This window comes from Barbus barbus (genome assembly GCF_936440315.1).
Source record: "Barbus barbus genome assembly, chromosome: 9".
Taxonomy (NCBI): Eukaryota; Metazoa; Chordata; class Actinopteri; order Cypriniformes; family Cyprinidae; genus Barbus; species Barbus barbus.
In genome coordinates, this window is record NC_136737.1 from 26,240,295 (window position 1) to 26,301,242 (window position 60,948).

Below are 60,948 nucleotides of genomic sequence, written 5' to 3' on the forward strand. Positions count from 1 at the left end.
CTTCAATGGCTCAGCATGATCTTCCTGGTATTCTTCCAACCCCTGGGAGGGGAATTCAACAATATAATGCCCATTTGCAAGGTAACTGGGACAATCTGACGGAGTTCATGAAAAGGCAGGAGAAAACTGTAAATGAGCTTACCCAGGTACTGAAGGCCTCATCTTCCCACCATGAGAACCAGATCATCGATTTTGCAGCAAAGGTGGAGACCAACAATCAACAGGTTGTCACCCTAATGACTGCAGCTAAACAACAAGAGGCAGGCGAGGCTGACCAATTGATTAAGGCTGTGCAACTGATGATCTCAAAGGAAATTAAAAAAATGGAACAATCCTTCACCTCTGTAGTCCGGGATGAGGTGGAACAGCTACGGGTGGAGTTACAACAGGATATCAAAGCTATTCAACGCACACTTCAGGGTAGCCTTGATTATGTAACCACGAATCTTCAGCAATGTGAAACACAAATTCACAAATGTCGTACTTGTGTAGCCGAACTGCAAAATGATGTCCAAGTGTTCATTGAGGAAAAGGCTGAAGCACAAACAGGAAAAACAACTAAGATTTCTGGTGCACATCCAATAGAGACTGTTTCACCTCTTCTACCAATGCCTCTGGCAAAAAGTGACCACATTAAATTAACATTTCCCACTTTTGGGCGTCCTACTGATGACGCTGACCCCCTGTTGTACTTGACTAAGTGTCAAGATTTTCTAGCTCTTCATCCTTTGACGGATGCAGATCTCCTGGCTACCTTCCGCACAGTGTTGCATGGCACTGCACGTGACTGGTGGGAAGTAAGTCGCTCCAATATAAACACTTGGAAGGAGTTTGAGGCTGCCTTCCTCTCTGCTTTTTTGTCTGAGGACTATGAGGACGAGCTGGCTGAACGTGACCGCACTAGAGTTCAAGGGGAGAAGGAATCAGTAAGAGATTTTGCATTCACTTATCGAGCACTGTGTAAAAGATGGAAAGCCACGTTAACAGAAAACGAGATTGTGAAAATGATCCTAAAAAATATCAAGCCTTACCTTGCAAGCCAGCTGCGCAGTCGTGTTAACACTGTCGAAGATCTGGTTAGACTCGGACACCAACTGGAAAAAGACCATGAAGAACAGCTCCGGTATGAAGGTCGTGTGGGCTTTAAACAACAAGCCAATTCACAAAAACACTTATCCAACCGACCTGCAGAGAAACCGTCTGTTCAATGTTGGAGATGTAATGGACCACATCCTCCAGGCAACTGCCCAATGTATGGACATCCACCTTCCCAGCAGTCTTCTGGTCAACAACATTTCACACAAGGAAAATATTCTCATCACTCTGCAAAGTCAGGAGGACGACCATCCAATAATAATGTGGCAGCCTCTGAAACACCTCAGACACAAGCTGAAACTCAGATTTTAACCCCTTCACAATCAAATGCATTCATGACCATACCACAACAATTAGTAGTTCCAATTCGCATTGAATCCTGGTTGGGGAAAGCGATTGTGGATACTGGAGCAAGCTACACGTTAATTCACGAAAGTCTTATGAAGCAAATTATAACCCCTGTTCAGCTTCAACCGTGGTCAGGTGGTCCTCTCTACCTGGCAAATGGCAAAGCTGAGAGTCCTTTAGGATGGATAAACATTAATATTCATCTGCACAATAAAGCCATTACAGTACCTGCTGTGGTCCTCCCTTCTCAAGCTCTTGCTTATGCCATCATCTTGGGTTTGGACTTCATCTTTTTCAGTGGCCTGCAAATTAATGTAAGTGAACACAAATATTCTTTCAAGTCTGAACCTACTGTAGAACATCCATTTCAACCTGGAAATGCCAGTGAACCGCTGGTGACTTTGTCAACAATGAAGGAAGAGAAAAGAACCAGAAAACTAAATTTGACCTTGTTAAGTGCTGTTCCTCCTCCTCAACCTTCCTTGACCATGTTACAAATTGACAGCGTGGACGATGCAACATTAATTAAAGATGCCGTAAGTAAAGCACATCTACCTATGGAAGGAAAGCAACAACTATTTCAGATCCTAGAACGCAACTCACGAGTATGTACTCACCGAACTGGGCGAACAGATGTCCTGCAACATCGCATCTATACCACCTGCCAGGTTCCTATCAAGCAACGGCCATATCGGTTATCACCTGTCAAACAAGCAGCAATGGAGGAACAATTGGAGGTAATGTTGAAAGAAGGAATTGTGGAGCCATCACATTCTGCTTGGGCCTCACCGGTAGTTCTGGTTCCAAAGAAAAATGGAAAGTTAAGGTTCTGTGTAGACTACCGTAAAGTCAATGCAACTACAGAAAATGATGCTTACCCTCTCCCAAACATCACGGAGATCCTAGAATCACTCTCCGGGGCATCCGTTTTCTCTACCATAGACCTCAACAGTGGTTATTGGCAAGTGATAATGGACAATGATAGTAAAGCCAAGACTGCATTTATTGTGTCTGCAGGTCTATATCACTTCAATGTTATGCCTTTTGGGTTAAAAAACGCACCTGCCACCTTCCAGAGGCTGATGGAGACAGTCCTGGGGGAGCTAAGAAAGAAAATCTGCTTTGTCTATATTGACGACATTATTATTTATTCTCCCTCAGTGGCCCAGCACTTCAGTGACCTGAAAACTGTTCTTCACAGGCTGGATACTGCCGGGTTGACTATTAACTTGAAAAAGTGCAATTTCTTTCTTCCAGAAATCACCTTTTTGGGACATGTGGTGAGTAATAAGGGCATCACAGCTGATTCAAGTAAAGTTGAGGCCATTCGTGCCTTTCCTGCTCCCAACACCTTGAAGGAAGTTCAGAGGTTCTTGGGATTAGCCGGTTGGTACCACCGGTTCGTGCCAAATTTTTCTAAAATTGCTGAGCCCCTAAATTCCTTGAAAAAAAAAGGACAGAGGTTTAAATGGACGACACAGTGTCAACAAGCGTTTGACCAGTTAAAAGCATGCCTTACCTCGCCCCCCATTCTTGGCCACCCCGATCTTCAAGTTCCTTTCATCGTATATACAGATGCTAGTGATACTGGACTGGGTGCCATTCTCACGCAGCGGAAAGATCCAGGTAGGGAGGAGGTTATTGCATATGGCAGTCGAACATTAACTGGAGCAGAGAACAACTACACGGCAACCGAAAAAGAGTGTCTGGCAGTTATATGGGCCTTAGAAAAGTGGCAACATTACCTTGAATACAAACTTTTCACGGTTGTCACAGACCATTCTGCTCTGCAATGGGTCATGGGATCCACTAAAACTAACAGTCGCCTCATCCGATGGGTCCTGAGACTGCAAAAATTCAACTTTGTTATTGAATACCGTAAAGGGAAATTAAACGTCGCTCCTGATGCTTTGTCAAGGTCATCAGTCACAGCAAATTCTCCCATTACCGCAATTTATGCCAAGCAACAAATGGATCAACATCCAGAGCTTCCGGTGACAGATATTGTCTTGTGGGAGGAACAACATAAAGACTGTGAAATAACAAAGTTATTACAAGCAGTAGCAGAAGAACAAAGCCCTCAGATGGAACAATACGAAGTGGTAGAGGACAAATTGTATCACAAAACTCACCTGAAGAATAATCAGATACACTATAGAGTGTATGTTCCCAGCACTCTCCGGCAATCTCTCCTTCAGCACTATCATGCACATCCCTTGAGTAGCCATAGAGGAATTTATAAGACCTATAAGCGGCTCCAGGAAGTAGCGTTTTGGCCAGGGATGTGGACTGATGTGAAACATCATGTCAGGGAATGTGTGAAATGCCAAACCCTTCGGCACGATAACCAGAAACCTGCAGGGAAACTCCAATCAGTTACCACCACTAAACCAAACGAAATGCTGGGAGTTGATATTATGGGTCCACTACCCCGGAGTACACAGAAAAATGTGTACTTGCTGGTTTTTGTTGATTATTACTCACGATGGGTTGAGTGTTTCCCCATGCGTCATGCCACCGCTCAAAATATTGCAACAATTTTCAGAAAATAAATCTTAACTCGTTGGGGGGTTCCAGACTTCATTCTTTCTGATAGAGGCACCCAGTTTGTCTCATCTGTGTTCAGAGAAGTATGTGAAAAATGGAGAGTGACACCAAAGTTAACCACAGCATATCACCCTCAGACAAATATGACTGAACGTGTGAATAGAACTCTCAAAAGTATGATTGCATCATATGTGGATGACAACCACAACAAATGGGACCAGTTCTTACCAGAGATGAGATTCGCCATTAACTCTGCCATCCAGGAAACCACTGGAGTTACTCCAGCAGAATTGCAGCTTGGAAGGAAACTGAGAGGGCCAATGGATAAAATTCTGCACTGTCCAAATCTCACTCCTGACACCACCTCCTATGATGTAATCTCTCACATACAACAACTGCAATCTCAAGTTAAAGAGAGTTGCAGAAAAGCCCAACATCGACAACTCCGGAACTATAACAAAAAAAAAACGAGACACAACTTTCAAGATCAAAGACAGGGTATGGCTTCGAAACTTTCCGCAATCTAGTGCACAAAACAAGTTTAGTGCCAAATTGGCACCAAAATGGAAAGGGCCTTACCGGGTTCTGAAGTCACTGGGACCTTTGAATTACCACATTGCGTTGGAGGCAACTGGAGATGATGTGCGCACTGCACATGTGTGCAATCTTAAAATGTGTTTTCCCACAGCTGAGCAGTTGGAGGACCAAGCAAGGAAAGTAATTCAAGACATCTTTCAAGAAACCTCAGATGAGGAGGAATTCTTAGGTTTTTGATTCTTTTCTCCTAACAACCATGGGTTGTTTCATCCTGGGGGGGAGAATGTGGCATTACAGATATTTTCTATACTGCCCCTTTGTTTATTTTCATTTTTTTTTTTTATCACCGCCTTCCAAATGATATTATATCTGGATTGGAAGCAGCACTAATTAAGAGGAGGAGTCTATGTGTATATAGTGTGAGGTTTAGAGACCGGAAAGAGGTTGGTCTGACCAGTTACGTACTTTTTGGAGGCAGTCCTTGCGGGTGAATCCGTCATTTTCGGAGTGTGCGGATTGTGGAGAGGAGGTGGTGCTACCTGTTTAGCCTGTTGCTAAAGGGCATTTCTCTTGGCCAGTGAATGCCTCTTTTTAACATCTGGGATTGAACTGGAGGTTCGAACCATACTCCTATCAAAGGAGCCAAGACCGGCTGCCGCCGCTAATATTCCCGAGTCACTCTTAGCCACCCGTGCTGCCAGCTTGGTCAGTGTTCCACTCACTACAGTCACACATACACATTGCACTCATTTATGCATATTTGAAAAGTGTTATTTTGTTTTAGTTGGTTTTGCTCGATTAATTTCTTTTTTTTCTTTTTTTGAATGGAATTGTAGTGCTTGGAGATAATACTAATAATAAAACCTGTCTAGAATATAAAAACGTTACCTCATTAAAACAAAGAAAATTACGTATTGTTCCTGTAGTTTGTATTTTGTTTTGTCTTCCTCTTGTTTGTATGTAGCGGATGGTTTGGTTGTCCGTTGCTATCCGGGATGAAATTAATATAAAAATGTGGCAGGTATAATATACTTGTCTGGCGCCCGAACAACAATAACTGATTGTGTTTTTTTGTTTGTTTGTTTTTTTTTTTCTCCCTTTGAGGCTTTCGGTCTGAGTCGAATACAGACTGAGTGCAGCTCTGTTTGTCAACGAGACGTGGTCTTGCGGTTAGGACTCTGCGTCATCACGCGTGTGATCGGGGTTCGATTCCCGCTTCAGATAGTTTTTTTTTTTTGTGCGTTTAACCTTTGTTATATTTTGGGACAAGACGACCTCTGTTACACTACCATCAACTACTTGGTTACCAACTTTCTTCAAAATATCTTCTTTTGGCCTTTCTTTTTTAAAGAAGACAGAAAATCATGTAGGTTTGGAACAACTTGAGAAGAACTTTGTTCTTCTTTTTTTTTATTCATCAAATAGTTTCCACAAAAAGTATTAAGCAACACAACTGTTTTCAATATTGATAGAATGATTTCTGAAGGATCATGTGACACTGAAGACTGGAGTAATGATGCTGAAAAATCAGCTTCGATCACAGGAATAAATTACATTTGAACATATACTCACATAGAAAATACTTATTTTACATTGTAACAATATTTTAAAATGTTGCTGTTTTTACAGTTTATTGATCAAATAAATGCAGCCTTGCTGAGCAGAAGAGACTTCTTTCAAAAACATTAAAAACGTACCAAATCCAATCTTTTAACATGAAGTGTATATAAAAGTATAAAGTAAGTTTACGATTAAGCCAATTCGCTCAGATCTCTCAACCAAGCTCAGTATTACTACAGTGATTGATTATGAGTTGTCTTTGTCGTATTTCTCCCCCAAGTCCTTCTTCTGGAGAACAGAAATCGTCCCCGGTCGTCCCTGTATCGTAGGTTTGGTGGAGAGCTGCCTGAAATAGTGGTGCTCTCTCGCTGTGTGGACACCTGTTTTCCTGTGAAGGCAGCTGCCATTCCTGGGATCCTCATGACACAATTGTCTTTCTCACATGCAGCTGTTGCCACAGGCTTTGCTGCAATCAATCAGCCCTGCTCCACCACAGGAAAACTCTGTAGAATAAATGATACGATAAATGCTGTTTTGGTTTTTCTTGAAAGTTCCCCTGAAAATGTGTCCTCTTAAAAAGGGACAGTTGATCCAATAATAAAATCTGCCATTTACTTGTTCCAAACACTAAAGAAGATCCTGAAGTTTGAGCTGTTTTTGTTCATATTAAAATTTTCATTTATTATTAATAATCGTATCTTTTGTTTTGTGTCCACTGGGTTTCAAATAAATACATTACAAATGCTAAAATGAGATGACGTACCTTTCACCATTTTACCGTTTTAATTGACTGGATTATCCAATGAGCATTATTATGTTATGTATAAATATGGCTTTACAGTAAGACAGAATAAAACCTCCTTAATTCACTCATAGGATGTTAATATTAACCCATTTTTTTTTTACAAATATTATAGAATATTGGGTAACACTTACAATAAGGGTACATGAATAATCATAAACTAATGCCTAAATGGCCTAATGGCAGCCTTAACTGCATGTTAGTGCATGTTTGATAGTTAATGCATTAATAAGAGTTATGGGTAAACTAAATACACTGACTAATCTTGTCTGTTTTATGTTCTTCTCTTTCCCTTTAAACTCACCCTATTGTGTCTTATACACAGATTAATAAAAAAATAAAAACCCAAAACCCACAAAGAACATTTGTAGAGCAATTCCTAAAGAAATGCTCAAACTGGAAAAAGTTCGCTCTCCATCCAGACACAGCCGTGATGATCCTGTACCTCCAGCCTCTGACTTCTTGAAAATCCATACAGCATCTGTTAGCCGGGCTGAATACTCACTGTGTTAGTACTAGTGCTGTCAAATGATTAATCGCGATTAATCACATCCAAAATAAAAGTTTTTGTTGACATAATATATGTGTGTGTACGGTGTTCATTTATTATGTGTATATATAAATACACACACATACAGTATACATTTTGAAAATATTTACATGTGTGTATATATTTATAGTATTATATTTTATATTATATTTAATATATAAAGACAACGTATTTTCTTAAATATATACATGTATGTGTTTGTATTTGTATATACATAATAAATATACACACTATACACACTCATATATTATGTAAACAAAAACGTTTATTTTGGATGCGATTAATCCCGATTAATCATTTGACAGCACTAGTTAGTATATGTGTGTTTGATAGAAAGTTTAACATAAATCATGAGCTGACTTCAGTAAGTAGTTAACAGTGAATTCATTATGATTGGGCCCCATGAAGTAAAGTCATGTCAAAATCAACTTTAACAAGCCATTAGTTGATGTTAGTGTATGGGTAGTTAATGAGTTAGTCATGTTGGGCCCCCTGAAGTAAAGTCATGTCAAAATCAACTTTAACAAGCCATTAGTTGATGTTAGTGTATGGGTAGTTAATGAGTTAGTCATGTTGGGCCCTCTCAAGCAAAGTCATGTCAAAATCAACTTTAACAAGCCATTAGTTCATGTTAGTGTATGGGTAGTTAATGAGTTAGTCATGTTGGGCCCCCTGAAGTAAAGTCATGTCAAAATCAACTTTAACAAGCCATTAGTTGATGTTAGTGTATGGGTAGTTAATGAGTTAGTCATGTTGGGCCCCCTGAAGTAAAGTCATGTCAAAATCAACTTTAACAAGCCATTAGTTGATGTTAGTGTATGGGTAGTTAATGAGTTAGTCATGTTGGGCCCTCTCAAGCAAAGTCATGTCAAAATCAACTTTAACAAGCCATTAGTTGATGTTAGTGTATGGGTAGTTAATGAGTTAGTCATGTTGGGCCCTCTCAAGCAAAGTCATGTCAAAATCAACTTTAACAAGCCATTAGTTGATGTTAGTGTATGGGTAGCAGGGGTAGACAATAAGGGAAATTTGCCACTGGCCCTCTGGGCCAGTGTCTTTTGAAGTTCACTGGCCCAGGTCAACGCGTTGGGTATTGATCCCAATAATCACGAAAAAGAACAGTTTGCTTGAACAACATGAATAACTTTTATTTTTTTAAGGTAGGTTTAGTGCAAAGTGCAGCAAAACTGTGCAAAAACATGAAAGAAGTGCAAATAAACCTATTGCATAGGATTCATTCTCCGTAGTCACACAGCAATTCATTATATTATGTTCATACCATAGGTTTCATACACGTTAACTTTTCTCTAACTTACTTGTCTGCATATGTGGGCATTGATCTGCAGAGCTCACAGTAAACCTCTTTTTTTTCTTGATCGTAGCCCAGCTAGGGGTGGGCGATATGGGAAAAATATCATATCACAATTTTTTTTTAGAAATATCACGATTCACGATTTTATCACGATTCTTTGTCATGTTGGTTTTACAAGTTGTCTGAGCATTACAGCCAAACTAGAAAGACAAAGCCTTTCAAGGTAACAAAAAACAAAAAAAAAGACATGACAGATATTTAGGCCAAAGTGGGCGAAGATAAAAGTCTGTCGTCATCATTCTATGTTTCTTATTAAAAAATAAGAACAAAGATACACATAATATACAAATAAAACAAACAGTGCTTTATTTTCAGGTACAATAGGTGTATTTAGCAGAGCATTCAATGAAATTGAACAAATATAAAAATAAAACACTAGATAGACTGATTCCTAAAGCAACTGTATTCAAGTTTTTCAGTCAAGAATAGTGAGTGATTTTTCTCTGTGTTTTGTTGTTTTGTTAACGTTAAATGAATAGTTCCCCCAAAAATTTATATTCTGTCATCTGTCTGTCAATTCTGTCATAATGTTTTATTTTTATACCATCATTTACTCAAGTAGTTTTAAACCTGAATGAGTTTCTTTCTTCTGCTGAACATAAATGCTATTTTGAAGAAGGTGAAAACCAAACAGTTGCTGGTCCTCAGTGATTTCCATGGGATTTTTCTTTACTATCAAAGACAATGTGGACCAGCAACTGTTTGGTTACCCACATTCTTCAAAATATCTTCTTTTGGGTTCAGCACAAGAAATTAATAGAGGTTTGGGAGAACATGTGAGTGAGTAAATAATGACAGAAATTAAATTTTAGGGTGAACTATCCCTTTAATGACAGTCGACAGCATGTTTAGTGTCCTGTCCCTTTAAGACCTGCACGCATCTAATATACAGGCACGCATCCGTTTCTCTCTTAACTATTTACTTCCATTTTAGAGATAACCAACTGAGTCTGTATGTAAACCTTGTGTGTTTTGACAGTATTAGCGCAAAAGATAAGTTAGTTGAGTAATCAGGCGCTGTTAGACAGGCTTTTTAGTGCGCGTGCTTCAGGTGTATGTGCTCAGAAAAAGCGCGTGAATTAAACATTTAACCAGCAAGGCTTGTGTGCAAATAATGTACTTCTGCGATCGTGAATAAGTGCAGTGTCCTGTCAGAGTAACTCTACTGCTGTATGTGGTGTTGTACAGTATATAGAGACGGAGGCGCCAGAACTGTATTTGACATAATGTGTGCTGTAGCACGATACTACGATATTTCTTCAAAAGCAGATCGTGGAGACATTTTTATCATCCACGATCAAAAATCGTCATATCGCACACCCCTAAGCCCAGCCAATTCCAGCGGTCTCGCCACTGGGGCTGAAACTTTCTCTGCCTTTTCTTTTCGTATTCCCTTTCGCTTTCCCTCAATTCCTCTGGTGATTTTCTCTTCCTTGCCTTCTCTTTTTTACCCGGCGTTTGGCCGGGTGATGTGGGTTTCAGAAACATGTAGCCTAGCTTAATAGTAGCTATAGGTAGGTGCTGAGCAGCAGTGTGCAGTTTGCGCGCGTAACCGCGGGAGCGAGCAAGGCGGTGCAGACAGAGCGTAAGGCTGTCGGGATCACGTAACGTGTTAGCGGTGGTTACCGAGACGATTAAACAGAAATCAAAACACAGAACCACAGGTAATTAATGTGAAATTAGACTTTTTTTAATCGAGGCATTATTTTTACTGGCCCCACCGGGCTAGTGGTTTGAGCGATCTGGTGGCCCTGACGGTTTTAAAAGTACGTCCGGGCCACCGGGCCAATTATATTGTCGACCCCAGGGTAGTTAATGAGTTGACACAATGACACATTAACAATGTGAGAATGTACTCCTTATTAGTTTACACCACCAATACAACTAACAATTATTTTTAGTTATTTTATTATTTACATAAGTTCATAAATATGGTCTCAAAAGAAAGTCCAAAATTCGATAAACAATTGTTAACAAAAAGAGATGCTGTGTGGATTTTCAAGAAGTCAGAGGCTGGAGGTACAGGATCATCACGGCTGTGTCTGGATGGACGGCGAACTCTTTCCAGTTTGAGCATTTCTTTAGGAATTGCTCTACAAATGTTCTTTTGGGGTTTTTATTTTGTATTAATCCGTGTATAAGACACAATAGGGTGAGTTTAAAGGGAAAGAGATGAACATAAAACAGACAAGATCAGTCATTAATGTATTTAGTGTTATCTACACTTGATGAGGAGGATCAACTAATCCACTGCCACCCAATAATGTTTATGACAAAGCCGAGGATGTCAAATGCTCAAATTATGATAGTATTAAATTAATTTCAAAGTCAGAGTGTTTCTTATTCCTTCTTAAAGAGGCTGTTTGATTTAGTTTACCAATAAATGTTAATTAATGCATTAACTATCAAACATGATTAGTTAACTCCCTTAATAATCATTAGTATGTGATGAATTAAGTATTTATCATGTGTTTGTGTTTTTCATTGTGAATTCAAATGGAAGCTCATTGTCAGCGGCGGTGTTACTTCTGTCTGTTGTTGCAGGAAATGATCAAGCCGACGTACACGGCTGCCAACACCACCACACAGTCGTCGGCCTCTTCCTCTCCCTCCTCGTCTTCCGTCTCCATGCACACTCAGAGCAGCACCACCTGCTGGTCGATGGCTGCGGGGATGAACGCTCAGAGCGTCTCCAGTGCGAACGGGACGGTGCTCAAGAGCTCTCCAGCGGGAGTCATGCAGCTGCCCAGCGGATTCACGCTCATGCCAGGTGTGGCTCCTCGTCATTCATTCATTTGTTTGTTGCATGATGTTTTTTCACTTTCACAGATTGAGGCTTATTTGACTTTCCAGAAGGGTTTTGCATGATGCACTGCGTCAGCTTGCATGACATCTTTGTGTTTTAATACACACAAACTTTTTTGCTTGCATGTCTGCATACGTTGAGTTCTGCTTTCTACTGATTCGTCTGTGTATTCACTTCAAGAGTGATGCAAAAATTACTTGATTCATAGAGAAACTCACCATATAGCAATATGTAATATGTAATAAGTCTACTTGCAAAAAAATAAAATAAGCATTTACTGAAATAAAATATTAAAATCTTTTAATTTCAGCTTGCCAAGACAAAATTTCTCATTTGAATTTTAGAAAACGTGATGTACTAAAATAACTGAAACTGAAATGAAAATTAATAAAAAACAAAAAAAATAGTGTTTGTGTATTTTAATTAGTTTATTAACAAGTTATTTGTTTAACACAGATAATATAAAATAAACACAGATCATATAAAATAAATCATAATAAAATATTTTTGATATTTATTATTTTTAAAACCTGATACAAAATCTTACTAGAAACTATAATAGTACCTCAGTGAGACTAAAATAACACTAATGGTTAGAAATGTATTTCTTAAATATCAGATCTAGCTCTAAAATATCAGATATTGGCCTTATAACAAATCAAGGTCAGTTTAGGTTGTAAAATGGCATATGGTGCAACTCCCCAACATCAAATAATATTTAAGAATCTCATGGTATTTGAAAAAAACTTTGTTTAAAAAAAATGTAGTTGTATTGCAAAAAAGTACGTATTTTTTTTTTATTTAATGTGTATGCTCACATCTGTAATTTTACTTTTGACTGATGGTTACACCACTTGACATTTTTTACATATTTATTTAAAATAGTATAAAAGTTTTTCAACAAACACGAAACGAACATAAATACAAATATTACATTTCTAATAATTTGGCATTTGTTTTAAACTAGAATTTTAAAATGTCTATGATGCGAAGTCTTGTCTGCGCTTGCAGTGACTAGGCCTGGAGCGGGCGAGTGTTTGGTGCGTGGCGCTCTGCTTGGCTTGCTGAAGGTGTCGCTGTGTGTCCCGCAGGCAGTTCTCTTCCTCCTGGCACACACACTATTCCTCTCAGTCAGCTGCAGACGCACTCTCTGGCCATACAGTGTCCACAGATGCAAAAGAGCATCAGCTCCTCCGCCGCTGTCCCCGCACACACACAAGCCGGCACACAGGCCACGCTCTTCCGCCTGCCGGCCGCGGTCTCGCTCTCAGGTCAGTGCTTCCTGACACTCTCTGTGAACCCTCTGCGCTCCACGACCTGCATGCTACAGCGGTCTCTAATGTGCTTGTCATAGCCATGGCAGTTCAAGGCAGTTTGTGTTGCTCAAACTGTGCGATTAAAAAAACAAGTGATAATTTGAAATTATTATTATTATTTGAAAATTGAAAGTTCAATGGATGAAATATTTTAAGTGAATTTAACTAATGGTTCATATGTAATTTATTTATTAAATGAACAATATTTGTTACTAAAATGAATAAAAATCATTTGCACACAGCTGTTTAGGGTAGTGCACAAGTCTGTCTGTATAGAAAAAAATGTTGCATTTTCTTTATTTCATATGGTCATGTTTTTAAGCCTCTTTATTATTAAAAATAATTCTGTTTAACATTATTTTAATTTCATTTTTAGTTATTTTAGTATTTCAAATTGTATTCATATTTTAAACTAAGTTAGTTAGGGCAAGATTTCTAATTTGTTTAGGTTTTCATCTAATATTTTAAGCATTTATTACCTTTTATTTTTCAATTCAATTTATTTTTGTACTTATTTCAGCTAATTACCGTGGCAGCTTTTCTATTTGTTTGTTTTTGTTTCTAAGTTCAGATAAGTACACTACACACAAAAAAAAGATTTTTAGTATTTTTGTCGTATTCTAGTATAAATATCTAAAAAATCTTGAATCAAGATGAACATTTTATTTTAAAAGTCTTGTTTTATGGGGAAAAAAAGTCAAATTCTGTTATTTTTTTGCTTAAAACAAGCAGAACTAATAATCTTGTTTAGCCTTTGGAATAAGATTTGTTTTTTCTTACCCCATTGGCAGATATGTTTGCTTGTTTTAAGCAAAAACTAAAATAATTTGACAATTTTTTTTCTGAAAACAAAGACATGATATCTTAAGTCACTTCACTTGTCAAGTAAATGCATCTTGATTCAAGAATTTAGATATTTATACAAAAAAAAGACAAGAATACTAAGAAAATCTTTTTTTGCTGTGTATTTATTAATTAGCTTTAAAAAAAATTATATATTCAGTTTTAGTTATTGCCTTGTCATTTTTTTTTTTTTTTCTTTTTTTAATTTCAGTTTTGGTTATTTAAGTACTTGCACTTATTTGTATTTATTTAATTTAGTTTGCAATGCAACATTTCTAATTATGTTTAGTTTAAGTTTACATTTGCCACCTAATATTTATTTTAATTTCAGATTTATTTCAATGAATTCATTTTTAATAGTTTTATTTTTACAATGCTCCACTGATTCACACATGTAATTATGGCCCGTATGAAGTGCACTGAGGATATGTCTGTGGTTTGTGTGTCAGGTGGTGCGGTGCCTCAACAGTTCCAGGCCATCCAGGTTCACCCCAGTCCTCTAAGCAGTGACAGCAGTCCAGAGATCAGCCAGACCTCCAGCAGCTCCACTGGTACTTACAGCATTACCCTTTCTTACGCTCAGATACTGCTCTGATCAGTGACTTCAGTAAGACGTCTCCTCTGTCTCTCCCACAGTAAGCCACACCGCTACGATAGTCACTTCCTCAGTGCCTTCTTCAGTGGCAGGTCACATGATGTACCCTGGAGCGCACGTCATGTATGCTACATCCACCCCTAACCTTGCCGACGGGGGTCTGACTGTGCTCAACGCCTTCTCACAAGCACCTGGCGCGATGCACGTGTCCCACACATCAGCCCAAGACTCAGGTCAGTCAGACGCTCACAGTGTGTGTAAATGCACAGATAGTCTTTAAACAACACTGAAAAGTCAAGAACTTGTAATTACGCTAATTCCAACATTTTGAACACGCTGTAATTTCATTGTTACGAGGCTCTTTGTTTTGTTTTGGTCGTGTTTAGGTGGAGTTCCTCAGATGTTTCTCACGGGACCTCCTGGAACTGTACAGATCCCAGTTTCAGCCGTTCCACTACATTCGGTAATATAGCTAACAATAAAATAAATGCCACGATATGCTCTCTGTGTACTATGCTGTAAATGTTTTGCATTGTATCCAAAAGTTGAATGGTTTTTGTTTGTGAGAGTAGCATCTGAAACAGGACTATTAATGTTCTAGTTAGTAGAAAAAAAGTTTTTCTTGAATCACATTTTCTCGTAATGTTTTTTTCAAAACTTCACAATATTAAGCTTTTTCTTAAAACATTACGCCTTTATTCTCAGAATAGTCCAATTTAATTCTTAAAACACTGATTTTTATTCGCATATTGTAAAACAAAACATAACTGTATTTTCATAGCATTTTCCTTTTATTTTTTGTTATATATTAAAACAAATTTTGTTCTCATAGCTTTATTTTTAAACTATTGTGACTGTTATATTTATTCTCAAAACAACGGCTTTATTCTTGTAATGTTACATCCTTATTCTTTAAATGTTAGTACTTTGTTGTAACATCAGGCTTTTACTCCCGTCATGTTATGACTGTTTCTATAACATTATGCCTTCGTTTTTGTAACGTTACAAGATTGTTCTCAAAACATTGTGCCTTTTTTTCTAGTAACACTATGCCATTACTTCCAAAACATTACACCTTTATTCTTCTAATGTTTTGACATTATTCTCGCTACACCTTTGTATTTGTATTCACAACAATTTTGTTCTCAAAACATTCTAATTATTCTTCTAATGTTGTAGCAACTGTTTTGATGTGGCATTAAAACGCCATTGTAGATAATAGTATGACTGACAGCTAGCAAAGTGCTGTTTATTCACTTTTAACGGCACATATGCTTATGAAGACGGATACGTGTGCAATAATTCGGCTCCTCTGACAGTTTTGTTTGTTTTTTCAGATGTTAATAAACCAGCAGCCCACCGGTAGCAGCGCCACCCTTACGGAGCTGCGGGTGGTGAATCTGGACAATCCCAAAGGAGACTGACCCGTAAGGCACGAGGCCGGTGTGACCGCTCACTCACACTGATATTCCAGGGATCACTCATGCCATGCAATCAGACTGCCATTATATTTATTACTGCCTTGTCGCTGCGTGGGGTTCACAAGCCCCTCAAAAAAAAATAGTGAGGAGTAATGGGACGTTTGAAGGATGATCGCGTCTCCTCACTGACTCTGTTTGGTGGGTAGTGAGATAATGGATGATTTTTGTTCACACGCTTCTATACTTCAGGATTTTGTAGAGACGTCTGCACTATCGCTGCTGGGTCTTCACCTATTTTTGCCGAAAGATGTACGATTATGTTCACTTTGCTGTCGAAAGCTCTTCAGTTCAATCTTTTTCTTTTTTTGGGAATGCCTCTCTTGAGCTGATTTGTAATTCGTTTTTCTTTTGAGGTCAAAAATGGATTCGTTCCAGAATTTATGTTGTGAAATCAGCTCTTTGGTAAAGTTTCAATGGCGGTTTGGGTGTTATTTATCGCGTTAAGGAATGTTTCACTCAGAAAGGACAATTCAGATTCGTCTTCAGATACAAAAGAAGTTATTTTGCAGAATGTCCAACCTTAAATGGTGACTGATGCGGTCGAGATCCAAGTACCACCTTTTTATAAACCTTTTTTTGGTCATTTTTAGAGCTCAATAGCACCAGTTCCCTTTTATAAGCATCATCAGACTTGGAAAGACATGAGGGTGAGGAAATTATGAATGAACTTGCTCTAAAAGTAATGCTGGATACTCTTGCACTGCCATCAACACTCACTAGGGGCTTCATGTACAGTTTGAATTTTTCTTAACATTTCTTAAAAATAAAAATTTTCACCCTCATCACTTTATCTATGGCCTTTATTCAGTTGACCCTTCATTGGGAGTTTAATTGAAAGGCGATCTGACCAATCATAACGCCAAATCTGCCATTTTGTCCGACAAACCAGACAGAGTAGATTAACGTCGGTAGACTTGAACTTGAGAAATGTGCATTGACGTCTTTCTGTGGTTGAAACAAGATAGCTTCTGATGTTCATTCATGTTTATTTTGTGTTATAACTAGTAAATATGAAAAGACGATCAGTTCATGTGCAGCTTGATCTGAGACGACAAATTAAAGAGCCACAAAACGGTATTCATTGTTTGAATTTCTTAATAAATTAAAAAAAAATTAAAAGCGGAGACCTTGTTTCTTACCAAAAGGTCTTGTCTTTCAGCACGTTGTCAGTTTCCTCTTTGCTCCGCGATGTATTTTTCACGCTGTGAGAACTTGGTCGGACAGTAACTAAGGGGGGCGAGTCTTTGCGAAGGGTCAAATTATAGGACACCTTAAAATAATCCGATTATTTTTATGTGCTGCTATAATTTGGATTTAAACATGATCCGTACTGCAAAAATGTTGGGAAAATTTAGCATGTTGTAATGCTGTGCCAAACTATACTGTACATCTCAGTAGCTGGAGTTGAATCTAGCTGTCAGAAGTCGACTTTTCTGCTTCAAGGCTTCACATGCTTTCACTTTTTATGATGCTGTAAGAGAAAAACACTGGCTTGCATTTGCACTGCATGACAACGTACCGAAAACGGCTCTCATGGCTTATTTAGTTTACCAAAATATTAAAATACGTGATGGATCTGCTACTAGGTACTAGAATGGCTTTTTTTTTTTTTTTTCACTGATATAACATTAAATCAAAAAGTGTTTATACGTGCACCCATATATTAATATTGTAAAAGTTTTTTGTCACACATTCTCGCCAACTCCGCAGATTTCACTCATTCAGACTGCAAGTTTGGACCATAAAGCCTTTTTCTCGAACTGTTAAACCGATTTAAATGGACCATGGCAATATCAAGAGTTTCAGGAATGACGTGGTCTCTTTTTGTGGATTTTCAGTTTGTGGATCTTTTTGCTCAGTTCTGATTCAGAAATAAAATAATAAATTGTGAGGTGGTTAGATATTGTTAGTATTTGTTAAATAGCTTTTAATTAATGAAAATTATATTTTTACTGTGCTACATTATATATTAGGACTACACTCGTCATGAAAATATTTTCACAATCCAAAAAAAAAAAAAAGTTAGTGGTTTTGCTTTGAATGAAGTATCATTCTCATTTTTGTTTTAATTTTTTGAGTGAAATATGACCTGCTTGTTTGACTGTCTTTTATATCGGCTGGTATAGTATGAAATTGTGTAAACACTAGAAGAAGTGTTGAATGTACCATACTGTATATGTATTATTGTACATAATCTGATTTCTGACTTTAACAAACTAAGTAGCTCATATGGCTGCGTTTGAAATTAAAATGTTTCTGCACCCTGGATATATTCAGTGGGCTGTATATATTAGTTTTAATGTGAAGCACAGACGTCTGTCAGTGCTGTTTTTTTTTTTTTTTTATCTTTCCTTTAGCACCGTGTAACCAGTTGTGGATGAAACATTTGCTTTATGTTCATTATCTTCTACAGTGCCATTTTCTGAAGAATTAGGTTTTTGTTAGATTGTGTGTTTTTGTATTACATGCAAGTTTTAATTTGATTAAAATTTAAGTTGAGATTACGAACAATGAAAGCGAAATGCTGTTTTAACCACTAATACATACTTGTAAAAGAAATGCTGTAATTATGTATAGAGCTTTCATTTGTAATAAAAGAAAGATTTGAGAATAATTTGACACAAGCTGGGCATCGTGAGTGATGCATTTTAAAATGGTGTAATGTTTTCATGTAAATCAACTTTCATCAAATTGGTCTGATGCAGACATATTGCTCTGTTTTATTTATTTTTATTCTACCTATATTTAACACAATTTGAATACTGTATCCCAAAATGCAATGCACTTGACTTTCCATTTAGTATCTGAATGTTATCAAATGTATGTGTTAGTAATGACACTGGGATAGTTCACCCAAAACTGAGTATTAGCTGAAAATGTGCTCACCCTCAGGTCATCCAAGATGTAGATGAGTTTGTTTCTTCGTCAGATTTGGAGAAATGTAGCATTGCATCACTTCCTCACCAATGGATGCTCTGCAGTGAATGGGTGCCGTCAGAATGAGAGTCCAAACAGCTGATAAAAACATCACCAGAATCCACACCACTCCAGTCCATCAGTTAATGCCTTGTGAAGTGAAAAGCTGCACGTTTGTAAGAAACAAATCCATCAAGACGTTTTTAACTTAAAACTGTTGCTTCTGGCTAAAAAGTCAAAAACACTTCCTCATTTTTAACAGTTTTTGCTGATACTTAATATGTGCATATTTCTCTCCTGATTTAGATGCAATGACTTTTTCACTAAATTGACTAGATCCCGCATGCAAAATTTAGCAGATATATGACTGCAACAAAAATGTGTTCTTAGAAAGTTTTGGTAAGGTTGCCATTAAGATAAGAGAACTTTGTTCCTGAATGTTCAAAACGTCCAGGTTAAGTAACCATTCTTAACTTTTACCATGTAAAGTAAGTATAACAAATCTGATCTGCCAAAAACAATGTTACAAAAGTTAGAAATAAAATCGCAGCAGCACTTGAAACCGGTTTGCATCCATTCCTGTCACAGATCACGTGACATTCAGAAACAGATACAGAAAATCTCCAAACATCAAAGAAAAAAAAACTAAATGCGCACAAAATCGCTCGGGTCTTAAATAATGGTGCAAAAGCCAGTAAGAAAAAAACGCTGTGTGATTCATTTGAATACTCTTCTCCCATAAATTTTGTGTCTTAAAGGGAAACTCCTACAAATGCATATTCCATAAGGTCAACCCCAAAAATAACTGTCCACACATTTTCAGCACTAATTTGTCACTTAACGTCTTTAGTAAAAGCTGACAGTACAATTTTAACGCCAAAAGACAGTTTGCGCTGGCCAGTTTGCCCATTTTGCACAAGTTGATATGATTCTTTAGGATCTTAATTAAAAGTCTATAACATGCTTTTAAAAGTTCTCAATAGTAGTGTAAAAAACACATTTTTAAACCTGTCAAAATCAGCTCTGTTTTCAGCAAGCCGTTTTTTAGGCCGTGTTGCTTTAAATGCTAATGAGCTCTGCTGACTCCGCCTCTCTCTTCCGTGGAGTGATAAGCAGACTTTAAACTTCAGCCGCGAAACTGGCTAACTAGCACATTATTAGGAAAGGCAATTTGCAAAGATTTATAAAAAAAACCCTTATACTCGCTTCTTCTGTAGATAAAGCTGGATCACGAATGATTTGGGAGAACATAGACGCATTTAGGCAGATCAGGGATCGGCGCATTCACTTCAAAACGAAAGTAGCGTTAATCCTCTGCATCTTCAGCGGCTCAGATGTCGGGAGTAAATGTCAGCTGCTATATTCATTATTACATCCAACAACAAAACACCTCAATCGCTTAATTGGAGACATCTTGTCTTCCCCTGCACCGGAGGTCTAAGGTAAGACGGTCTTGTCAATCAGCTATCGTGGGAGGGGTCTGTACAACATAACTTGCGCTCTAGCGCTCTCCTGGTTGCCTGACAAAATGTCGGAGTTTAGATTGCGTGACGTCAACTATACACTATAATGATAAAAATCCACCCAGTGTTTTTTTTATTTATTTAAATCCCTATTTTAAAATCCCCTTTCTCAAATCAGGCTGTTCTGAGATTCCTGTCAGAATGACATAGTTCTGTACAGGCCCCTCCCACGATAGCTGATTGACACTAGCGTCTTACCCTAGACCCGCCCTGAGTGAGCTGAGAGCTGTCTGCCTCCGGTGCAGGGGAAGACAAGGTGTCTCAGATTAAGCGATTGAGGCATTTTGTTATTGGATGAATAAAGTAGTCATCATTTACTCCCGACATCTGAGCTGCTGAAGACGCAGAGGATTAACGTTACTTTCGTTTTGAAGTGAATGCACCGATCCCCGATCTGCCTAAAAGCGTCTAAACAGTGCCTAAACGCATTAAGTAATGCATTAAGCACATTTTACATCACATGCAGGTGCACGCCTACTCCGAAAAGGTCGTGTAATTACTGCTCACACACAGTCGCGTTTTCGTACGCGTTTAGCCAATCAGCGTACACTTACGTCACGGATAGTTCCTAGAACTGTTTTAGACCCGAGCTAATGTAGTTCCTCCAAACGGAGTTCCTGGAACTAAAACCGTTCCTAGTTCCTGCGGTGTGGTGTGAACACGCTAAAAAGTGGGTAGTTCCACAATTAGTTTGGGTACTATGAAAAGGTTCCAGCGGGGCGAAAGGCCCTTAAGTCAAAGTGTCATCTAAAATGTAAGCCCTCTCATGAGTAAAAATAAGACCTGAGACTTTTTATAGCCTTAAATTTTAAAAATCTAATTTAAGACTCAAGACTTTTTAAGGATCCGCGGGAACCCTGAAAAAGCAAAACACACCTGATACATTCTTTGCTCTTCATTTTCTAGAAGTAAAGTTGCTGTATTTTTGTGTAATTAATTAAGAGAATGCACTGCCGTCGTAAACACAACTTACCTCGTAAATATGAACTTCCTAGGAGGACTTGAACACAGGAGCTTAAAGTATTAATGAAGAAAACGAGTAATATGTAAATCGCACAACGTACATGTTTGTTTAATAATGCTATGACTTTGGGGTCTTCTGCTGCATTCAACGGAATTATCGTAAATTCAACATTCAACCCAGGCAGAATCCCACCTGGAGTCCGGTGCTTGCATTTGGTAGTAGTTCGTAAGTAATGTATAGTAGCATAGAATGACGTATATTTTTCTTACCCAATCAGGCGCCTTCAAATTGTTAGACTGAACTGTGCATAAACTGAACCTGAAAAAAAAGACAAAATCAAAACAAACTTTTAATCAAGGTATCTTATTAGCCTACACATGGAAGAGAAAAGAAACAGGAAGAAACATTTCAGTCATCAAGAAATTCATGGATAAAAAGGGGTTGAAACATTTATTCATGAACAGAGTACAAAGCACAGTGGACCTTTATATCCTTATATTTGAAAACATTGCAGAAATGTTGCGGCTATTATAGCCTAGTCTAAATGTCTAGCCAAAACGAATTTAATACAAAACTGAAAAAGCAGAATAGGGATTTATAGACCCCATCACCACCCCCACCCCACCCCCTGGCAAATCGCACCCTGATTATTATTAGTAGTAGTAGTAGTATTATTAACAGCATCACTATTTTCTATCCTGTGATTAAATGCATACAATTTTGTAAAGTAAAAAACAAACAAATGAGGTCTTGTTAATCCACCAGCAGGCGTTATTGCATCAAGGCAGCCAACAGCAGTAACAGAAACATGCGCTGAAAACATCACACTGCCAGCGTCAATGATCTCCTCAGGATAAAGCTGTCGTGCTTTGAACCAGGCCATCTAATGACAGTTTAAAAAACATCAATTTGGGTCACAGATGACTTGGGTGTTTAGCGAATGAAAGCCCTCTCATCAACTGTGGGTGCTTTTATCTTGATTTCTGTCCCATCAATGCAGCCAAATGACATCAGGGAAACCGGCAATGGCATGGAATTTTTGCCTGTTTGTATTTTGACCGTTAATGCTTGGCATGCATTTTCAAATGGTGACAGGGCAAGTGACACCCTGCGGATCACTCTACAAACTGTAGACTTGTGAATTTGTTTGCTGTCGCCTACTAAGTTCTGCATTGATCCTGTAGCGAACTTGTAGGCTGGGGAGAGAGCACCGTTTCGGTCTGTTTCGTGTTGAATATCAGACACTATCAAGTTTGTTATGCACAGTATTCCCTCTCTTTTAAAGTCCAAAGAGCATCAAGTCGACATCATCATAAATATCTAAAGGAAAATTTGTCTAGGAACATGTGGTTCTTCATTATCGATCACGAGCTCATCGATGTGATCTAATCTGGCAAACATTTCTTTTCGACCATCATTCTTGGGCAGAGGCTTCCGTAAATATTTAGTTGGAACGTAGAGTTACGTTTAAACTCAGTTTAATGCTGCAACTCCAAAATATTTAGTAGTGCGTAAGTTGTAACAGTGTCTTTTTACGTTGCAACTAGGTTACATTGTACTGGTGCAAACCTTCGAGTGTCGTAACTGACACTACATCCATGTTATTTACAGTCTATGGTTATAACGCGAAATAAACACTCTAATGTCACATGCTCACAATCACTTTTGCAACCATGGAAAAACAGCAATAAATCAGCATTTTAAAACAGCAAGTCATTCAGTGTCCACAACTTGCTGCTAGACAATTGCAATGTGTAAACATGCAATTTATATGTTTGCATACTTTTTTTTTTTTTTTTTTAGTGTTGGTTGTATCTAAAATAATTGAATTTTAAAGATTGGGCTCTGTTGTTAATTGCAGCCTTTAATATCTTAGTAATGTGCTCTAATAGGGTTCCCTATTGTATAGCATTAGCTGAGATTACTGTAATTATAATTGAGTTTATTTAAAGGCCACAAATTCTTCAGTATACCACTGCTTATTAAAAAAAAAAAAGAAAAGAAAAAGCAATTGTATGGTTTCTCCCCCCGCTGCACCAAAAATATTTGAAACTGTGACTTCAAAACTGAGGTACCATTACACCCTTAATGTTTTCCTTAATATTATGTATATTATAATTATTGTCTAAAAATAGCTTGTTATTAAAGTAGCAAATTTGCTCCTAATTTAATAAGGGCTTCACAGTAGCACTCATGTATTTGGTGGTAGAAAAGAATGTGTGCAGTGCTGATTTACAGTCATTTAAGTGCTAGTCTTCAAATAACATCTAATGTATGATACTAATTATGTATCATACATTAGATGCCCGCTCCGCAGTGGACTTCCCCAAGAAAATTGGCGGGGGGGGGTAATAGGGTCACGGCCTGTGTGGCCAGGCCAAGGGCCAAGGCCACAGAACCCCTCGGGCGGCCCGAAAAAGTAAGGCCGTGGCCTCCCGAGTCCCCTGACCCGCCATGGCCTCCTAGGTCTCCCGTCCCGCCATGGCTCTGGGAATGGGCCCCCGCTCTGGAGGCCGGTAGCCCTGCCCCCTGATCCCTGGAGGCCTCCAGAGCGCCCCCCCCCCCTCCCCATTAGATGGTATGGCGTGAGGACATGCCTTCCGGAGGGGGGCGTTATGTCAGTCCTGTGTCTTGTTTTCCCCTCCTCTCGTGTCTCTATTTGGCCCTCCTCGTTCCTGTCATCATTAGTTTATTAGTCCCGAGCCCTGTGTTATTAGTCCACACCTGTTTCCGTTGATTTCCTTGTGTTCTTAAGCCCTGTGTTTCCCAGCCCCTGTGTCCGGTCTGAACGTCATTTATGTTTGTCTCCCCCCAAGCTCCTCGTTCCTCGTCTGTTGGGTTTCAATAAAGTGTTACATTGGAATCTCCTTGTTTCCGCGCTCCTATGTCCCAAGAGGGAACTGACATATATATTTAGTTAACTGACATTATTTGAAAAAAAAGTTCTTCCATAGAATTATAATACTAATAGTACAAACCAATCCGTTTCACTCTAACATCCTTAGTGTAATTACATGCAGTTACATTCATAAAAATAAGAATGAGGAAACTACACCTTTCTCCTTGTATGCGCCAGACCATCTTCATCCTCCTCTTCTTCTTCATCTGTTTGTTTGCGGATCGGAGTGTTGCTCCTCAAAGTTTAATGCAGCGTAAACATTCTAGACTCACATTACTATACTTAGATCAAAAACATTTCATTCATTTATTAGGTTTAACGTTAGGTGGAGCATAACAAAAGTTACTTTAGAACGTACATTTCCTGAAGAAAATGTGAGGGGGTGCTTGGCGTGGCAAAACTCGCCACTCGGTTGCTAGGTTGGCTTGAGTGGTTTCCTTGGCACTGCTGGGCGGTTGCTAGGGCACTAGGGATGGTTGCTAGGGCTGTTGCTAGGGTACCCAGGGTGATTGCTAGGGTGTTGCTATGCGGTTGCTAGGGTACCCAGGATGGTTGCTAGGGCGGTTGCTAGGGTACCCAGGGTGGTTGCTAAGGTGATGCTATGTGGTTGCTAGGGTAATTGGGGTGGTTGCTAGGGTGTTGCTATGCGGTTGCTAGGGTACCCAGGATGGTTGCTAGGGCGGTTGCTAGGGTACCCAGGGTGGTTGCTAAGGTGATGCTATGTGGTTGCTAGGGTAATTGGGGTGGTTGCTAGGGTGTTGCTATGCGGTTGCTAGGGTACCCAGGATGGTTGCTAGGGCGGTTTCTAGGGTACCCAGGGTGGTTGCTAAGGTGTTGCTATGTGGTTGCTAGGGTACTTGGGGTGGTTGCTAGGGTGTTGCAAAAGTTTTCTGGCAAATCAGCAGTTTCGCACGCGAATTTAACCTTTTGCAAGTCATGAAATATATTGGTAACAGCCCTTACAATAATTAACCATGGTTTTATTATAGTAAAAGTGCAGTAATCATGTCTTTTTATCGGATTAATTAGCCTACCATTTAATAGTATAACCACAGTGTACTACAAATACCATAGTAAAACCATGCGGTTGGCTTAAATACAGTAACCATGTTTTGTTTTTTTAGTAAAACGATGGCTAATTTTCATAAATTTCTCATATAAGCATGCTCTTATACAGTAACCCAAATCACGTGTGTAATGTAGAAACATTTTTCTCTCTGGAACAGAAGGTGTTTTATTACGAAGTGAACAGTGTTGGGAAGGTTACTTTGGAAATGTAATAGGTTACAGATTACAAGTTACTCTACTTAAAATGTAATAAGTAGTGCAACTTTTCAATTACTTTATTAAGGTAATGTAACTGATTACATTTACTTTTCTAAATTTCTAATGTTTTCAACTGTTAATCATTTTCAAATATGTTAATCAGGCAGGGCTAACCTTACAGTAGTACTCAACACTGATTACTGTCAGATTTTCGAAATCTTTCATCACTTGAATTAAGATTATCATATTTTAATTTTAAAGGAGAATATCTTCATTTGCATATAAATGTGTCTTAGCAGGTTTTGGACACATCCACCCTACAATGATAGAAATGAACTCCTTTTTTTAATCCCCCAAAAACCTAAACAGTCTCAATTATCAAGCCATTTTGATTTTGGAGTGAAAAACCAGTGCTCTCTTCCAAGTTCAATACAACGACTGAGGTGAGGCCCTTGAGCAAGGCACCAAACCGGTAACTGCTCTCCGGGCGCCACAGCAATATGGCTGCCCACAGCTGGTGTGTGTTCACTGCTGTGTGTGTGCACTTGGATGGGTTAAAATGCAGAGCACCAATTCCGAGTATGGGTCACCATACTTGGCCACACTTCACTTTCACTAAATTTGTTTATGGCTGGCTGTGCAAATCATTTTACTCTGTTTCCTGAATGAGGGACAATTCAAGGCAAGTTTTGTTAAAAAGTTAAAACTCAAGGTTGGATCACTTCCACAGAAGAGAGGGGCGGGGTGAGCAGAGCTCATTAGCATGTAAAGAGATATGCACCGAAATGAGTCACTGTGAACAGAGCTGTTTTTGACAAGGTAAAAAAAGGGTGTTGTTTTACACGACCACTGACACCATTTCAACAAGACCCTAATGAATCATACCACCTTGTGGAAAATGGGCATCCGATGTCCCCTTTGAAGCACAGCCACCACAAAATCAGACTTGCTTTAAAATCATGCTGAGGTTAAATACAGATTTAAAATCATAACAAGAAATCATTTAATAGCTGTGATACTGTTTTTGAAATCTAATTTTTGCATAGCTATGACAGGAAACACTGCCTTAGAAAAAAGAGTTAATCTTAAAAAATAAAATAAAGCATATACATAAACCCATATAGGAAATATAAGAGTTATCGGATAAGAGTGTTATAACCTCCTGAAACATTGGTATTTCACATTTTAGAGCAGTCACTGCAATTTATGAAAGAATACAATTAAATATGTATGTGGGAGTGTGTGTGAAAAAATAATTTGATGTAACCCCCTTTGTAATCCTTAACATTTTTATAAGTAACTGTAATTTAATTACACATTTTTTCTCAGTAACTGTAGCTTATTACAATTACTTTTATTTTGTAATTAAGTTACTTAATTCTGTTACATGTAACTAGTTACTCCCCAACAAAAGCGTGCCAAAACCAATTTAAAATGACAAAACATCTATAAAATACATCAAAAAATAAATACGTAATTTATAACAATAATAAATGAATAAATAAATAAGGGTGAAACCGATGTAGACAGCCGGTCAGTTATGTGTGGGGTGAAATACAGTGAATGGGTGCCGTCAGAATGAGAGTCCAAAGAGGTGATAAAAACATCACAATAATCCACACTACTTCAGTCCATCAACTGACGTGTCCACCTGGAAGGCAAAACGGGGCTTTGCTCCACTGACCGCCAGTTATTTGTTCATGGTTTGCATTAAGTAGTAGTAGTAAAACACTGATATTAAAAGGTGAAATCCAGTACACGCCTTACTGATGATGCATTCTTTGTACAGGCGAGCAGATAAACCCAGAATATAAACGCAATGTGCAGAGTTTCACATTAAATGGTTTCCCATAGAAAAGCATAATAAAGAAAACACTGAACCATGTAGGGCATTGCGTTCATATTCTGGTCTCATCTGCTTGCCTATATAAAGTAGGTTCTGAATTTGTTCTTTTCATATTACTGTTTTAAATACATTGAAGCTCTTTAAGCGTTTGTCTCGCTGTTTAGTGATTGAACTATTGCGACAGGTGGATATAATATGGATTGCAAATGGCTAAAACTTGCAGTTTGTTCACATATCTTTGTTTTATTCTTTTGAGAGGTGATCTAAATATTTGTGGCTTGGAAACAGATGAAAATTGACAGGCTTGTGCTGCAGTTCGATGGATGTTTTGCCCTCTAGGTCTTTGAGCCGGTCACGTGACTGAAAGCTATTAATGTATTGTGAAGAGAACAAAACAAATCCATCATTAAGACGTCTTTTAACTTCAAACGACCGCTTCTGGCTACAATCCTCCATAAAAGTATATCCCATGTTTTGAGCTGTTTTTGCTGGTGCTTGACCTGTGCATATTTCTCTCCTGATTCAGAAAAGACGAATTTTTCACTGAATTGACTGGATTTCGCCCATGAAAATTTGCCGAACAATAAATATGACTCCAGATAACAAGAATATGTTCTGATAACTTGCTAAAGTTCCAGCATCCAGTTTAATTCAAATGTTGTTGTTGTTTTTCTTGTTGATATGAATGTTACTTGTCATTTTGCGAACATTATTGGAATTCCTGTTTTTGAATGTCCTCTGAAACTAATTAGTAACATTCAAATAGACAAATGTCCAACCAAAATGTTTCAGAAAAACGTTCCATAAACTCTGAAGTTTTGAGAATGTTATTAAAGACCAGATAACTTTGCACGAACGTTCTGTTAAAGTCACATTTTAGAACCTTGCTAAAATGTCAGAATGCCAACATTCTTAGAACGTTCCCTTTTAGCTGAGTTTCATTGTGAGGAAGCTAACTGTGCTAGCATGATTCCAGATAAGCTGATTCTACATGTGAACGCTAAAGGGCGCTGTGCTCATCTAGAATAAGAAACCTGATACTTTTCTCAACGCTGCTCAGACTGGACCAATCAAAGTTGTTTGTGATGATTACACAGAAATATATACAGAAAATACAAACGTCTTACATGAGACAAAAACATGTCCCCTTCTCATAGTGAACAAGTTTGGGGCCAGTGGTCGGTCAGATGAGTTGATTTTGCCTCTGTGCGTTAGAGGGCGCTGTGTGTGTGTATGTGTGTGTGTGTGTGTGTGTGTGTTTGGATCTGTTGACATTCTGGCCTGCCAGACGATATGAGCAGTCTGAAGCCTATACTTTCACTCTAATGTAAAGTCATCGGGGTGTATAATCTTCCTGGACTAAAGAGCACCATCTAATGTAATGGTAAGTCTCTGATGCGTCCTGCGCTTTCTGTTTGCTGATTGAGGTTCAGTCGCGTCGTTTATATGATAGTTTACTGCTCTCTTTGATCGCGGTCGTTTTCTTCTTTGGGAATATCGATACATGTATATTTTGTGATATGTATACTTTGGTGAGGTGCTGTAGATTCAAAGCAGATCGTTCGAGGAAAGCTAAAGTTCATCCGGTTGGTGTTGACTGTTAGCCAGCGTGCTAATGCAACCAAAAGCATTGTGATTTAGGGCATAACAAATCAGTTCAAACCAGTTTGAGTAACAGCAAAGCAGATGACAGTTCAACGGAATTGAATGGTATGTTTATATAATCGTGGACCATTTATTTATTCATTTTTAAAGCCCGTTGTCTGTACAATATGCTGTTTGGAAAATAAAAAGGACGTTTTTGCATCACGTGAGTGAATTTAAATTAGATAGATCAGTTAAAACTGTAAAAATAAGAATGAACTATTAAAGCGTTTATTATTGTTAAATTATGTTTTGTATGCATTTAATACTAAATCTAAGTGTTAGGTAGCTAAAGTGTAAATGTAACTAAACACTATATAAATGCAAGTGGCTCTTGCCCCGCCCCCTTTTAACAATTTTTTTACGCTACGAGTCATTTTTTTTTGTACCCGTGTTTACAGTTCATTTATTGTATCAGACTTTTATAACATCCATATTTTAAAAGAGTTTAGTAAATTGAAAAGTGCTAGTTTAATAGTGGGCGTGGTTTATGAGCATGTGGGCGTGGCGTGTTGAAACATGGGCGTGGTCTATACGTGTTTATGAGAGACTAGCCAGGTGTTACAAATATGAGTTTTTAGCTGTTCCGTGGGCCTGTTTCATAAAACAAGTTTACCAAATAAGCCAGGTTTATTTCAGTTTGACTTGGTTGAAAATAATTCAGACTAACTGAATTAAGACTGGCTTATTTGGTAAACTTGTTTTATGAAACAGGCCCCTGGGGGTTCAGCCTTACGGGGTGTTAACACAACATTTTCAACAAAAAAACTTTTTAATGCATTTTGGCCGTTCATTTACATGACAAGCGCGTTTCGGGGCCTGAAAACAGGTTTCGAAGTACAAGTTTTTGATAACGATACAGTGTAAATTTGTTCACTTAGTGTTTCTTTACAAAGTGGCGTCTCCAATTACTGGCCTGGCATGAATAATACAGCGTTTTTAGTTGTTTTTGTGCATCTGTGTGAACAAGGAGTGTTTGAACAACATTGTTGTCTTACGCAAAACTTTTCAAAGATACAAAAAAGTTTTTAGTACATTGCTGTCATGTCGTTGTTGAGCAAGAAATGATGAGGGTGAAGTTTTGGCTGTTATCATGGTCCTCTTAGCTTTGTATCTGCCTCATTATCAGGGCAAATAGCATCTCGATTGACGACTGTTTGTGGTCAATTCTATTGAAGCATTAGCAATTTGCATACTGTTTACATCGTTATAAGTCGTATTTCACTAGTGCTCAGTTTCTGGAAGGCTTTGAAAAGCGTTCAGTATATCTGAGCATCTGCTTCCTTTGCATTAGCCCCTCAGAAACAGGAAATGTTTTTAACGTATCATTTCCTTTCATTTGCAGGTGTAATTGAAGCAGCTCTTAAGATGCTGCTCTCTTTGGGGATGCTGATGCTCTCGGCCACACAGATTTACACCATTTTCACGGTTCAGATATTTGCCTTCCTCAATCTGCTGCCCGTGGAGGCCGATATATCAGCTGTACGTTTCTGACACGTGTGCAGCAACAGTAAATTGATATGCAACATTTAAACACCTGGTTGTCGGACTGTAATTCATGGTTGCGTTTGTTTTTCAGTATTCATTCGACAATAAAACGGAGAACTTTGATGACTTGCCAGCTCGATTTGGCTACAGGCTGCCCAGTGAAGGACTAAAGGTGAGTAAGCTATATTGATGAAAGACACGGTAGGGTAAACGTATCTATTTAGCTCACCAAAATCTACATTTTTAGTGCACAAGATATTGGTAAAGCAGTAAAGCAAGACCCACTGTTGAAGTCTGTGAAGTTTGTGGTTTATTAAAAATGCAAAGGTAAAACATGACATTTGTGTGTTTTGATAATTGCAGAATTATGTAGATCTCACAGCCTAAATAATCATGATGATTATATAAACTGCAATTACTTTTATAGTTTAACTTTGTTACAAATGGTTGTCATCCAAAAAAGTATATTTTAATTAAATATAGAAATGCATGTTTTATTTTTTATTTTTTTTCTTCTTTATTTTAACATTATAATGAAATATTCTAGCCCATCATGGTCAGATCACCTTGACAACAACAATAAATATTATTTTACTGTGTATAATATAATATTCAGGTTGGCTGGATTAAAAAAAAAATGTGACAATGTACAAAATAGATATAGAAAGGTTTTAATTATTTGGAAATATTGAAATAATTGTGCAATTTAAATAATAAATAAAACTTATTTTACTTGCAAATTTTAAGTAAAGAATAATCAGTATTTTAATTATAAATAATTAAAATAAATATTTAAATATGTATTTTTATGTACTGGTAATATATAATATATATATAATTCACTACTGTTTAAAAGCTAAGGTTAAATGTTTTATTTTATTTTTTGAAAAATATTAATATATTATATAATAATATAAGCAAAGATGGATTAAATTGATCAAAAGTGATGGTAAGGGCATTTTATAATATTGCAACAACAACAAAAAAAAATTCAAGTTCAAATAAATACTACTGTTTTGAACATTTTATTGAACTGAAATATATATATAATTGTTTTTACAAAATATCACTTTTTACTGTATTTCTGATCAAATAAAAACAGCTCTGGTGAGCAGAAGAAACTTTCAGTTTCAAAAACATTAAAAACTGACCCCAAACTTTTGATTGGTAGTTTAAGTTACATTAAACTTAGTGCACAATTACCAACAAAACAATTATGTGAGTTTAAGAGCGTTTCATATGAATGAATGACCTCTTGTGGTATAAATGTTATTATTACACTATTAGTGTTCATGACAGCTTTAGCCAGATGTGCATGTGAGGAGAGTTTATGCAAACGTCAGCTGTTCGAGATTGTTTACCAGCCCCCTGACGGTGTAAAAGGGGTTAAAAGTTAAAAATAGATGTTTTGAGCTGACCCCCAGTCCTCAAACGTGGTGAATCAGTTTAGTGAGTCTGGCACCGACCCTGTTCCGTGTGACGAGTGGAGATGATTGACCCAAAACTGCAGCACTCACCCTCCACGGCTCTGCTAATGTGAGACCTTGCTCTCATCTGCAGAGCTCATGACCTCAAAGCAGAAACGTCATCAGAGAAGATGTGCAAATCTACAGATTTGCACAATCAGCTGGCTGAACGACTGCTCGATCTTCAGGAGGCATTGTGTAATAAGTTGGTGCAGGGTCCGTCAGAAGCCAGTGAGATGTGTTTTTAACAAACGTTTGGATGATAGCCAATGGCCTTTAATAGCGTAACTAAATATGACTAAAATCCTTTAATGAAGCAATCTGTCTTAGTCCTCACTAAAAACAAGAACATTTTTTAAAGCATTGAATGTCCTGTAATTTATTGTCGAAGGTGGTGAGTTTGTTCCGGTTTTGACGTCTATAACGGTGCTGATTTAAAGGTTTTTAACTGCTGACAGTCTAAAGACACTTAAAAGCTAGAGAAAGCTCTGACAGAGCATTTTACCAAGAGTAATGTGTAAGATGCTTTTGTGAGGGTGTGGAGGTATCCGACGCCGATTAAAATCAAGCAGGAATGCATTGAATTGTGTTTCCAAAGGCACAATTGGTTGCTTAACAGGCGACTGCAATACAAGTTAACCAAGGCAAAGTTAAAGGTTTCTCTTTTGGTCACATGACAGAGCATTAATCTTGCAAAACCTTGTTCTCTATCTACATGCTATATCAGCGTCCACACCAACAGATGATAACGTTCTTATGACAAGTGTGTGCTGCTGTTATGTTGTCTGCAACTTTATAAACCCTGTTCATGTCAAGAACGATAACTATAATGATAGCTATATTAGCATCCACACAACAGACGATAACATTCTTATAAGTGTGCACTGCTATTAAAGGGATAGTTCACCCAAAAATGAAAATTTGATGTTTATCTGCTTACCCCAAGGGCATCCAAGATGTAGGTGACTTTGTTTCTTCAGTAGAACACAAAAGAAGATTTTTAACTGAAACTATTGCAGTCTGTCACTCATATATAATGGCAGTCAATGGGACTCACGGCTTTGAAAGACAAAAAAACATACACAGACAAAACCAAATTAAACCGTGCGGCTCGTGATGATACATTGAGGTCTAAAGACACAAAACAATCACTCTGTGCAAGAAACTGAAGAGTATTTATATCGCTTTTTACCTCTGATCCAAGTGTCCTGAGCGCGTTCACAACATCCGGCGTAATAGACCATTGACACTCTATTTACAATCTCAATTAGGAGTGTCAATGGTCCATTTGAGAGAGGTGGCGGTCATGCACTTATAAGTCTGCGATCCGCTGTAAAGCAAGAAGACGACGACGCGTCACGTGCCAGCTGTTGTGAACGCGCTCAGGACAGTTGGACAGTGCAGTGGATCAAAAAAGGTAAAAAACAATATAAATACTGTTCAGTTTCTTGCACAGACCGATTGTTTCATGTCTTTAGTCCTCAATGTATCGTCGAGCCACAGGGTTTAATTTGGTTTTGTCTGTGTATGTTTTTTTTTTTCTCTCAAACCCGTGAGTCCCATTGACTGCCATTATATGACTGACAGACTGCAACGGTTTGAGTTAAAAATCTATTATTTGTCAACGGTTTGAGTTAAAAATCTATTGTTATTAAATGTGACAATAAGATAAAGATCCAAAGCTATTTCTGCAAATGAACCCAACCCTAAATAACTGATTTCCGAACAGATAGTTTTATAACGTCGTCCATTGTGGATATTCAGTTTTGCTTTGTGGCTAAGTTACAAATCTCTGCCCACACCAACATTACTGCTTAACCAAGAGGCTTGTTATTGGTCAGTGCTGCGCATTTGAGTGTCAAAATTGACCAAAACGCATTTGGAAATTTCTTTGTCACCAGAAGTCCATCGGGTGAAATTCTTCATTGCGCTGATTGCCACGAAAACGCCTGGACTGTGGATATTCGTTTTTGCTTTGTTGGCTTGCTATTGGTCGGCACTGCATATTTGAGTTTCAAAATTCACCAAATTTGAACTCCACTCAATATTTGCATTTGGAAATTTCTTCACCACTGAAAATTCATGCAAATTCCCATTGAAATGACCAGTTTTTGCTCGTAAAATTTCATAGAGCAACAATAAAATATTTACGCTGTTTTAAGTGTGATATTATTTGGACAACAGAATTGAATAATAGTTCCTAAAATGAATTGGCTTTGAGATTGTCTTTTTTTCCACAGCAGTTCTACGTTGTACTAATTAGCCGAATCGTGCTAATTTTCTGTTCCTGATTCACTGACCTTATCACACAAACCTCATGATATGTTGGTGAAAACTGAAAAGGACTTAACATCTGTGACTTCTCCATTTCGCTCAACCTTTCGCTTTGATTTCCCCTTCTTTGTCAGCTCAAACCAAAGTGATGTTTTCAGAGGTCATCCAACAAGTTTTTCATATTTTCTCTAAGCAACAGCGTTCACCTTTGTCCTGCTCAGCTGGACACAACGTAATATGCTTATCGCCATCTATTTTTGCTAAATATTGTGTTGGGAGTTAATCCCTGCCGGAAAATCCAGCTTAATCTGCTCTCTGTTTTGGAGCGTGGCAGCCGATCTAATCTAGTCATGAGCTGGTAAATCATCTTGGACCAGCAATCAACCTGCTGCATTATGCCACCAAAGTATAAATGTAAAGAACCGCAAGTCAGAACAGGAAGTAGTGTTAGACCACTTCCTGAAATGCAGGGTCTGTGGTTGCATTTGCTTTCTTGTGCCATTTTGGTGAAAAAATTTATATTCTTTCCGAACCCCGATGTTCAATAGTCCTGGTTCGAGATCAGCTGGTTTAAGGGAATCAGTTTTCTGCAGTGGAAATTAGTGTTTGATATATATTTATTTATATATGTTACTGAGCTTAAAACTAACTTTTTTAATTGAAATAAAATGTTTTTTTAAGTACTTAAATGACTAAAACCATAACTGAAGTAAACACAAATTAAATATAATTAGAAATATGAAAAACAATAACCAACCAAATAACAAAACCAATAAAAAGGCAAAAGTTTCTAGAATTTAAACTAAAATTAAAAGGAAAACTGAAAATACGAAAATAAAAGCCAATATTAACAATTATGGTATAGCTGATACCAGTAAATGCCTGATATTAAAGTTATATAATATTTTTTTTCTAAATAAATGGAAAATAAAATACTTAATTAAAATCTAAAACTAAATGAATCACAAGCCTGATTTATTTCAACAGTCAGTATTTAATATAATCATTTAATAATAACAATGTAATGGCTAATTATTAAAATTCAAAACTAAATTGCCTAAATAATTTAAAAAGTGAATCAGTAAAATCAGACTTTTTAAACAAGTTAATTTAGGGATTACAACATTATAATGTAAATTATGAAAATGGATACTCATTTTTCATTACTTAATATTGTTGTTTTTAATGAGTATTTAATATAATTTAAGACTATTACAATTCCATACTATATTGTTTTAATTATTTAAAAAAAGAAGCTAAAATCTTAATTTTAAGTGAACTATAATTAATAATTACACATGTTAAATGCAGATTAATAAAATTCTAAACTGTTTAGTCTAAGGCACAAAAAAATCCACACACACACACACACACATATATATACATGCATACTAGTGCTGTCAAACAATTAATCGCATCCAAATTAAAAGTTTTTGTTTACATAATGTGTATGTACTGTGCATATTTATTATTATGTGCATATATTTGTTTCAATTTATTTAATAGTAAGAATTATGCTGTGGCATATTATGAAAATAACATATACGGGCCTCACAACATTATAATGTAAAGTTTGTGAAATAGTACATTTTTATTGAACATTTTTAATGTTTTTTTTGTTTAAATAATAAAGTTTATATCTGCTTATATTTTTCTTTTCTGAATAAACTAAAGACTACAATTAGCTGTTTTAAATGCGACGAGAATTAAAGCATCACAACATTATAATAACTAAGAAATATAGATCTTCATTTTGTGTTGTTTTTAACACATATTTTGAAGTCGGCCTAAATGTAAAAACAGAGGACGTTAGATCTAAAATCTGACGTAATGTCAGCTGATGAACCATATAACATGCATCTGTAACACTCAGTAATACAGTGCTTCTCTGGTTTTCTTCCTGGCCTACTTTGACTCGTCCTCGTCCTCATGTGGTCATGTGCTGGCCTCATGCCTGCCTGCTTTCATGGCCCAATAACCCATCCTTAAAAAACAGGAAGTGTCCCTCTTGATGGAGCGACACTCGCCTTCAAGCGTTTCTTCATTGTTCAACTGCCTTCTTGATGATTAAGGGACAAAAATGAAACCTTACAACATGTCTCAAAATGAAAGTGTCCGATTGAGGTCACATTAGCTACGTTTCCATCCAAAGATGTGAATTTAACTTATGAGGAAAACTGGAATATCGCATAAAACATTGGCGAATAAAGCGCCGTTTCAATTCGCAAGGTGGACTTTGTTTCCATCGTAGTTTATGTACATAAAGTTTAAACGTGTATTTAAGAGATTTTTTTAGAATTTATGCACATCTCGGCGTTCCATTCCAGCGTTTATTTTTAAATGCGATATTCCAAAATGCGCGTAAACATAGGTGGAAGGAAACACAGCTGGTGTTAAGAGGTGAAGATAAGAGCTTTATTGTTCATTTTCCTCTGGAGTTTCCCTCAGACTGTGTTGTTGTAGTTGTGTGTTTGATCCAGCAGAGGGGAGTCTTTTGCTCTGCTGAGATTGTTTGTTCCTGTGCGCAGGGTTTCCTGATCGGCGCCCGTCCCGAGAACGCCTGCGTGCCGATCGACCCCCCTCCCCTGCGGGACAACCTCAGCAGCGCCTTCATCGTGCTGATCAAGCGCTTCGACTGCAACTTTGACATCAAGGTAGGTTCGACCGCAGACCTGTGGAAGTTTGTTTGCCTGAAACACCACAGATTCCCGTTCTCAAGAGTGTCGCAGAGAACATGGGAAAGGTTTATACACGCAGCGTAACGTGTCAGAACGTCCCCCATGATACCTGACCCTGTGCCAAAACATGAAATCATCAGGCAACTGATTGCATGTTTTTCAGCAGCATGAGAAAGATCTCTATCACACCGAAACTAGCAGTTTAACAAAGCCTACTGTATGCTAGCATAATCCATTTATATACCAATATAGTATTTATGAATATTTTAAATGAGGTTTTATTTGTATTAAATGTATTTTTTTATATATTTGTATTTAGCTTTTAATTTATTTTAATATATTTAAAATATTTAGTTTTTTTTTACCTATTTTTTGTTTGTTTTCTTTTGTTAATCTGATATTTATATTATATTTTATTTCAGTTAATTACATTTTTTTTAATAGTTTTCATTTTAGTCAGGGTTATTAAAATGAACTACACTATAGTTATAGTTGTTATAGTTAAGTAAAACTAAACATTTGTATGCAAATGTTGTTAGTTCAAATAAATGTTAACTAAAAATATTTTAATTCAAATAAAAAAACTTATTTTATTAAACTTACTTAAGCTTGTAACTCCTTTTATTTCAGCGTTTCCAAATTGTAATAATACTAATAAATAAATAAAATGAAAAACTATATAGACATTTAAAAAAAACATACAAAACACAACAAAATTAACTTTACTGAAAACAGAAAATAAAAAAATTAAATTCTAAAATCTATTTCAGTTATACTAAAATAACACTGTTACAGTCTCCTAGCAATGCTTGATAAAGCACTTTGTCCCGTGTGTGTGTGTGTGTGTGTGTGTGTGTGTGTGTGGGGTCATGAGTCACTCCACTCACACCTGATGTTGCTCATCATCTCTTCAGTGCTTTCAGTGGGGCTCCAGAGTGCTTGATTTCTGTCTGTCTCCATTGTCCATTTACATTTACAACCCCCCAAAAATGTAAAGATATTTATGAATTCATATTTCATGCTATGTAAATTTATTTAATTTTTTTTAAATGTTTTTGAAAATAATGATGTTTGAATACTCGCATACATTCAAAATATACAAAAATCAGAACTTTTCAATGGTTGCACCACATTTTATGTTTGACATTGGAAACTTTTTTTTTGTGGTTGTATGAAAATCTCAAAACCATATGAAACAGACACATTTCTAATATTTCTAAATTACAACAAATATAAATTCATAAAAATCCTTTTATAAAGTACATATTTAAGTTATAAAAATGCATTTAAAAACACACACACACACACACACACACACACACACACACACACACACACACACATATATATATATATATATATATATATATATATATATATATATATATATATATATATAAAAATTCATTTTAAAATGTAATTCACAAATAATATCACTTATGTAAAATAATAAATTATAATAATGTATTTGTACAAGTTGTATAAATGATTATTTTCCAAATATTAAAAATGTATAATACAAAATACATTAAAAAACAAAAAGAAATAACTTGATTTTATTAAATGTTATCATTTGTATTAGTTATGTATTGTTTTATAAATTATATAATTTATCAATTAAAAAACTATATATATAAAAAAAAAATACTATATATATATATATATATATATATATATATATATATGATAAATTATATAATTCATAATACTTTTTAAAAATTTATTTGAAAATATAAAATATTTTAAAATGCTATAATGTTGGTTATAAATATATATAACCTTTTATAAACTTTTTTTTTTCAATTATAAAATACATTTTTTAAATCCAATTTATATTAAAAGTGTCCTAAAACTACAAACACGGGTAACATAGAAACGCCTCCGTGCAAGTACGCAAATGCGCTCCTAAATGCAAAACCTGCCCCCGCTCTCTAAGACGTGCTTCACTGCGAACAAGCTTCATGCTGCTGGCAAATAATATGCAAAGACTTCAAGAGGTCTGTCTGCAGTTTCCAAACACAATCTCATAATGCCTGTCGTACTGTTCGAAATGTTTTTCCTATACCACAATAAACCGCTTTGACAGCTCTGTGGAATTTGTGCACCTTTGTAAGGTGTGTAGAGATAGAGTATGGTGATAAAACATCAGGTAAAAACAAAATCATAACATTTTGGCGCATATTTCGCAATATTTTCAAATCACGTGACGATATTGTATCTACAGCTGATATTTTATCTGTGAGCTTCACGTGATATGTGAATGTGATGTCTGTATCTGAGGAATGTCTTGAATGTTTTTATCACTGCTTGCACAAACATTCACTAAGTGACGTGACATACTGCCAAGCATGGTGACCCATACTCGGAATTCGTGCTCTGCATTTAACCCATCCATCGTGCACACACACACACAGCAGTGAACACACACACAGCAGTGAACACACACACAGCAGTGAACACACACCCGGAGCAGTGGGCCATTTATGCTGCGGCGCCCGGGGAGCAGTTGGGGGTTCGGTGTCTTGCTCAAGGGCACCTCAGTCGTGGTATTGAGGGTGGAGAGAGCGCTGTACATTCACTCCCCCCACCTACAATCCCTGCCGGCCGGAGACTCGAACCCGCAACCTCATTACCATGTGTTCAAATTTTTTACTTTTGAACATTAAATGTGTGTGTGTGTATATATATATATATATATATATATATATATATATATATATATATATATATATATATATATATATATATATATATATATATATATATATATATATTATTATACATGACAACTATTGTATAAAAATAAAGCTTTATCCAAAATATAAATTTTATCAGATTTTTTTCATTACAGTAATGAAAATGATTAATGTCGCATTTAAAAAAGCGAATATTTCTTTAGATTTCGAGGGGAACTCTGATCCAGACATGTTCTTGTTAAACTAAACCAGTGTGTACATGTGAATAAACAATACATGTGTCCCACAAGACGTGTGTGTGGGGGTTGGAGGAGTGCACGTATGACGCCTGTGTTTATCTGAACACAATGCCTCTGTCTCTCTGTCCTTCTTCAGGTCCTCCATGCGCAGAAGGCCGGCTACAAGGCGGCGATTGTCCACAATGTGGACTCTGATGACTTAATCAGCATGGGATCCAATGATCGTAAGTTCCTGCACACGAATGCATAAAACATGCAGCGGAGACACGCACTCTTGTGTTCTGCTGTGGGACAATGCTGTGATTCACAAACCTCTGCCCCTGTGCTGATAATAACCAACACTGTATTTATGAATGTTAGGATGAAGGCCAAAGGAACCAACCTTCAGCGTTCTTAAGTCAAGTCAAGCTTTATCGTCTTTATGCTACATGTGTGGACCTATAAAGGAATGAAATGCCATGTCTCACAGGACCACGGTGCTACTAGTTAAACATAAATACAAACATCCAACAATAGAAGTATAAGAAAAACAATTATAGACCTATACAACAGTTAACCATCTGACTATACATATACGTTAAATAGTTGACTATACATACACAAACTGAGACTGTACAAAACGTTTACGTAAATATTGTACATGAAATTGGGCAAAAGAGATATTTTGAAAGGAATAGGTTACTCACAAATGTATTCACCCTCAGGTCATCCAAGACGTAGATGAGTTTGTGTCTTCATCAGATTTGGAGAAATGTGGCATTATTTTCTCACCAATGGATGTGAATGGGTGCCGTCAGAATGAGAGTCCAAACAGCTGATTAAAAACATCACAATAATCCACAGCATATTTCCATATTTCAATCAACTCTCATATAGATTTAACAGCATTTGACAATAATGGAGTGTAGGATTGATGTTGAGCAGATATCGACAGGTGGTGCTGGGGAGGAGGAGGGTTAAATAAAACTTTCAGTTTTCATTCATTTGTTTATTTATTTGAAGTGAACTATTCCTTTAAAGTGGACATAATGAACAAAATAAATATTATTTAACATTTTAAAATACATTTGATTATTTAACATTCATTTGTTTGAGGAACCAAATCTGGTCGCATTTAGTGTCTTAATGTACACTTTTTTTTTTTTTTTTTTTTTGCAGTGGATATTCTGAAGCAGATAGACATTCCTTCAGTGTTTATTGGTGAAGAAGCGGCCAACTCTCTCAAAGAGGATTACATCTATGAGAAAGGGTGAGGGCTCTGATTTCACTTCTGAATACTTCACTGTTCAGATGGTTACTTAACAGAAACATCTGATGAATTCAGCTGCATTGGCACTCCAAGAGTCATATGACACTAGAAAGTCTGCTGTTCACACGAAGTCTGAAAATGTGAAGTATTCACAACCATAAATAAATGAAAAGGTTCATATATTTAATAAAATATGTATTTAATACATTACATACATACATAATATGAGTTTTAAGTATTATTGTCTGTTTATAAGACCTGTCGTGTAAAAGCAGTATCACAGTCTTGCTTTGTGTTTTCAGTGGTCATGTGATTCTCATGCCGGACTTCAGTCTGCCTCTGGAATATTATCTGATCCCATTCCTCATTATTGTTGGAATCTGCCTCATCCTCATTGTAGTTTTCATGGTGAGTCACGATTGTGTGCAATTTTTAAAATAAGTAAACATATATAAAATATGCAAGTAAACAATGAAATATCTTCGTCTTGACTGACATGTTTACATCTTTTCAATCTGAGATCACAAAGTTTGTACAGGACAGACATAGAGCCAGGAGAAGTCGCTTACGCAAGGACCAGCTGAAGAAACTCCCAATTCACAAATATAAGAAAGGTGAGAGATGTCTTTAAGATCTGATGCTTAGAATAAATACAAATACATAAAGTTTAAGATTTTATTCAGCAGGAACCCATTAAATTAGTCATAAGTGACCGAAACTTCCTTAAAGGTGCTGCATGTAAGATTGACAGTCCAAATTTAAAATTTGGCACGTTGCCAGATTCAACAGGAACGAGCGCACATGACGATGAATGACATGAAATAGGCGGTGTTTTCCACCAACTGGCAACCCGGGGTGCCGAAATACAATTGGGTAAACTGGCAGTGGGCGGGGTTTCACAAACCAAAACAGAGACCGATATTCCGGCCCGGAACGCACATTTTCAAAGCAGAATAACTGACTGTAACATTGTTTTTCAGATAAACAAGCGTGTTAACTTAGCATGTTTCTTAAATACCTGCAAACATATAATTCTAGAATCTGATTCAAACATCAATGAAAAAGATTCAATTCAAGAAATCAGTTCTTTTAAAATGTCCGTTTTAAATTCATTTATCTACGATAAATTTATAGTTGCTGCGGAAACTATAAAAAGCCATTTCAATGCAAATACGTAAAGGTATATTATTTTAAAAATAAATCAACTTTGTAAAAAACCAAAAAAAAGTTGTAAAGAGTTAACGTCAGTTGTAAAATGCAATGTTTACTGAACTTAAATGTCAAAGATTCCCTTAAAACGGCCGTCTGATTTATGTTTGAGGGAAAATCCAGTGTTTTTGTAGGCTCTTCCACTTATTACTTATTTCCTGTATGTACCAGAAATAAGCAGAACACTGTATACTTTGGATATACACTCTATACTTAGTAATATGGGCCTTTTAGCCTCTTTATTTTGATGTTGTGAAGCTGTCGTGTTGCTGGTTCATCAGTATTCGCCATTATCTGTGTTGGACAGACAGCACAACAGAATGTGGGAGAAATGTGGAATTCCCCTCCCGCGCCGGAGCTCTCGGCGTTTCCACCTCCTCATAGTGAATCATCAAGCCATTTTACAACCAAATCAACACCGTGACCATTGACCTCGCACTGTGTGCCTGCATGAATGAGCATCCTGTTCAGCTCGCTCTTAGTGCATTTGCCTGTAAACGTGAAAGTAGACGCCGGAGTCGTTCCTCCTGAAGGTGTCAGACGTCACTTTCACTGAGTATAAGGAAAGAGTGCTGTCTGGACTCAGGTTACAGATACACCTGACATCCACTTTCAAACATTAAACCGATAAAGGGTGTGCGAGATTTCCTAAAGCCAGCGGGCCGGCGGCAGCAGAACGTGTCCGAGTCGTCTCATACGCTTCAGATATTCTGAGCAAATGAGAGTCACATCAGCGTGAAGGCCATTTGTAATTGTTTACCAGGTGTCACGTGGATAATTTATCTGCAACAAGTGAATGCAACCAGGGCGTGTACTTAAAATTGGTTCAGAAATGAGCTTTATTTTCTTTATGCAAAACATATGGACATGAGCGAGGCAGCTTGTCTATTTGAATGATGTTTAAATGACTAGAATGAAGAACAGGACTGTCACAAAACCAGATTTTCTGGTTTTGTGACAATTATCCTGGCCAGTAGAATTCATGCTATCTATATTATTGCGACAGCTATAGAAAAAAACAAAAACGCTATTAGACTAAAATTCATTTTTCATTTGTAACCATAACTGTTCATAAACGTGTAAAAAAAAACAAGTGTTAATCTATACTAACTATAACTAGCTAACTATAATGAAAGCTATATTAGCATCCACTCCAGCGGCCGATAATGTTCTTGTTATAAGTGTGCGCTGCAGGTTTGTCGTCTGCTGTTTAAAGCCTCATTCACATAAGAACGATAACGATAAGTATATTAGTGTCCACACCAATGCACAATTTATTAATTATAAGCATGCTCTACGTTTTTGTCGTCTGCCACTTTAAATGCTTAAGCTCTTTAAAGCAGGATGGGTTCTGATTGTTTGTCAGTGTTTTAGTCGAAAGTAATTCCAACGATATCGTTCCTCTGTATCGTTATTGCTATAGTTGTAGTGTGTCTCTGTTCTCATAGAATAAAAACTATCATTATAGTTATCATCCTTGGTGTGAACAGACACCATCCTTTTTTACGGAATACGAAACTCGTTTGTTGACTAGCAAACTTTTTCCGGTTGCAAAAGTGCGTCTCGCTTTGACGTTTCATGTTTTTTTATGACCGTAATAGATGTCATTTTAGTTATCATGGGTGGCATCAGTGTTCAGGTGCACTAGTGCCACCTACTGTTTTGGAGTGTCAACCAGATACTGGTGCTGGATTTGTTTCCGATATTATTAACGTGTAGTATTAACACTATTTCATTTTATTTTTTTTACATATCACGGTTATCGTCAATACGACCACAAAACCAGTCATAAGGGTCAATTTTTTAAAATTGAGCTGAATAAATAAGCTTTCCATTGATGTATGGTTTGTTATGATAGGACAATATTTGACAACTATTTGAAAATCTGGACTCTTGAGGGTGTAAAAAAAAAAAATCTAAATGAGAAAATTGCCTTTAAAGTTGTCCAAATGAAGTACTTTATAATGCATATTACTAATCAAAAATGAAGTTTTGATATATTTACGGTAGGAGATTCACAAAATATCTTCACGGAACATGATCTTTACTTAATATCCTAATGATTTTTGGCATAAAAGAAAAATCTATATTTTGACCCATACAATGTATTTTTTGGCTATTGCTACAAATATACTCCAGCGACTTAAGACTGGGTTTGTGCTCCAGGGTCACATATATAGAGTCCTTCCTAAATATATGATTATAAATAAATATGAATCCACTGACACATCTTACCCTATATAATGTTTACACAAGCAGTTGTTTCATCCGTATGGACATTACTGAGGCTTTTGAATCCCATCACACAGATAAAGGCCTGCAAACGTGTTTTTCACCCTGATGTTCACCTTCCTCTGATTCCTGCTCGTGGCGTCTCTGCTGACTCATTGGGTTTCTTCATCCGGCCGCTGTGCTGATTCATCGCTTCTGCCGGCTGCTGCAGTCTGCCTCACTGAGAGAGTGAGCGGGTTTTTCCTGTCATATGACAGCGCAGCTTGACCGTAGACTCAGAACACAGCTGCTGTCATGGCCGTTATACGACACACAGCGGGAAACACACTGGCTTCACTGCAGGCTCTTTTAAACTCTGTCAATATATTACCTTTGAAAAATATATAAAATAAAAAAACTGTTAATACTAATTTATTAAAATACTATTTTTAAATATTCTTTCAGACAAATCTATGAATCAGGTTGAAGTGAATCAGATGTGCAAACTCAAAAATTCAGTGCAAATATATCACAAATATCCAATATGTTTAACAAATTAGCAAATTCAAAACACTGTGGGGGCGATTATAGTAAAATAAAAAAAAAAAGCAATACCCTCAATGTTGATTAATTTTTTAGTGCCAAAAAACGTGCCAATAGTTGCGAAACTTTTGCGAATCTACTTGATGTGATCTTTACGAAAATTGTAAAAAAAAATAAAATAAAAAAAATACAACATTCAATACAATTGGGTTGCCAAAATGTTACAAATTGGCAAAAAAAATTGTGCAAATATATCTTGAATATTGGAAAAGTCTGAATTTGCAAAGTCGAAATCATTGCGAAATCGCTAGTTTACGTGACGTTATCTTGAGGAAACATCTTTTTTTATTATTATTATCTATTGGCATAAAAAAATCAGCGCAAATGTATCACAAATATACCCAAAACCTTTGTGAATCACTATGGCCATTCTAAATAAAATTAATGGTGGGGGGGGGGGGGGGGATATAAAAATTGATACAATTTTGGTTAATTTTCTATTACCAAAATTATTACTGCAAATATACCATGAATATTGGATACTACTATCATTGTGAATCGCTAGTCTACTTGACGTGATCTCGAGGAAACTTAATCATGAGGGAAAAACAAAGATTATAGTAAAATCTGAAAGAAAAAAAATGGCAAAAAACGAATATTGGATCGCTGTTTGAACACGGTAATGGTAAACTATATCATGAAGTGCCTTTCAAACACGTAACCCAGTAGATGCAGGTTTTCCCTTAAACCATTATTCTTCATCAGTTCAGAGCGAATGAAGCATTTTCCACGAGGTCATTGGCTTCACAAAGTGTTGAGTTGTTTCTGTTGTAAACAGTGGATTGGTAACATCCAAACCTGCTCTCTGTGAACTTTTCAACCAACCGTCGAGTCTGACATCCTGCAGATACGAGCTTCTCCATATACGGTCACATGCAGCCATGCCAGTTTGTGTTCGTTTACCACTTCTATAAACACTGAGCATCGGCGGAGCGGCTCCTTCATTGGTGCAAAGAAACCTAAAAAAAAGCCAGAGGAATTTGAAGTAGGGCAGGACGAATTCCTGGACTTACTGAGCCTGGAATGTTTTCCTTGATCCACAAAACCCAGAATCTGAAAGCAGATGCTGAATGTTTCTCAATCATGTGCTGCAAGTGTGAAAATCAGGAGCCCTTCTATTAAAGATATTGATGAAATATATATATATTGATTTAGATAATCTGTCTCAATTCCTCGTAGGTGATTCGTATGACGTGTGTGCCATTTGTTTGGATGAGTACGAGGAGGGCGACAAGCTGCGGGTTCTTCCCTGCTCACATGGTGAGTTTGTTTCGTTTGTCTCTTAATCAGCAAAAAATATTTAGCAAATTGAAAACTTTAGCTGTTAAATATTTCAGATTCAAAACAAGTATTGTCAACGGTGTACGTGTTGCTTACAACTTAAGGAAATAATGTAAAAATATTGTAAACTACGATCACAAAACACAATTTGTTTTACTTTAGTTAAGTATTATTAAATTATGAAATTAAGCATTTAACCTAGAGCATTTGTTGAAAATGTTGTAACCACATGACAAAAACAAATAAACGGCTTTAGTCAAATTTAAAAAACTTTTTTTTAAATAAAAGCATCTTAAAAAAATGTCCAAGTCAGTTAATGTAAGTAAAAAAAAAACCAAATAAAATAAACCAATTATAAATTTATAAATAATAAAGTTAAATGTAGTAAATGCAAACATTTTAGATAAATGAAGGCATGGCTTTTTATTTTTATATAAATTAACCCAGGACATTAAAGCATACAATAATCATTAAAATAATTTGAATATATGTATTAAAACATTGTACATTGGGTACACTTTATATTACTATTTAATATTAATATTAAAATTGGAGAAGTTTGTTACTAATAAATAAAAAAAAATAAAAGGCATGGTAGGGATTTTTTTATTTTTATTAATTTAACTCATGGCATTAAAGTGCAGAATAATAATTCGAATTTATACATTAAATCCAATTATCAGTAGATATTTGAATTTTTTTTATATATGCATACAAAATGCACACACTTAATGTACACTGTATAGTCATGGGAGATCGTTTTATTAATTTTATTTAGTGGAATTTTTTAATGAACTATTAATAAATCAAAAGAATTTGGATTGTAATAGATCAGCTTTGTCACGATGTGTGGCACTAATTCTCTCTGCACCAATCATCAGCCTATCACTGCAAGTGTGTCGACCCATGGCTGACCAAAACCAAGAAGACCTGCCCCGTGTGCAAGCAGAAGGTCGTGCCGTCTGACGGCGACTCCGACTCTGAGTCCGAGTCGGGCGACAGTGGTGGCGAGGAGAACGAAGTGTCGGAAAACACGCCCCTGCTGCGATCTGTGGCCTCCACCAGTGCCCATTCCTTCGGCACCATGTCCGGCTTGCTGTCCCATCCCGATGCAGAGTCCTCGGACTACGACGAGCGCAGCGACACCACTGACAGCGAGGAGGAGGTTACGGTGGAGACTGTCGTCGTACAGCTGCAGCAGGGCCTTCCCGACAACATGGAGGCCAGCGCTTGAGGCGTTAGCCAACGCTAACTCGAACTCTCAATGAGATTCCAATACGCTTCACCGTCACTTAACGCCATCTGTTTAACGTTCGGCAATACTATGCAGCAAAATTTTATAAAACATGATTTCCTCCCAAATGAAGTGCGCAATTTTGCCAACTTGGTGAAACACCATCTTTGGGAATGTCATTAGCACTTGCTGCCAAACTCATCTCAGACCTGTATCCGATCGCGACCAACTGCATGTTTTATACGATACAATAAGACTTTATTAGCGACACTGACATCACCGTTTTAGTTTTGATCATTAACAGCGGAGCTGTTCTAAACACCAGTCACTCCACTGATCTTGGAAGAGTAGTTAGGTAATAACACATCATTTATATACTGTAAGTAGGAAGTAAGTTGGGGTAAGTAGATTCAAAGGTTTTTTTTTTTATAAAACAACGTGAATTGTTACCGATGTCTGGTTGCCTTTTAATGTTGCTTTACTGTAAATATACATTTCTGCTCACCCTTGTTTCTAAGTAGTCTACATTAATTTCTCTTCATGAATAAAATATGAAGAGGTTCTCTTCATGAACCTTTTGCTGTTTGCGTGTCAATTTGTCATCTAGAGTTTAGGAAGCAGCACATAGTTTAAGTTTTTTTTTGACTGCATAAAACGCTATGTTTAGGAAGCATGCTAAGTTCACATTTGTTTCTCTGAAAAACAAAGCTAGTGTCAGTGATTCTACTTTTGAAATGTGTTCCATGTCAGAATGTCTGTTTTTGTTTTGGTCTGTGTGACTCTGCCCAGGTTGCCAGGTGGTGGAAAACACAGCGTACTCGAGCCCGCAAACAAACTGGATCAAAGATCCAAGAAGCCTCGGCTCTGTGACCTGACACGATTGCGCAAGACTCGTCTTTCATTGTCCGTTGCGCTTGTTCCTATTGTGTCCTCAATCTGGCAACCCATGAGCATCGAGTCTAATGAGAGGGAGAAACAAACATTCTCCAGTATTTTGAATTTGGACTGCAGTACCCATTTCAACTGCTAAGCTGTCAATATTACATACTGCACCCCATACATGAACAATATACACATAAGTGGACCTAGAAGAAAAGCTTGCACAAACCTTTCATATTTTGACAAAGAACAAGTCATATTTTGTTTATTAACAATGGGTCTCATTCACTAAACATGCGTACGCACAAATGTTTGCGTGAAATGTGCGTACAGACGTTTTCACGAATAAATCAAGATTCATCAACTTTCGTACTAAAATTTATTCTAAATGTACGAAAAAATTCAAGAACAACTTCTACCACACGTACGCAATAATCATGTACGCCCGGGGCCTTGTAAGCATGTATAAAAAACCCCCACATATAATTAGATATGTTATGTACAGGGTGGGTGAAAAGTAAGATGTTAAAATTGATAAAGTATAATTAGAGGTCCAGTTATATAAATATATATATATATATATATATATATATAAAATTAGAGGTCCAAACAACAAATCACCTGATCTATGCTTATATAAACGGTGATTATTGAGTCTCACCTTGTGTTTGGAGGCATGGCACACTTGGCACTGCTTGAAGACATTGCGGCGCGTGCTCTAAGGAGAGAGCGGTCTTTAGAGAGCGCACAGCAGGGCCGGCGCCAAGGGGGGCACTCGTGGGCCGTGGCCCCCCAAACTTACTGTGCCTCCCCACTTTCATCCTCTCTCCTCCTTGCTGAAAGCGATCGATTTTGAAAGCGAAAGTACCGATAAAACAGCGCACATAAAAAAACAATTTAACGCTTTAGCAACTGCACGCGATCACAGATTGCACGCTCTTCACGAATACCCCCCCCCCCCCCCCCCCCCCCCCCCACACACAAAACGTGATTCCCCCCCCCCCAGAAATTTAAATGCCCCCCAATGGAGGTGCTCTGGCGCACAGATATGTTTGCTGAGAGTGACGAATGGCTGTTCATTTACTTTTAAATAGCACATTTTTTATGTTCCACCTCCGACAGCAAAACCTCACGTTCATTATCGTTAAAGTTACTTTTCTTTGTCTTTTGTTTCTGTGCCATAAGTGTCTTTCTCTGGACGAGTGCCGCTTTGCGGAAAGCCCTTATATGGAGCTGGTTTGGGCGTGTATTATGCTAATCACTAACCTCGTGCACGTGGGCGCTCTTTTAGAAGACTCCAGATTCACTAACAGAAGAACGAGTTTAAGAACAAGCTCATGTGCGTACGCACGTGTTGTGAATTAGGCGGAAAGTTTTCGTGAGAAGTTCAAATGTACGTATAAATACAAAAAACGTACGCACTTATTAGCGAATGAGACCCATTGTCCTTTGGCATTGACATTCTAAATCCCCAAATATATAGTTTTAGTAACCATTTAACACTTTGTGTGTGCAAAAAAAAAAAGGTCCTGAGAGAAATGTGGTTTTGTGCACTAAAAATAGGGTTGCAAAGGGGTGGCAATTCTGAAAACTTACCAGAATCTTTTTTGGAAACTTTCCAGGATTTTTCTTCTTCCATCCCTTATTCATGTACACTTCATTTTGTGCAATAAATGCTTATGACCGTTTGTTCTTTTTGTGCAATGAAGTAAAATTATAGTTTACAAAACTAAAATAAAAAAATAAAGTTTTCAACAGATTCTGTTTATTATTATTACCAAGTAATTACCAGATCATTTTTGGTAACTGACGAAGGTCTGATGGAATGTTTTGAAATACTGTTTTAATGTGACATTCAGTTAAAGTTTTACTTCTCCATTTTTGTGTGCAAAACAGGAAAAATTGTGTACAATAAAACAAATTTGCCTACCATGGACAATTTCCCATTTTTGTGCAAACGGTCCATTATCTACTTTAAACTTTATTTTGGGGGAAAAACAGAAAAGATTCCCCATGAGATGAACACTGAAATAACACACAGCAAAGAAAACCAACAAGTAACTGGGTTGGAATAGATTTATTTAATCTGTAAACAAGGTGGTGAAATTAATTTATGGCATTTCTCAGATTTTATGCATATGAAATCAGACTGTATTCAAGATGTATGAAAAAGTACAGGGGGGAAAAAAGAAAAATGAACTAGAGTCACCTGTACAAATACCCCACAAGGCCAGAACTTCAGCTCATACTAAAAACCCCTGAACAAAGAAGCGACAGGTTCATTCGGGAAGCTGTTTGAATCAACAACAGATTCTCTACATTATGGCACAGGATACACATTATGATTTGAGTGTCGCATACTTGAACATTTGGACTTGATGAAACATCAAGTTTTGACAGACAGTTATATCGCTGACGACTCAAAGGCAATTTATTCCACAGTCATAACAGTACAGGTTCAATTCAAGTGTTGAAGACTGCGATCAGATGCTAGTGTTTTGTTGGTTAGCATTTATGGTAGTGTAAATAACCCAAGCAGTGACACAAATTGGTCCGACTGAAAAGAACCGCTGATACCCACTGTCTGAAATGGTCGTCTTGAAAACTAATTAAAAATATATACGATTACATAAGCTAGCAAAGTAAGTGCGATGACGGAATATCAATAAACATTCAATTGTAGAGTTGATTGGTGGGGGGGGGGGGGGGATGGGGGTGCTACCTGCAGCTCAAAAATCAGAGTAAAGCCAACTAAACGAGGCCTCAACTTGAGAAAAAAATATCAATTGGTAGTGTCGCGTTTACAGTTAGTGTTGATGCGCCAATGGCGACAAACTTCAGGTTGAGGAAAAATGACAAAACGGATGTTTGTTAGAGCAGACGCCATATTTAATTTGATGAGAATGCTAAATATGTCATCCAGCCTAACTAGGGTTAATTCGGTAGGCTTGTAGATATGCATACAGTCGACTGTTCCCAGATTGGATCTAGGAATGGGAATTTGAGTTGAGCTCAAGCCCTTAGTTAATCAACCAAACTCCCCCAAAAAAAAAAAGACGTGAAGTTTTCACGCTAGCTTTTGGTCTGAAGCGCGCACCATGGGTTCGTAGTGCTAAAATGGGACCGAACTCATTAAATGGACATTAACGGGAAAGAAATGGGGTTTGGGTAGCACAAAATGGAAGTTTAAAACCAATGGATGATGAAGCCATCTAGAAGGTTTAGCAGAATGAGCAGCTAGGATTGGAGGCGTCTTAATATCCAGATTTCCTCAGGTAATCAGCCATGTGATACGCTTTCTTGTTGAGCAGCCCTCCATGGGTGCCTTCCTTGCCCATGACTAAAACCAAAGCTGGAGTACACAAGGGGAAAAAAACAAGAACAAAAATCAACAAACTTGAGTGGGAAAAATAAAGAAACGACTTTCCCCAACTTAAAAAGCGATGCAATTGTTGACAAGATTCATTACCCTTCCTTGTCATTAAGAGGTCCAAAAACTTTACATGTGTTTCAAGGGGGGAAACAATCTTCACAGCTTATTTTTGGGAACATGGGTGATTTTTATTTATTTTACTCCCTAAATTTCACTACTTGACCAAGAAAAAAAAAAAAAAAAAAACTAGAACCCCGAATCTCTCAAGTATTTTGCCATTGAAAATGCCTTCTTATTCAGGCCGCCACCGTGGACCCCTTCTTTGCCCATTACAAGAACCAAGACTGAAAGAAAAACACAGAGAGAGGAAGTTAAGAGGACAGGAAAATCACAGCTCTGGAAAAAAGCCAAACCAAGATCAACGAGGCCAGATAGCACAGAATAACAAGTAGAAAGAGATCGAGATAACATGCATGCAGAGGGAAAGACTGTAGCCTAGAGTAAATACCTTCATTTAGCTACTATTGGGAACACTTTAACAACTAATAATAGTTCAACTTTGTTTTTAAGAGGTGTGTGCTATTTTTGTGGTATCAATTTCAGATTTGCATACGCCTAAAAAAAAAAAAAAAAAAAAAAAAAAAAAAAAGTGTTTTTAAGACCATGAAGAGTTTATCTGAAAAGTAAACAATAATAATTACAATTACGATGTTAATTATAATGCACAATAATAGATTTATATATAAAATATATACAGAGTATATCTATTGAGACTTTTGATAAAAAAAACCTATAGCTTTATTAAAACATATATAGATTATACAAGTTATTTTCAGTTATGAAACAATGTAAGATTTCAGTTAAGAATGGACTGTCATGATCATGTTGCATTGCAAAAATAATATTATAATTCAAATATTTCATATAGTACTATACTATATATATATTGCAATTAATAATATTTGTAACTAATGTTTTTTAAAAGTTATAAACAATATTATAAATTAAATATAGTTATTAGTACATAGTATTATACTATTTGTAATATTATAATTTCATAAATTAATTTCCCATTTTTGGCCAGTATAAGCTACACACTGGATCAGATGTTATGCAAATCAAAAAATCTTCCTCTTAGGTAATGCTTGATTATATAGTTACTCTTAATAAGTAATGGTTGACGATGGGCCGCTGAATTATTAAAAATTAATGCACATCTGAGGTGGTAATGTGGCACTAATTTATCATCCATTATCCCGCTTATACCAAAGATTTCCCCGCAATGCATTACATTTTTCATACTTGCAACACTCAAATGTACTACTTTCTTGCACATCTTGGCTTTAGGGAGATATTTCAAGTAAAAAGTTTGCTGTTTTTCCTGGTTCGTTTGCAGTTGCATGCCGTAGGGCTCTTGGAAATAGCTGCAATAATTTGGCAGTGAGCAGGAACTGTAATGCAATTAAATCGCAGTTCAACACCTTAAAATGTCTGTCAGCCAATCAGAATCAAGCATTCAACAATGCTGTAGTATAATGAACCTTATTATAATGATACCATTTAAGTTTAGCAATGACCAAACAATTAGTCTATTCATCTGGAGATATAGATTAGGATTTCCAGAAAGTGTTCATTAGCCCAAGTGTTAGAGAAATAGATTGTAGCATGCGATTCATTCAATTCAAGCAGGAAGAGCAAGTTTAGTTCCTCTCCTCAATACATGCCATGAGCTATAAGAAAGAGATCGATTCATAAAAGGAACACTTTATTTCAGGAAACAGGAAATCCTCTCATGTTTTACAGAGCGACAGACCCCAGATGTGTGTGAGAGTAGCAGAAACACACATGCATGTGAGAGGGAATGTACCTCAACAGGTCCCAGAAACTTCCTGAACACCTGAGCTCAAGTCTCGTGATCGACAGAGACGCTCTAAAATCACTAGCTAAAATAAAATGCTGCATTTCTTTGCAAAAAATGGTGTAGAAAGCCCATTTTGGTAAAAGCAAGATTCTCAAAGAAATGCTTAGGTCATATTTCAGGCAAAATTAGGATTATTTTTTTCAGTTAATTAGGATTTTTGCATTACATTTTCCTCACTAGTTAAAAAAAAAAAATGTTTTATATATATATATATATATATATATAAAGTGCTGTCAAACAATTAATCGCATACAAAATAAGTTTGTTTACATAGTGTGTGCATTTATTATGTAAATATAAATACATACACATGCATACATTTAAGAAAACTTGTTTATATATTAAATTTATTTATACATACACACACATATACATTATATATATATATATATATATATATATATATATATATATATATATATATATATATATATATATAGAGAGAGAGAGTTTGTTTTATAGCAAAAGCAGAAAACGCCATGTTCATGTTTCAGAGTTAAACAAAAACACTCGTTTAATCTCCGTAATCTCTCTCTCTCTATCTTTTCAAAGAGACTGCCAACCTTGTCACCTGACTTGAATACAGCGCACTGATTCGCTAAAATGGATTTATTGGCTTCTGTTCAAAAACAAGGGCACTTGTTGGCTTCTGCAGTAAAACGTGAATTCACGATGCCTTGAAAGTGAACAATACCGGCTTTTTTTGACAAAACACGTTTAGGGTTCAGATCGTGCTATATGTGGAGAATAATGCACAGCACTCAGTTCATTTTTTAAATAAACATTTATCGTTTTTGCAAATAAACTCTTCATACACACATACATATATATATATATATATATATATATATATATATATATATATATATATATATATATATATATATATATATATGTATATGAGATTCACCCACTGATGTGTCACTTCCAAGCACCTAATTGTGAATATTTAATGGCTTTTGTCTCCCATTAAGTCAGGATACATAAATGTCATGTACACAAGACTCCTGTGTTATACAGGAAAGATACTGAGGAAAACATCTACATTATTACTATTATCATCTACATTATGTTTTACTAACAAAAGATATGTGTGATGAAATAAGAACGGACAAGTACCTTTGGCTGCTTTGCCGACAGAGATGTTGTACGTGGGCTCTCCTCCTTGACTCTTTGTCCTTATGTCCATTGTCCAATCACCGTCGACTAGGAGGCTGTCTCGGATAACAGAGCACTTCTTTGAACCTAAGGTCAGGCCGTTGGTGAAAAAACCCTCTCGGTCTTTTCCTACTAGGATGTCGATTTCTGTGGGCTGGTGTTTAAAAAATAAAACAATATTAAATATGGATCTGTATCTTCTTGTCTAGTCTTTTACATTTTAATATGGATTAATGAACAGCCAAATACAGGTAGGAAGTTAGATGAGCATGATCATTTATGGAGAGATCAATGCAGTTAATTTTAGATAAACTAAAGATACAAAGTCTTAGAAATATCGTCATGCACTTTGAACATCAAGGAGTCATTAAGAACACAACAAAAAGTTAAAACTAGCTGTTTTTGTGCACAATCTTTATTTTTAGTGTGAAAAGACAAATGACCAGCTGTTGGAAACACCTGGCCTAGACGCGACTTCAACCTATTTTTGTGATGAAATCTGCCTGACAACTCAGTTTTTGTTTTCATGTAGTGCTGTTAAAGCTGCGATCACATCAGTGAAATATTGGCAAAATTTCACAAACAAAAACGTACAGTCAATAGTGACACCGTCATAGTGACGTACCAATTAACACTTTCTAACCAAGAAGATTTCTGTTGGTCAACATTGCAAATTTACGTGACCAATTTGAACCCAATTGAAACAAAATTAATTGAAATAACTGGATTTTGCCCACAAAATGTGTGAAAATCATTAACATTTTTGCGGGCAAAAAAAAAGGTCTGTTTTCAATGTTTGGATTCTTTCAAACCAATCAGCTTTTGGTTGATCAATGTGGTGAATTTGCATGACCAACTTGAACGCATTACAAAATCTGCGTGGGGAAATCTTTCGGTTTTACGCAAAATTCCCAATAGTGCATACTCTATTGAAACAGAAAATTTTGCTGAGCAACAATGAATGTTAAATTAGTGAAATTTTGCTTAAAATAAAATAAAGGTCTGATGTCAATAGTGTTGCAATGTTTCGAACATCTCACACCAAAGTCACTTTCAAATGAATTAGCTTTCTATTGGTCAATGCGATGAAATCCCATGACCAAAAAACATTGCGAAATCTTTTGGCTTTGCACAAAATTCCCGTTCTTGCAGATTACTGTTGAAATGATTGGACTTTGCCCACTAAATTCTGCTGAGTAACAATAAATGTGTCAAATTAGCGAGCGTAATGTCAATAGTGTAGCGATGTTTCGAGCACATTTCACACCAAAGTCACTTTCAAACCAATCAGCTTTCTGTCCGCCAGTGCAGCAAATTACAAAAATTTGCGTTGGGAAATTGTCTAGGAAAATTTAGGCAAAATTCACAATTATGCAGATACCCATTAAAATGACTGGATTTCACCCACAAAATTTTGCTGAGCAGCAATAAATATGACCAACTGAACTCATTGCGAAATCTGTGGGGGGAAAATCTTTCAGCTTTGCACAAAATTCCCAAACGTGCAGATTGCCATTTAAATGATTGGATTTCGTTCCCGCTAAAGTTCGAGGAGCATTGTTAAATGATAAATGTTGACTGCACCCACCTTTACGATGAGCAAACTTTAACCTTGAAGCCCAAAGTATACCTCAGTTTTTACGCATATGCAAGGTTTCATATACTGTGTAGGGCTGGGTGGTATATCGAGTTTGTACGATACATTTTTTATGAGCTATACGGTACGAAGCAATACCGTTAATAACGATATACAGTAGTTTGATACGAGCGCATCTGAAAAAAATATCTAGGGAGGACACACACTGAACTGCTGTGGAGAAAGTGCATACTACTATTTGTTCCAAACATGTTATAAATGAAGGGCTTTAAAAAACTCGTAAGATATAGTAGCTTATAGTTTCAGTTTCAAGCGTCTCTGACAGAAAGATTGCGTGCCGCTGACAGAGATGCGCCATTTAATGTGTTTGAGATGTGCTAAATGCATAACTTACATTTCACAGGTATATTCTCCATCTATAAATGCTAGAAAGCAATGGCAATATTTCCATTTTGTTGTCAGAAGTGCATGAGCTTTTGCTTTGCGATTCTCCGCTAAACTTCACAGACTTCAGAGCACAATGAAATAGGAGTGCAATAACTCTGACTAAAATAAACATTTTGCTGAAAAATTTGGATTTAGACAATAAATGTGACGCATGTAGAATTTTAAACCTATAAGTGTATTTGTATGATAGCACTAACTGTAAAGTGGCTGTAATGGGGTAATCAAAATAGCCTTTTTACTCAATTAGCCTAGTCGGTGCTTTATTATTTTCATTTTTAGTTTAGTAAACTTCACTTCTTCGTTAAAAGCATTATTTTTGTTTTTAGATTGCAATGCTACAATGTTAGAATGTAATGTGATTTTAACCCTTTTTTGCACATAATATGCCAACATGGTTACATTCAGTTGGTTTACTCCAAATACCGAGATATATACCGTATACTGAAAATCAGCCAGAAAATCCCGAGATATTAAATTTTGCTCGTATCGCCCCGCCCTAATACTGTGCATGTGAAGCACATTTTGTCAAAAGAATAGTATGCGCGTACTGTAGGCACGGCACCCGATTTTTGTAACCAGGTCACACATGCGCATTAAATTTGTTTTGCACTAATCAGTTGTTCCACAAGGTGGCAACACTGGCCCGGGCCATTGTTTAACAGTAGAAAACAAAACCAAAGAGATGAAACAAAAACAACCAAACATTGGAGACTTGTGACAACAAACAACTTTGGTTTAAATGGGTAAAAAGCTATTTTTTAATCGGTCATCAATGGAGACAATTAGTGCAAATACTGAACAAAGATTAAGTTGTGTTTAAACACAGGTGTCGACCGCCTGCACATACTATCAAATGGAGTAGGCTACATTCTAGTGTACACGTACAAAAACAAAGTATACTTTGGGCTTATAGCAAAACTCTTCTGAAATTACTCCAGGAAATGTGACCACACTTTCACCGGACGACCCAACAGCTAATCAATTCTGATAAAAAAAAAAATGAATAAAATCATTCATGCCAAACTACATCGGACTACAAATGCTCCAGTTTGATCATTAAACAGCAAATATGGATGTTTATTTTTAGAGTATTCTACAGTTTTCAAAGGATATGATAAAAGCATAGCTGTGCGGAGGTAATTTGTACCAGCGTCCTTAAAAGGAGGAACTTCTACAACACTACATATTTGGGAAACATTCTGCCTAACCCTCAAACTGGAAAGCAGTAATCACATTAAACAATGGTTTTGTGTGTCAAATGCCAGCACTGATCAAGCCTGAACGTGCAATTTTCTTACTCGTTTGATTGCCATTTGGACTGCATCACAGTAGCTTTGTTTGTACTGGCCCACTATGAATCTACAGAGCTGTTTTCCCCCAAGGCCAAACCACATAAAACTAAAAGCAGCTACTCTTTGGTGAGAATCAGTGAGCCAGTGCTATTTCCAGTAAGGTCTGGAGGCAGTCGCATGGTGATAGACACAGCCTTGAAATTCATGAAGCCTTTCTGAACTCATACCTTTCTCTATCAGTACAGGAAACTAAGCAGAAAAAACCCACTGCTTTTACTGTCATTCAAAACCCATATGACTGACAGAGGCGTTAACGCAAGAGGTCATGCAGGTTTGAAACAACATGAGGGTGAGAAGATATGGACTATACAGAAACGTATAATAAAGTCTGACATGATGAGTCAAATCTCATTTCAAAACGGAAATCCATTACAACAGTCCTTAATAGATGCATATTCCTATAGCACTGTAGTAAACATCCAATATAAGGATTCCCACAGCGTTCGATCAGTGAATTCTCATGACTTTTGTGATTACTGGATAAGGAATTTTTTTAAATTTTGTAGACGTTATTACGCTCACCAAAAGTACCAATTTCTAGCTGATGGAATATTTTAGACTGAATTCACAGAAGAAGTGTATGACTATGGTTAACGTTTGTTAAATTTCCTGACCTTAAAACAAACTTTCCAAATACTTCCAGGTTTTCCATAACCATCTGAACCTTACTACTATCTAATCTTAAAGACACAGTTCACCCCAAATGGAAAATTTACTCGCCTTCTGACGGTAGCCATTGACTTCCATAGTATGGAGAAAAAAAAACTAGCAAAAGGTTACTAGCATTCTTCAAAATATCATTTTTTTTGTTCAACATAAGAAAGAAACTTGTACGAGCTTGGAACAACTTTGATCCATAGTATGAGTAAATTATGACTATTTCATTTTTGGGTGAACTATCCCTTTAAATATGCAACTTGTACATCTGTTAATAGCACAAACAGTTTTAGTGTTTTTTGTTCATACAATAAATCACATCTTGGTATGAAAGAACATGAAGGCGAGTAATAATTTGATGAACTACCCCTATTAACAAAAACGTAAAAGGCATGTTTAGCCTACATGTGGCAAAAGTAAACGTTCAACTGAAAGCAACACATTAAGCTGGAGGAAATAAAGGTGTGTGTGACAAACAAGGCTGTTGTTAGATTTATTAACACCCATTTATGGAGCGCCATCTTGGACAACGGGAAGAGGGCAGGTACTGCGAAGATCCCGTATTCAGCCCAAATTGAAACACTCATCCAGGGTGAACAAACATCTCTCAAGTTATGTTTTTGTTTAGTCTGCTAGCAGCTAGTATGTGTTAGCTTTCAGTCCCATTCAAGCTGACCAGGCCCTGGATCTCTAATACACTGGCAGACAGGTTGATCGAAACCCTGGCTGTGTCCCAAACCCTTGGGAGTCTCCTACAAAGATAGCACTTCAGAGTTCCATTTTGGCGCGTTTAAAATCGCGCTTTACTTGATACAAAATAAACATCGCGCTTTAGTTTTAGGCGCTAATTCCAAATGAAGCCGCATTCCGACCAAACATGCGGTCTAGTTATTGACACACAGCCACAGTTTTCAGTCCTCCACTAAAGGCAGCATAAAGAGTGCAGTTAATAAGGCGTATTTACCGTGATGTTTAGGAACGTGCCCCCCTCCTGCGCTGCCCAAACGTATTTAGAGTCCGAGTTGCACCCAACAATGGCGGAGTCCTGGCAGCTGCCATCCGACATCAGGTTATCCACATAGCTCTGCCACGACATGTCTGCCTTCTGCTTCCAAACGCTCACAAGCTAGCCTTAAAAAGACGGGACTGACAGTCAGTTTCGCGCGGTTACCGTGTATTTGGATGTCCCGCACGCCCCCTTCTCTAATGAGAGTTTGAGCAGTAAAGAGTCCCGGCTGAATGGAGGCTCTGGGTGTAGTCCCTCAAATATCCCTCCGCGCAGGCGCGCTTAGGCTGCGGTCCATTAGAACAAAGCCGCGTGCGCGGATTAATACTAGTTCTGTGTGCATGAGCGTTCAGAAGCCACGTTTTGTATGACAAAGTTAGTTAATGTGTGCAATGCAATGCATGTAAGAAACAACAATACATTTTACCCATGATGCTGGGACTATAATTTACTTTTGGTTTGCACATTTCACATTTCCAAAAGTTCAGTGTTATTCACATCAAAAGCAGTTTCAAAAGGCCTCTGGAGAAAGATCTTCCTTTTTTTCATTTTGTAGATTTAGAACTTTGCCTGTCATCTGTTTTTTATTGGTCCAAACTGTTTTATTAAAGCTCATCGGTTCGCGAGACAGCAAAGTTAAAAAAACACCTCTCAAGGTTAGTGATATTTTTGGGTGAGATCAGCCTAACATTTGATTAAATTTGAGTTGCAACGCAGGGAAATAAGGTATCTTGGTCAGGTCGGATCACAGGTGGATTTATGTAGCAATCTACATCAAATATGTTTTTGTCTGTATTTGTCAGTTTGACTGCATCAGCATTTGTTGTTTATCACCACATAAATCATAGCCTCTTCCGACCTCTTCTGGACAAATCACGTAATGACATAAAAAAAATCATATTCAAAAGGTGACTTTAGTTGAGGCTTCTCTGTGCCAGCTCAAAATTCAGTGTCAAGACATAATGCTGCATAAAAGCCAGATTAAATTATGCCTGCTTTGCAGCCTCTAGTATAACAATA

At 37.0% G+C, this 60,948-nt stretch overlaps 3 protein-coding genes across 7 annotated transcripts in view; 2 read left to right on the top strand and 1 right to left on the bottom strand.

Annotated features, from left to right (window-relative positions):
* Window positions 1-18,469, top strand: part of LOC306875380 (serum response factor-like) — a 37,273-nt gene extending 18,804 nt beyond the window's left edge. For 2 of the 3 annotated variants that reach the window (XM_079425892.1, XM_079425894.1), the window contains 6 exons: window positions 11,356-11,581; window positions 12,709-12,888; window positions 14,226-14,327; window positions 14,413-14,604; window positions 14,758-14,834; window positions 15,709-18,469. In XM_079425892.1, coding sequence (XP_079282018.1) covers window positions 11,356-11,581; window positions 12,709-12,888; window positions 14,226-14,327; window positions 14,413-14,604; window positions 14,758-14,834; window positions 15,709-15,795 — 864 coding nt within the window. In that variant the 3' untranslated portion in view covers window positions 15,796-18,469. The remainder of the gene's footprint in view (window positions 1-11,355; window positions 11,582-12,708; window positions 12,889-14,225; window positions 14,328-14,412; window positions 14,605-14,757; window positions 14,835-15,708) is intronic. The other variant, XM_079425893.1, reaches the window with a different exon arrangement.
* A 9,888-nt stretch (window positions 18,470-28,357) lies between these two features.
* Window positions 28,358-48,117, top strand: LOC306875407 (E3 ubiquitin-protein ligase RNF13-like). 2 transcript variants are annotated; one of them, XM_079425933.1, is made up of 10 exons: window positions 28,358-28,650; window positions 30,256-30,392; window positions 30,490-30,570; window positions 36,667-36,792; window positions 39,888-39,975; window positions 40,910-41,000; window positions 41,303-41,408; window positions 41,521-41,614; window positions 46,203-46,283; window positions 47,186-48,117. In XM_079425933.1, exons 2-10 carry the CDS (start codon window positions 30,279-30,281, stop codon window positions 47,536-47,538), a joined length of 1,134 nt encoding a protein of 377 aa, XP_079282059.1. In that variant the 5' UTR covers window positions 28,358-28,650; window positions 30,256-30,278; the 3' UTR covers window positions 47,539-48,117. The 2 variants fall into 2 exon arrangements, with proteins under 2 accessions (XP_079282059.1, XP_079282060.1); XM_079425934.1 differs by having other exon boundaries at window positions 28,638-28,976; window positions 47,186-48,116.
* Window positions 48,118-50,476: 2,359 nt separating this feature from the next.
* On the bottom strand, window positions 50,477-60,202 carry LOC306875408 (profilin-2-like). 2 transcript variants are annotated; one of them, XM_079425936.1, is made up of 3 exons: window positions 59,887-60,149; window positions 54,831-55,023; window positions 50,477-52,134 (listed from the first exon to the last, which is right to left on the bottom strand). In XM_079425936.1, the coding sequence occupies exons 1-3, from the start codon at window positions 60,016-60,018 to the stop codon at window positions 52,037-52,039; spliced, it is 423 nt and encodes a 140-aa protein (XP_079282062.1). In that variant the 5' UTR covers window positions 60,019-60,149; the 3' UTR covers window positions 50,477-52,036. The 2 variants fall into 2 exon arrangements, with proteins under 2 accessions (XP_079282062.1, XP_079282061.1); XM_079425935.1 differs by having other exon boundaries at window positions 50,481-51,769; window positions 59,887-60,202.
* Between the last annotated feature and the right edge of the window lie 746 nt (window positions 60,203-60,948).

What these genes read in the sequence shown, in the direction of transcription:
- LOC306875408 (XM_079425936.1), bottom strand. Translation starts at nt 60,018, where the DNA reads ATGTCGTGGCAGAGCTATGTGGATAACCTGATGTCGGATGGCAGCTGC. An exon ending in GCACGTTCCTAAACATCACG is followed by an intron (nt 55,024 to 59,886) that starts GTAAATACGCCT and finishes TTTAAACACCAG; the next exon opens with CCCACAGAAATCGACATCCT. An exon ending in TGTCGGCAAAGCAGCCAAAG is followed by an intron (nt 52,135 to 54,830) that starts GTACTTGTCCGT and finishes TTTTTCTTTCAG; the next exon opens with TCTTGGTTCTTGTAATGGGC.
- LOC306875407 (XM_079425933.1), top strand. Translation starts at nt 30,279, where the DNA reads ATGCTGCTCTCTTTGGGGATGCTGATGCTCTCGGCCACACAGATTTAC. An exon ending in TGGAGGCCGATATATCAGCT is followed by an intron (nt 30,393 to 30,489) that starts GTACGTTTCTGA and finishes TTTGTTTTTCAG; the next exon opens with TATTCATTCGACAATAAAAC. An exon ending in TCCTCATTGTAGTTTTCATG is followed by an intron (nt 41,409 to 41,520) that starts GTGAGTCACGAT and finishes TTTCAATCTGAG; the next exon opens with ATCACAAAGTTTGTACAGGA.